The sequence below is a fragment of the Cyrtonyx montezumae genome, unplaced genomic scaffold, assembly GCF_038088225.1.
Source record: "Cyrtonyx montezumae isolate F1298 unplaced genomic scaffold, pur_monq_1.0 scaffold_13, whole genome shotgun sequence".
Taxonomy (NCBI): domain Eukaryota; kingdom Metazoa; phylum Chordata; class Aves; order Galliformes; family Odontophoridae; genus Cyrtonyx; species Cyrtonyx montezumae.
Genome location: NW_027071859.1, coordinates 34,682,127 through 34,754,215, shown reverse-complemented (window position 1 = coordinate 34,754,215; position 72,089 = coordinate 34,682,127). Strand labels below are relative to the sequence as shown.

Genomic DNA, 72,089 nt, shown 5'->3' with positions numbered 1-72,089 from the left:
TTTCCATACTTCATTTTCTCCATCTCACCATAAATAAAATTCGCAAAAACAATTCTTTGTCCAGTCCTTCTGCAATAATGCTAATAAAAGCAATACAAAGCATTTTTCTTCCACATCAAACACATTCGTGTATGTAGAGTAGTTACTTAACTGCATTAAGGGACATTTAATCATGACTCTTACTAAAGATTATGCAGAAGCTGTATTCTATGAAGGGACATTCTTCAGACTCATTTGGCTATGGGAAGCCTGGAAGGCACATGATATTTCAGCACTTCTGAGTTTCTATTTTTCACTAGCATGAATTGAAACTACTGTCTCTACAGTACAATAAATTACATTAAAATATGAAACAAATATAATTGTGGGGAATAGGAGGAAAGAAGAAAGGCCAGAAACCCGTGATATTAACCAGAATGAATTAACTTGTTTTCAAATGTGTTTAATTCCTGTATATTTAAGTTACTATGTTTTAAGGCATCATCCATTTTTGTAAAGTTATTAGTTGGGGTGTAGGAGCTGAGAGACGCAAATTAGACTAAATATAGATGTGAGATGCTCTGAAAGCAATGCCTCCTATTTTATTATGTTGGTATACAATGTCAGAGTTGGATATATGGTGGTGGTATGGCTGTAGAGGTTGAAACCTCCCATCAATATTCTTACATTTTGTTGCCATGTGATGGATGGCAGCAGAGGGGCAGTCTGACACAATGGTATCTGACATGGAAGTGTTTACGAAGCAAACGTGTGCCATGAATTCCTCCATTCTTAAAAATAGCACCCAGTGACACTAATAGATGCTCGCTGAACACTTATGAGGACCAACCTGTGGATTTGAACACAGTGAGGCAGTGGGTGGTGCATTCCAGCAGTGGTGAAAGAGACAGTGGGTCATTGCTTCTGGTGAAGATTTTGATGAGTGTGGCAAGCAGGCTCTTGTTCATTGCTGGTGAAAATGCATAGTGGGGTGCATAGGTGGTGATATGTTGAAAGGTAGTGTTTTGTAGCTGAGAAATTGCTCTAACAAATAGTGTTATTGTGCTCTTTGTATTTGTTGTCAATTCCATGGAATAATTAACAGGAAGCATTACTTTCAGAAAGACCTAAGTATGTTTGAGACTCATATCAATATCCCTTAAGTAAGAGCCTGCCTGTCAGTGTCTCAGCTTTGCATGTCACCACTGCTAGCCCCTGAGTGCAGGGATTCATGGCATTATCACAGCTTCCTTCTCTAGACCTAAATGCTAGCTTCAACACCATTTGGTTTTTTATTATTATATAGTAGGAAAATTGAACGACTCACACTGCCCACACAGACTGGCTTATGCATTTGTACACAGCAGTCAGAGCCAAGGGTTGTCTAAATGATACATACAGTGGTGCTTTGAAAATTCATGTTCCAATGAGATCCCCCTCTCATTTCTAAATTACTGCTCTTGCTACTTACAAATGCATATGAGGCATCCACACTAGAAAATAAGCTCTCTTGCCTTACGGGCGCTGATTGTTCAAGGGAGGACTTTTTTTCCCATCATATCATCAATTTAAAGAGAAATATATTCCTCTTGGTAGGATTTGTTGCTCTAGAAGTATATAGCTAAAACATCATAAAAAGGCTATTAATGACTATTGTTTAATTCTTAGGGGGGTTAGCATAGTTTCTGTAAAATGCTATTACATTTTTAATGAACTTGTTCAGGTTTTTAATAGATTTTCAGGCTAGAAGGGACTACTGAATCATCTGATCCAACCTTCTCTATTGCTCATAAAATAACATCCAGTTAGCCCTGCGTTAAATCCACTGCATTTGTTTGTGTAACTTATATCTCTGTTTCAGTTCATTCATTCTAAGGGATCCCTGTGTAGAATTTCCATTTAAATGATATGGATGAAAGTCATAATCAAATTGGAAAGAAGGGATTTCTGTCTCTCCTCTCCCAAAAAGAAAGAAAAAAAAAAAAAACATGAAAATAAGTCAAATGATGTCAAATAAAATTCCTGTGAAGTACTTCAGGGAATAGGGGAATAGGAAAATATTGATTACCGACGTTCCTCTTTGTAATAATGAATAAACCCATAAACAGTCATCTGTTGTCCCCTTAGCCTGAACAGCCTGTTCCTTTGCCTGAACAGGTCACTAATTTCCAGTCTTTCAGGTCTCCGTACTTCATGTATGTTTGAGGTATCTGCTTTAGTATAAGGCAAATTGCACTCTTAGGTTCTTTTATTTATTTATTTATTTATTTAATTTATGTTCCCTAATTTATCAGGGAAGGTGATTAGATCAACTAGAAACCTGTTTGAGCATATGAGTCTTGGTCACATTGACATGATATACAGCTTTCAAAAGAAACAAAAATTAAAAAATCACTGTGTAATATTTGTTTGTTTCACAGAAAGCTTATAGGATCTTCAATACAGTAAGCATATGATCTCTGTTATGCTCAGAAATAAGCTGCAAATGTAACCCATGAATGAGTCTGATGAGTATTGCTGTCCTGCTTGGAGAGAAAATCATCATGAAGAACAGGCTAAAATAGTTGCCTCTTTCATGGTTAGAAGCACCTAACAAATAGTAACAAGAAATCACTTGTCTATCAACTGACTTCTTAAAAACATCATCCTGCAAGACACAGTTTTCTCTTACAGCCTTGTCAGCATCTGCATGCAGCCATGAAATGGGGAGCTCAGATGATAGGGACAGATGACAGTAATCCAGTGATGACATGCAGTGCTGCATAGCCTTCATTATCCCCCAACTTTGTTCAAATAACAGCTGCACATGTGTGATGACTAAGACTACTGACTGAATTCCCAAACTGGTAATGAGCCACACATCACTGTAAAGTATAAAAAGATCCTGTAAGTGGCCATTCTTCTCTACTGTTAAGGGAAAAACTAGGGAGAGGGAGAGGGCAAATGCACTGACATCGCTAAATGAGCTAAAAGTGGATAATATTTGAAAAATCACTGGAAAACGTAGAGCTGGAGAAACACACAGGTTATATTGGAGGCTGTGGAGCACACTTTAGAAAGTTTATAGTCACTGTGCAATAACCTCTCTTTGACACTGCCTGCCTACAGTATTTAATTTAGGTTTGGATTTCTCATTCTCACTGAGCTCCCAAGGAGCCGTAACCATCAATAATGCTTTCTTTTATCTCTGATTGGTTAAAAGACAATATCCTAAGCAAGTCCATCTTAGTTATATATACTTTCATTAACTCCCATCTGGATTATAACAGTGCATTATATTTGAACATGAAGCAATCAGACCTTCAGAGACACCTACTAGCTGATTACAGAAAACAAATCATATTACTTTCCCCACTGATTCCACAAAGTATTGAGTCAGCTCAAGTTTGCAATGTTTATATTCAAAGAACCCCAGAAAGCTCTGTTGCAAGGAAGCCTTACATGGCAAGAAGTGAGCAGCTTAAGAAAAGAACTGCCTTGGTATCCAGACAGTGGAATCCAATCCTACATGTCATCCCATATTCCCCTCAAAGATGAATTTATGCATTAAGTAAAAATGAAAAACATTCTACAAACACCAAATCACAAAACCACTCACCTCTCTTCCCGAGGGGTAAAGGGGAGAACAAATCCCTAGGGACAAATGATACTCATAGCAGTAAATGTATCACACCCAAATATTCTGGATCTGATGGGAGTGTAAGGAATAAAACCACTCCCATTGTGGATACATTATAGATGTTGCCATCTCTGATCACTATTTTTTTTTTTGTTCAGATGGATCATAGGAATTACAATAATTCTTCTGCTTTTGCTACTTATTATTCAGCTCCTCTCTTCCTGACATTTATTGCAGTTCCAGCTACTAGATGGACTAGAGAAAGTGTATGCAAAGCAATCCCTTCTTCCCATAATGAAATATAAAGGCAATATATAGTGTGACTAACATGCTTCTATCAGAAGTCATAATTCTTCAGGCAGATAGATGAAGGACAGCTTTTGCCAAGTTTACCTCAGCTCAGGAAGGACCCAGTTCTCCACTTTCTATGCCAGACCACTCCTGAGTTTTTATTACTAACTGAAAGATTATATCTGTAATAATATTATTTTTCTACAAGGTATTGCCCACCAGGAATAACAGATTAAATAGTGTTCTAGCTTAGACAATTGTTAGTGCACACCACATGAATTCTTTCCTGCCAGCTTCAATGAGTCTGTCTGAGCACTTACATAGCCTGTTTCATGAAAGCGCTTACTTTCTTTGCAAGTCTTTCAAATATAGGAAACTGAAGCAAAAAGAAACAATTATTATTATTAAAAATAAATAATTTGTTCCACATCACAGTGATGTTAATATGCAAAAATTTAACTGACTGTAAGAGACTAGCACTATTTGTGAATAGGGATTTTGGGGAGGTGTCAGACATTTTCAGGATCCTGTCCCCCAGACATGCCCTCCTCTTGTTTCTTTACCCCCTTCAGGTGAGTGCTATCCCAGAAGGTCAGATTTAAAACCATGGTGAGGATCAAGGCAGAGATGGTGGAGCAGCCTTCTGATGGGGAGAACTGTGAAAGGGAGACCCGACATAGCTTGGAGTGCAGCAGCCATTAACTCTAGGAGCTGTGGCAAGGGAACAGCAAAAGCTGCTGCTGAAACAGAATACATCAATGTCAGTGCTGTCCTTGCTAGCTCAAATGCATTGCTTTCAGCTGGAGTATTTATTATTAATTATTATTAAATTTATTTATTTAAGTGTGCTTTGCATAGATAGACACATTGTCAGTCACCAAGGACTTAATATCTAAATTAGCTAGGACAAACAAACACAAGATGAAACAACACTGTAGCAAAGAGACTGTGAGGGGATTATTAATGCAGAGAGAAATAAAGAGGTAATTGAAGTGTGGGGTTATTTAAGTGAGCCTCTAAAGATGAATCCAAGGATTTTAAAACTAGTCAGTATGATAACTACAGTAGTCTAGACCAATCATTTTAGATTATATAAAAACAGGTTATAACATGAAAATTTACATTCCCTGGCATACTTCAATCTATGTCCTGAAGCCTTCTCACAGGTGGGATTCAATTCTAAGTCTGAGCTCCCATTTCCTTGAATTTTTTGAAAAATATTCATTAAATGGGCACAAATTAGTTTTCCTGAAACAAGAAAAGAAGGGATGCAGTGAGGCACAGCAAGAAAAAGGGAGAAGCCAAGAGAGCAAACAGAGCCAGAAAGGAATAGCTTGAATGGGCCATTCAGACTGTGTACACTCAGATAAGAAACACAGAGGTTGTTCCTGGGGCATATAGCCTTGAAAGATTTCAGCAAGTTTACCATTAAAACAGCTGGAGGTGGTAAGACAGATGCAGAATTAATAATATATGTTTAGAGTAGCTGAAAAGGATAATAACTGTATCAGCAAAGCACTACTAGATAAAGAGAGGAGGAATGAGTAGGGCATGAAGGCCAAATGAGATCTAAAATGTCTTTGGCTCTTTAATAAAGAAAGGCTTTTATCTCAGGTCTTTTTCATTTCTTTTGTTCAGATAGAACAGACCAGCAATTTATATCATTTATTAGATAAACCAGCATCCATTCTTCAGTTGGTGACTAGAATATATGTTTGAATTCCTCAAAAAACAAAAACAAACAAACAAAAAAACCACATCGCAATAGAAGTGGAAAGTATGTAGACTCCTAAGCTTCAAGGGTCAGCTGTTTCTCTCAGAAGCATCACGTAGACATACCTGGCAAAAGCAACTGACAAAGAAATTGCAGGAGAATAAGAGACTTCTGAAAGGTCTATTAACGTTTAAGTGCACTCCTGAAAGATTTCTTACAGTTGTGATCCCGCAGGCTCCTTTGGTGGCCATCTCAAATTGGTGACTGTTATTTTTTTTTTTCTATAATACCAAAGCTGTGCTTTAGCAGAGGTTCCCTAAAGCCCAAAATTGCTCATAAAACATGAGGGTTTCTGGTTGCTTTACGTCAGAGTCTGCAGATGTTTCAGAGTGCATGTGTGCTGAGTCTGGCCTGTGAAGGGCTGAGTCCATCTTAATAGTTCTCTTAGGCTTCAGAGAAGGATTATTTAAGAAAGAAACAAAAGGCGGAAGCCACAGGGCAAATATTCACAGAATCTGTTGGTCTTCTTTGTGTGATATTCCCCTGCTTTCAGCAGTATGATCCTTAAAGTTGTCTAGTATTGTTTCAATTTAATCTCTGTAGTGCATTTTTATAACAAAACAATATTGTTACCAGGATCTAGTGTCCTGGGTAACAGGATTCCCAGTTCATAGTCTATACAGGCACTCCCTTTTCCTTCTTGTAGCTATGTAGCTCACATTTCCTCCAACAAAGATATCCACAGCAAATCCTGACATGAAAAAAAGAAAAGATGTTAGAGAAATATTTAATCTCTTCTCACACTCTTTTTACAAGCTCCAAGTCATGGAAACAAGAACCATACCCATGTTACTAAACATCCCTACCAGCAACGCTACATATGTACTACTGTCAAACCACTTCCGTGTGATTCCTTCCAGCATATTTCTCACATCCCACAGTTTTCAAAGCCTTCTTGGTAGATGGATATCTTTCAAATGCATATGAGACACTCCTAGGTCCAGAACACCTTTCCAGGTCATTGCGCATATTTTTGTCCTTCACAGAATTAATACTCAGAATTGCCTTCATCAGGAAAAAAAAAAAAAAAAAAAGGAAGTCTAAAAGAACCCATAGAAAGTATTATTTTAAGCATGTACATTTGCAGGAAAGCCCCATGATTCAGGGGACTTTTTTGTAAGGAAGCAAAGTAGTAGGGAGAAAGAACAGTAGTAGATGGAGATCAGCAAGAAGCTGAGCCAAGAGCTGAAGATGAATGGTTCTATTAGGACATTTTCCAGATAGAGGGCACAGGCATTTAATGGACCATAGCTTTATGCTTTGAGAAGATCTAGCTGTACAGAAATTCTCTGCCCATGATATGATGCACAAAGAAAGTATTCCTATTTGCAGTACATACAGAACATTTGAGTAGAAATATCTTGTGCAGCACTTCCTATCTCGCTCGCACATTACTTCTTGCATAATATGACCATAACATGAACAATAGAGACTGCACTGACATCAAAAACTTGTATCCCACAGCTGCATATCTGCTTTGCAAACATGAACTTGCCAGGGGACTTTAGATCTTCCTTTAGATCTTCTTTTAGCCCCCATCTGCTAGTCCCATGACTCCTATTTCCTCACATTCATGTAGCAAAATCCCATGTTCTGAAAACTTTACCTTGTGTCTCATTTTCACCCCAGCAGGCCCAGTTCTATCCTCTGGCCTAGAAGCCATGAAAGAAGGCTGCAAACTTCAGAAAACAAGTCCTCCTAGACTGCTTGTGGACTTGTGGCACTCTCTGCCTTGATGAAGAATTATGTGGCGCCATATGGATACATATCCTTGATTAATGGTTTGCTTGGGTCTCTATCACTTGCCTGAAGCACAAGAATCTGGAGAAAGACACTATTTGAAAGGATAGCTTGAAAGGTAATAGCCACATTCAGCTCACAAATGCTTTGCTTCCATTAAGGAGGAATATACAGAGACTGTATAGAAAATAACTTTTTAGCTCTTCTCCTGGTAAAGGACAGGCCAATGCCAAACTCAGGCAGTCTCTGAGTACTTCCATTAAGGAGGAATATACAGAGACTGTATAGAAAATAACTTTTTAGCTCTTCTCCTGGTAAAGGACAGGCCAATGCCAAACTCAGGCAGTCTCTGAGTACTTGGTGTCCTGGGCCTTGGCCTTTGTCAGTGGCCATACAGAGCATTTCATAGCATGCACATCCCCAAACTAGTGCTTAGGCATCTACCCTAGCCTTATACAATTTTCTAACATTAACTATAAACTACAGCAGTATAGCTGTATGGATACAACCACTGAAATTATGCACCTTCTTAAATGTGATGGTGGGTGCACAAATGCTCATGACAGAAATTACAGACTCCACAAGCAGCTGGAAGAAATCCACATACTACTGCAGAGTTCAATCTAAGTAATTAATTATGTTTCATTTCTGTGTTTGATAGCTGTTAGGTCTGTTTCCAGGGAAGAAAAAAAAAAGTATTCTTATGAAGATTGAATGTTTTTAATGTATTCTTTCATTTCTATAATTAATTGTAGGTGCTTGTTTTTACTTACATGTAATTAAAGGAAAAAAAGAAGAAGATGAATTTCTGAAGTTGTTGTTTTGGTTTGAAAAAATAAAGGAGACTAAAATGGCTTGATTAGATTTTTAAAAATAAACTAACATTGAAAAAATCTAAAAGCAAAAAATAGAGCTTTTCATGCAGTCTTAACTTGCAAGAAAATCTAATTCTGATGAGACAGAAAAGTTTGGAAAAAAAAACACACCAAAAAAAAAAGAGAGAGAGAGTTTTAATAGCATTCCACTAAGAAATTTGATTGTAACACCAGAACTGTCTCCTTCACAGACAAAAATCTGTCTTCAAAACATTTGCAGAAGGGTTGCAGAAATAAATCAAATCTCACGGAAACAAGGCTTCTGTAGTCAGTACCACAGTACCACCTTGTGGGGAAATAAAAATGGCCTCAGTATTGATTTCTTCCACTGAGCAGTTAGTTTCAGGAAATAACTATAATATAAGCGTAAAATTCTAACTATGATGAATGAATCAGACTCAGGCACCAGCAACTTAAGTGATGCATGACTTCTCCCAGAGTTAAATTACTTGTTTTGAAGAAGCCATGTTCCAGTCAAAATCTTTCAGAAGTCTAATGTGAAAACTTCCTGGAAGAAAAATGACTCCTTTTATATTTGCCTGGATTCCTTTCTTGACTTCCATTTACTGCAAATTTATTTCTCTAGTTACACTGAATCAAGTGAACAATTGTTTCAGGCATGTCGAATTCTGCCCCCACAAAATGCTTCATAAAGTTAAAGGCTATGACATAAACAAACACCAGACTACTTGAGACAACTTCTCTTATTGCTTTTCTGTAACTGATGTAGCAATTAGAGACAGTAATATTCCAGAGAACATTTGAAGAAATAAGGTTATCAAATTCTCCTGCCCAAAGGGAACTATCACCTGTTTTTCTCCATTTCTTTTACATGGTGAAAGAAATTTGTATGATTAAGTAATTGCTGGCAGTCAGAAGAAACAGTCACACAGTTGTCATGTTTTAAGAGCTCTATTAAATGAAACTTTCACACTTTTAAAAATAACTTTTCATACACATCTCTGCAGCACTCTCTAACTCTTGCTCTTAATGACATTCTGGGGTACTCTGTAATGGATACTGCCAGTCAGGCTAAATTGGAACAAACAGTGCCAAAGCATGTATAATAATTTTTAATTTTATGTTGTCCTGAGAATGAGGGGAATATTCATTTTTATTTTTGCTGTAGATTAAGAAAGTTTCGACCCTGTTGTATCCATGCTGTGGAAAACATCTTATTAACAGAAAGAAATTCTCCAGGATATGCTTCTTAGTTCTTCAACTGGTAGTCCGTGACATATTTGCCAGCCCCATGTAGAGGTCTCAAAAATCTCTCGAAGCCTCCAAAGTTACTAAGGCTATGGGGTGGGAAGTGGAATCAAGCCCCAGGTGTCTAAGTTTGTCATGCAAGCTCCATGTACAGTCAATAGAGAAAGGCATATCTCTGGACAGTAGGTAATCGCATTCTACATAAATGTATATGGTAGATGAGAAGGAATACCTTCTGAAGATGACCCTCTCTCTTTACTGTTGGTACTTGGAAACCAGATGCTTAACTTTAAGGACTGGGAGGTCAAGAGACTTTCTCAGAGAAAAGATGCAAGTCTCAAAGTTAACATTTTAAGACGTCTGTGAATATAGGTATTAGTTATATTTGCTTTTTCACCCCTAATCATGAGATCTACATACTAAAATTGTTTACGTTCATATTTCTCCCTCTTCACTAGTAGGGCCAAAGTGATACCAATTTAGATTCCCTAGAGGATGTTAGCCTCTAAGTCTCATCAAGATAAATGAATAGATAATTAAATAGCTTTGAGAATTGGATCTATCTGACCTCAGAATAAAGCAATTCATGGAACAGTATTTCTTTGCATTTCAGCACATCTAGTTCCAAGATACAAAAGGAGAAAAGCTGCAGTGTGCCACGTAGCTACCAGAGGGGCTTTGCATCTGCAGCTCCACTCCATCATGACATGACACAGTACAAGCTTATCAGCTTGACAAATTGGCCACTGAACAGAAACATCTGCGTGCTTTTATTATCACGTTTTTAAATGCTCGTCTTAAATGTTCTGGTTTAAGGCTTTTGAAAGAAAAAATAACAAATTGTGTCCTAGATTGACCAACAAGAGATAAATTATCACTGTATGAGCCATTCTTGTTGAATCATTTAATCGCTGTGCAACAGATTATTCCAGTGTATCATGGCACTCAAGCCATGATATTGTCCAAAACACGGAGGGCTGATATTTCCCTTAAAAGTCACACATGAAAGAACTCCCTACCTTTTCCCAACTTGTGAGTCTAAAGTTTAAAGAGATAAAAAAGAGAGATTGATACTCCTTCAGGATTACAAACATTAAAATTCTCTCTCCAAACTTCATCTTGCACTTCAAAACAAAGCCTTACTTACATATGTGTATCCAAGATGTACTTTTTCTTCAAATTGTGAATGTACCACTTCATTTCAATGTATACTCAGCCTAAAAAATAAATAAATAAATGAAATTAAAAAAAAAACCCACCATGATTAGAATTAATTACATTATTTACACTTTTAATAGCATTAATTTGGCCAACTTAAGATTGAAAAATACCTCCCTAGGCAATGAATACTGCTTGCTGCTCTCAGAGGTAGTTATGTCAAGTAAATGATTTCACTGAGCAGGCACAAGACAGATAAGCAACTTTGGCCCTGATGGCTAGAAAGCTGCTTCAGCTTTCCAATTTACATGCATTAACAGCATTCTTGTGCCAAAAGAAGCTTCCTGTTGCCTGAACATCACTTTTCCATCAGTGCTGTTTACCTTCCCAATATCTTTATCTTTCCAATCTCTTCCTAAAGAGGCAACATATATCCTCTCGTTTTTGCAGGGTTAAGCATGCCAAGTTGTTTTATTTTCCCTTCCGTGGTAAGCCCTCTCTTATCTTGGCCATCTTAGTAGCTTTTCTCTTCAACTGCTTTGGTCATAATTCATTTTTCTTGGAATGCAGACAACCAGTACTGTAGAGGCTTTCAAATGAGGTCTCATATAACCTTGTACAGCTTTATCGGACATATCATACAAGATATATACATGCTTGGCCTTTTTTTCTAGGCACACTATTTATAATACTCATAGTCCACCTAAAATGAGTTAAAACATGCAAGTTGTACTTTCGTCTTTTCCCAGTAAGTCTCCTAGAATAACTAGATGCTATGAGTCCTCAAGTTAATTCATGAAGTTGCACTCTAATATTTTAAATATTAGCCACTTTCATTTCTCTTGTCCTTGGAGTCATCTATTTTTTCCCATTTGATATTCTTATCCTCCTCTTCATTAACTATGCTGTCTAGACTTGTGTCACCAGAAAGTATGTCACTCTCCTAACTCTTTTGTCAACATCATTAATGAAATTATTAAGATTAACAAGGTTGATCTCAAAATTCAATCTTAAAAATCCATTAGTAACTTCTCTTCATTCCAGTACTTCCCTTCTTATAGTCCCCACTGTCCTCTGACTGTTCCTATAGTCTCCTTACCTACTTTCAGCTCTTTTAATGATTCTTATCATTCTCAGCTTAATTAATAATTTCCCACAAGGCAATAAATCAAATACAATCAAGACAGAATAGTTCTATTCCATTTCTCATGCCTAAAAATATCACAGAATTTATCAAAAAATGGTATTTTGTTAATCTGAGATAATATACCCTTGATTAAAAAGATGTGAGATTTTATTCTACATACCTCCATGCTCTTTATTATGCCCTCCTACAAACTTTGTTTTAAAGCCTTGCTTTAAAGCCCTCTGAGAGCAGACCATGCATTTAAGCACCTGTCTCACTTTGCACCTTTCAAAAATACCTTTTTTACTTTATAGTTATCTGATAAGGCTTCTGCCTTTCTCTAAAATGTTTCCTATCAGAAACTTCAACTACCATGTCTTTCAGACATCTTAAATGAACATCAGCCAGTCTATTGCCATGAGACTCTTTCCCCTGCATGCTAATTCTTTAGTACCCTTTTCCCCTATAGCCACTTAACCATCCCAGCTTCAGGGAAAGTGTTAATTTAGTTTTGGGACTGCATCTAGATCATCTCTCATCTTTATGTCACCCTTAGAGCTCAGTGGCTGCATTACAACTCTTTCCTTGCTCTCTGGGTGGTTTAAACTGCTGGAAAGCTTTGAGATCTAACATGCTGCAGATTAAGAGGTAGAATACACTTAAAGAACAAATGAGACTGCCCGAGCTCCTGCAACATTCGTATGTGAGGACTTTCTTTTCCCTTTTACCAAAGTGAATACAGTTCCTTGCATATACCTGTGCTTATGCATTTATTCTGCAAGGCTTTTTTTTTTCATATATTATTTTTGAAATGCATACTTCTCTTTACAAATGAAAGGCATACCTCAATTGAAGGAATTTGAATAAATTCACAGCATTTCAGAAGATTTTATGTAGTGTGTGAAGGTCTTTGCAGAAAGGAAAAGGTGAAAACATAAAGCTCAATGGGGTTCGTATTCAGCAGAAGACATCTCTGTGCTGCTCTGCAGAAGTCTTCAAAATACAAAAAGAATAGTCTATTTTAGTGGTGCCCAGTGACAGGACAAGAGGCAATGGGAATAAACTGAAACACAGAAAGAATGAGGTTCAGGTTCCATCTGAACATCAGGAAATGCTTTTTAATGTGTGGACTACCCAAGAAATGTAACAGCTTGCTCACAGAAGTTGCATAGTACTCCCAGAGGAGCAAGAAGGTTGGATGGTTTCAGCCAGAGAGTTCTGGTCAGCAGTTACAGGTGAACATGTAGGTTAATATGTCCAGGTGAAGACCAGTGATGAGTAGTGTCTCCCAGGGCTCCATGTAGGTATCAGTGCTCTTTAATGCCTTTATCAATGACCTAGTCAGTGAGATCAAGCATGCCTTCAGCACGTTTGCTGGCACTAAGCTGAGTGTTGCAGGAGGTACACTGGAAGGAAGAAATACCATCCAAATGGATGGCAAGGGGACAAGCTTGAGAAGTTGGCTCACAGGAACCTAATGCAGTTCAACAAGCCCAAGTACAAGACATTGCACTAGTGTCAGGGTAGTCCCAGATATACGCTCGGAGCAGCCGTGTAGAAAAGGACTTGAAGGTCCTGGTGGACAAAAGGATGGACAAGAGCAAGCAGCATGTGCTTGCAGCCTGTAAGGCTAATATTATTCTGGGTTGCATGAAGAGAGGTGGTCAGCAGAGAGTGAAATGATTGTATTCCTCAGTCCTTCCTTCATGAAGCCTCATCCAGGCCTGGGGCCTGAGTACAAGATGTGGAGCTGCTGAATTGGGTCCAGAGGAGGGCCATGAAGAATATCAAAGGGTTGGAGAACCTCTCCTACAAATACAGGCTGTTCAGCTTGAAGAAGAAGAGGCTCTGGGGAGATATCATTATGACCTTTCAGTCTTTAAAGGGACCTTATTAGCAAGATGGCAACTGACTGTTTACACAGTGTGGTTGTGATAGGACAAGGGAAAATAGTTTTAAACTAAAAAAGGGGAGATTTAGATAAATTATTAGGTGGAAATCCTTTACTCAGAGGATGGTGAGGCACTGAAATAGGTTGCCCAAAGAAGCTGAGGACTCCCCATCCCTGGAGACGTTGGCCAAGTTGGATGGGACCATGGGCAACGCAATCTGGAGGGGGGAAAATTCTGCCCATGGCAGGGAGGTGGAACTCAACCATCTTTTAAGGTTCCTTGCAACCCAAATCACATTATGATTCTATGTGTTTCTTTGTGTATACTACTGGCTGCCAGGAACCTACTTTGGCCTGTAATATGCATGACAAACAAGAAAGCTCATCTACAAGCTCTTGTCACACAGTAATCCAGGCTAATTCCTCTCCTTTTAATTAATACAGGTTTCCTACATACAGTATGCATCTATTTTCCAACACACAGATGAGACAAGGTAAATGATTCACAGTCAGATCTACAGCTGGTATGATGGTCTTTAATCACACAACTCCTATGAATTAAAATGACAAAAACTTATATTTACATGACAATATTTTACAAAAAAAAAAAAAAAAAGTCAGCCTTGTAAAAAAATATAAACTATTCCTGTGTTATAGTTAGAAGGGAACCTTTCTTCTTGTAGATATACCAATTGTTGAAACCATCCAACAGCTTTCACCACTTCTTTGTATCACCATTCTTCCATTGCTTAAACTTAGATATTTTAACAAACAAAATAAGCACATATATTGAAAGTATGACATAACATGAAGTTTCCCCTTTCAATAAATAAGTAAGTAAATAAATAAATAAATAACCTAGCTTTTTTTCCCTTATTAGTTGAGAGGAAAATATTGATGGTTTGACCTTCTTTAAAAGCTCCTGCAGTTGTCATACTGGATAATTTTAAGAGAGCTAGAATCCAAAATTTGGCTGAGGGCAGCTATGATACTGTATGCACACTTCTATCTGTTCTCAACAAATGTGCCTGAATTCTAAGCTGTAAGTTTCTTTACATTCAATATAAATTTTAGGAACAAGCAGCTCCACTGCAATTAACTCAGGCTTGAGCATTTTTGTGCATGGTATCCCGAGATTTCAAACAATCTGCAAGTGATGACCTTCCATGAAATACAATTTCTTTCAAACATTAGACACAGACAACTGAAGCAATGCAGTCTTCCCCATTTCTCTTCTAACCAAAGTTTTTCTTACAGATGAACAAGGCCTATGCAATTGGATGCAATTGGAGGGTGGTTTGTTGTTTTTTTCAACATTAAGATGTATTTGTTGAATAAATATTTTAAAAATTATCTGTTTGGGAGTGTACAGGTTATTCTCAGTCCTCAAACTCAACACATAGCTGATTAAGACTGAGTCAGACAGAAAACAAAAAGAAGTAACAGCAAAATTTCCACTTTCTTAAAATCCTATCTGATCTACACAACACTGACATTTTTATAATGATGACTACACTTTCACAAAAGAGAGAACTCATTATTTTCAAGATACATATTTCTACATCTATTTCAGAAAGGAAATGAACCTTGCAAACAACTATAATTGGAATGCTTTTCTCTGTGCTTTTAATTCTCACCCAGAAATAAATAAATAAATAAATAAATAAATAAACAAAGTTACAGAGGAACAGAACTACTAAAATATAAAAGACAGCAGCTATCATTTGCCTGCTTTTTTTCCTCAAGAGAGGTCTATGAGACTAACAGAAAGCCAAATACTCAGTTATTATTACTAGAGACCCAAATACATAAAAAAAAAGTTTTAAGTTCAGAATTGTATCTAATACTACACTGAAGACTGCAACCAGGTATCAAAAACAGTAGTGACAGAGGTACACACATCCTTTTCTTCTTCATTCAGTGCCATTTTTTGTCTTTAGTTGATTCTATGTCTTGACCTGAATCTTAAAGTCTTAAAGGTGATGAAAGTACTGAGGTGACATATTCAGCACTACATATTTATCTGAGAGATGTTTAAATGTTAGGAATCTGTTTTCAACCTGACCTAACCTCACAAAACCTCCAAAATTCATATTCTTTGTTTTCCCAAAGCCAATATATTGCACACTGAGCACCTAAGATAGCAGCTGCTTGTATACTAGTTATGTACTTTCCATTAAATTGTCAGGATCAGGTACAAATGTGTTCATGAGAGGCCCAGGTTGGCTATTAGGAGAAGGCTCATCACCAGAGGGCGGTGGGCATGGAACATGCTCCCTTAGGGCAGTGGTCATGGTCCCAAGCTGATGGAGTTCAAGAAGTGCTTGAACACTCTCAGGGCTTGATCTTGGTGTGGTTCTGTGTGGAACAAGGAGTTGGACTCAATGACACTTGTGGGTCCCTTCCAATGGGGATATTCTATGATTTGTGACACCATAGAATGACAGAATCATAGAATGGCATCTGCTTAGAAGGGACTTGAAAGATCATCTAGTTCTAACCCTCCTGCAGGGAATTCCATAAAACTCTGCATAAAGATTGGCACTAACGGTGGCTTTCATGCAGGCAAAACTGAAAAATGCATCTGAGTACAAGCAGGTGCTAGTTCTTAATTCATCAGAGACTACAAATCTGGAGAACACCTGGGCCATTATGAACATGTAAACCTAAATATGATCTCTGAGAAACTAGGAGCTCTGAATAATCCCATTTCTGGGAAGCAGATATTAAGCAGATTTTGTGACAAACTTTTCCACTTCTATCCCAGGCATCTTTAGATCTTTCTAGAGCAAAATATATTGGAAAATTAAGAAGCAACTAGAATTCAGTGTATTCAGGACGTGAGTCTGTTTCCCATGCACACAAAGGTCACTTGCACAATGCATTGACACCAACTCAACCTGTTCTAGACTAGTTTGATCACGTGTGCAACATAGTCAATTGGTACATGCCCCACAACAGTTTGTATGGGGATTTCTGGACTGCTGTATGTTTGGAAAACCTGGTCAAGTCACTAAAGCTGACAAAAAAATAAAAAATAAAAAAAAAAGTCATGAGGGGAGCAAACATCCAAAATGGACAATCTACCACACACACATACAAACAGCTGTTGCTGTGACAAGAGTGCTTTTATTCCACTTTTTCTAGCAACATCTGAGCCATCATGATGGTACGTTACTGCACATATTCCTCCTCAATCTTCTCTTTCCTATTTAATTGCTTAAGCAGCTTTTTCAGGGTTATTCTGTAAATCAGCTCTCAATTCCATTTACTTGACATCGTGTGAGGTAAAAACTTTTATTAACGTTTTAGAAAGAAAGCTATGAAAGCTCACCGAATCTACTAAAACTACATGCTATTAATAGTATTTCACAATAGCATCACTTTTATACATATGACAGAGGCCAAGTGAATGGCACCGGAGCACAGCTATTTCAGTGAGACACAGGAGCTGTACCCATTTCATCCCACCATTGGTTTCACACTGCGGGTAGCCTGAAACACTAAACTCTGGATATTTATCACCAAGATACGGATGTGTTTGCTCAAGCCAGAAGCGCAAGCAGGCACTCGCTGTTGCAGGGCAGGTTTTCCATTCACCTTAAGAGGAAAGGGAGTGGTGGATGTGTGCGTTCATTCCCCACCCCTATCCCTCTTCTGCTACGTGTTTACACCGGTAAATTACCCTCTGTTCCCCAGTTCCCTCCTACACACATACTTCCTTGAGAAAGCGCTGCAGTGCAGCACGGGCGCTAAGCCGCAATTCTTCTTCCTTCAGAAGAAACGAGTCACAAGATGCACGCTCACCACGCGTATGCCTCCTTCCTAAATAAAATCACGCACATACGCGTCAGGAACAGGTATACTCAAAACTCCAGAACTTTGTGGAGGTGAAATGACGGGCGACGCATCTGGAGGAGGAAGCGTGGCAGGCGGAGCTCCCCCTGGCGGAGCCGGGCGGCGAGGCGGGAGGCGGAGCGGCGGTGCCGCCGCCAGGCCATGGCCCCTCCGCGGCGGCCTGAGTAGCAGCGGCTGCCGGCGCGCTTCCACTTCCCGCCCCCTCCCCCTGCGCTCCCTCCCCCGCGTCCCCAAGCCGGGGCGGCAGGAAGCGGCTCTGATGTCAGCAGCGGCGGCCGCGGCGCGGCTCTGAGCGGCTCCCCCACCCCCCGCCGCGGCCCTTCGCCCGCTGCTGCCGCCGGGGCGGGCGGAGGCGGCCGGCTTCGGCCACAGGGGCGCCCCCTTCCCTCCGCCGGGGACGCGCGGCCCAGGCAGCTCCGAGGCGCCGGAGAGGCCGCGGCCTAGAGGCGCGGCGGTGTGGGAGGGCGCGGGATGCAGAGCGGCGGCGCCGCCGGCGGGGTCCCCGCCCGCCGCCACTGAGGCCCGCGGCCGCCGCGGATGCGGCCTCGCCCCGCGCGGCGGCGCCTCGGCCAGGCCCTCCCCGACCTGCGCCCGCGCGGAGGGCAGGAGCCGCCGCCGCGCCCCGACTAGCGCCGGCCCGGCCCACCGAGCGCGGGCCCCAGCCTGCCCTGGCCTCTCCTCCCCCAGCTGAAAGAGGAGGGATGTCCGCTGCCGCCTCCGCTGAAATGATTGAAACCCCCCCCGTCCTCAACTTCGAAGAAATTGACTACAAAGAGATCGAAGTGGAAGAGGTGAGTGGCGGCCCGGTCTCTCCCGGCGCGGCCTCGCGGAGCGACGCCCGCCCCGGGGCCGCCCGCGGGTTCCGCACTCCGTGCTGGGAAGGGGCTGCGGAACTCCCAGGGCGTACCTGTGTGTTCCTCTGGGTGCCAGAGCCATTGGTGCCCGGCAGGGAAGGGCGTGCAGTTGCCAGGGCCCTCGCTTATTGCTGACATGTGAGCGAATGTCTGCAGTGTGGGCTTTTTTGGTGTGTATGCAGGATGTGTTCGTTTCTGGGCTTTAAAATTCCCAGAACGTCACCCGTTTTATTACGCAAAGTTGTCAAGCACTGTCCCAAGGGGGAACTGTTATTTTCGTTGTTCGTCTCAAATCTGTTTCTGAGTGTCTCTGCATACTCTTCTTGCCATCTATCTGCATCGTTGAATGTATGTTTATCACGTCCCAAAGTTGCAACCCCAACTGATGTAAGGACGCTTAGGCTAACTATGTTGCAATTTTGGATCTGAAATTCTTCATCTGTGACTTGTCACTGTTACCCAGGAAGTGGCACCGGGTTACCTTGTAGCGTAGAATATCTCCCTCTTCTGCACAAAGTTTTGTGGTAAAATGACTCTCTAAAGTTTTATTTGAAGTTGTATCTGAATGGTACAATGCTGTTTTTCACACATGCTATTTTGCCTCCTTAATTTCTTGTAGAAGCAAAACGTATGGGAGCTGGCAAAGTTTGACTCCTCTACTAAATATATAGTATATAGCATATATATCTACTACAGGGCTGTTCAAATCTCAGGAAAACGCAAAATATTCCTGTTGGATTTCTGTCTTCTGGTGAAGCCTCTGTTGACATGAAGCTGCTTCACTCAGATTCACACTGAATTTATTCAAGCCAGTTGTAGTCAGGACCAAAGAGACACCCAAGGCTGCTGAAATAGTCTTTGTGCTTTTATTTGTTGATTACTGACTTAGTAATTATTACCTTTTTTCTTTTTCTTCTTAAGATACTCTTGTGAAAGTAAATCTAGGCATCTGTAGTAGCTTTCATGAGTATAACAAGCAGTATCTCACATTAAGTGGCCTGCTAGACATTTTATATTCAGATAGCATCGTGGTACCTTCAGCTTTCACCATGGCAGATGCTGGGAGGTCTCCTAATGCCTTCCAAAAGATAGCCTTTTTCTTCTTTCTATAGTTATTACAGTCATGATTTTTTTTTTGACTCTTCAGTATTTTCACTTTCTACATTTAACTGTTGTGAAGTAAGAGAATTCTGTGGTGTTTGGGAACTGAAAGCACTTGATAATGTGTTGATGTTTGTTCATTGCTTACTAATGGACAGAGAACGAATCACATTTTTTAGGAGAAATCTCTTTCCTCACCCAAAGAAGAAAATAAAGTTGATAGGAAGGTAGCCATCCTGAAAATATGTCCAGTGATGGCTCTTGAAAGTGAGTAGCACATGCAGTGCCTTACACATAGTACTCTGAATGAATAAAACACTGTGCAAAGCTTTAATTGTCACAGCACCCTTGGGAAGACTATTAACAAGGGGTGTATTGCCATTTACATGTAGGAAATGCAGAGTGTGTAATTGATATAACTGGAATTTATCATTCTGAGTTTCAGCATTCAGGGCATGGATATGCCCTACACACTTGCCATGCTAACACCTGCAGAGACAGGAATGTATCTACAAAAATGCATGTAGAGGTGGTGCTTAAGCAGCAATTTATGCTTAATGTGATAGTTGCATTATCCTCAGAGCAGTATCTCTGTTGGAGGTGACAAATCTCATGTAATATAAGCAAGGGAGCCTTGATGAAGTGTTCTTGTCATGAGGAAGGCTGCTGACAGCTGTTGTAACATTTTGAGTTATGCTTTTTATACCTGTCCTACAAGAAACTTATTAGGCAATGGGGCTACCATAGTGCTGAATACAGACTATATGTCATTGCACAGTGGGAGAGTAAAGATCTACCCTACAGTAAAACATTAAGGAGAGCAAGTTCTAAGCATGGTTCATATCTATGGGTGTTCACAGATGTAGTTTGTGGTGCAGTTTCCAACAACTTTACAGTCATAACAAAACATACGCTCTTAATGAAAAATTTCAGTATTCTCACTGCAGATTCAGAAGCTTTCAAAGGTCTTTAACTGGTCTGTAAGTACTCATAATGGTCTAATTTTTATATACCTGATGAGCTTCAGATGTTTTGAAATGAAATGTTAACAGTGGAAACTCGAATGCTTGTATAATCATAGCTTTGCTGTTGTATTATCAAGGCTGTCTTGTCAGCAGATAGCAGTTCCACTCTGACACGGGTTTATTAATAGATATGGAAGTTCTGAAATACTTGCAGGCACAGAGTCCTTACTAATAAATGTGAGATCTATAGGCACTTCCATTTAGGTTTAGCTGATCACTGCTGGATCATATAAAGACTATACCATCCTTTGTCTTATCTGCCACAAGTGTGCCGATATAATGTAGCTAACCTGCAGTTTACTTCACATAAGTCAAACTTGTCTCCTTACCAAGCAATCCTTTCATTGTTAAAAGAGCTTTGACCAAAGAAAAATATGGAGATAATTATTAAGAATGAGTTGGAGTTAAATCAAAGTTGTGTCACGGTGGAAGCATGTTCAAAACTAGAAGAGGAAAAAACAATTTAAAACTTGGGCTCAACAGAAATGTTCCCTGCTTAGCCATGCAGCTTTTTTGTTTGACTGTGTGACCATCCTTTCAAGTTTTCATCTGTTAGATAGATAAATCACTACGAACTGAATAAGTTAAAACTGCACAGTTTATCTGAAAACTTAATATAAATGAAATCAAGTTAACAAGAAAAAGCCTAGTAGGTCTGTTTAAACACATTTGATTTATATCTAGCGTAAGTAATGCTTTCTGCTCTCCTTAGAGGAGTTCACATCTAAGCAATACCTGGACTTTGGTTCTGAATCATTCTGATAACCTGCTCCCTGCCACTCTTTCCTGAAAATCCACAGCCCTTCCTCCATCCTGTAACTTGATGACAGTCTCATACATGACCAAAATGTAAACCTCTTCATCACATGACGTGTATGCTTTAGATTGCACAACCAGAAGATGCACATCTGGTCATGTATGCTGTGATCCTGCCCAGGCACTGCCTGACATAGACAGGTTGAAAATCATCACCAAGTTTGCTCAGTTGCAAGTTAGTTTTGAACTAGTGGACACGTTAATTATTTTAAAGTGCTTCTAACACTCTCCTGATATAATGTGTGTTGAAGTTTGCATCCAGTGATCTAATTGAACAGTAGTTACTTCAAAGGGGGCATAGGGGAATGTTTTCTTTAAAATGAATAGGTACACTTTCTGAATATTGATTTTAGCAAACCTACTTAAGGTGCTGGCAGCTAAGGAGTCAGCTTACCTTCTTTAGATATTTTTGAAACAGTTGAATAATTTCATCAGTTATGTGAGAAGTGTGCTGAAAAATGTGTAGTGATCCTTGAAATTTAGGAGCAGAGCACTTTAGAGATAAACGTATTGGGAATTCAGTGAGATAAATCCTTTTTACCCTCCTTTATGGTAGTTAACTTTACAAAGTAAATTAGATGCAGTGACCAGTTCTGTTCCTTGAGCTCCAAGGGAACACTGACTTGTGTACACTACTACTGAGCATCAAACTGTTACTACGTCTGTGTAAGACTTGTTGTTTCTATGAAAACAATCCCTGGAGAATTGTGTTCAGTTATGGAATACCTGTTCCAGAAATCTTCACAATTGGCAAGAGCATAGACAAGAACTGCAGGTGTGAGCTGAGATCTGAACAATATTCTTGGGTATCTGATTTGAGCACAGGAGGTTTGGTTCTAAAATGTGCAGGGTAGTCATTAGCAAACCATTTGAAGTTAGTCACATCTGCAACTTCTCACCTCCTCCAGAAAGTGAGACTTTAAGGTTCAAAAGTGAGGATCTCAAAGTAAAGCTGAAAAATAAGTAGATGGTGAAAGTGTAAGCCAGAATTTCTGTGATTTAGTTTAAATGTATTTCTGATTGAATTCAAAGGCCTACTTTTTTTAGTTATATCAGCAAAGATTCTCATAGTTCGTCTACGTGAGAAAATAACTGGAGTGTGAATTTATAGGCGAAGTTACACAGCAGCAATTTCATGTGGATGAAATCTAGATTGCAATAATGCATCAGGAAATCACTAGCAATCTGTTAAAGCATTAATGCAAGTATTTACATTTTTTTCTACACATGTACCTATGTTCGATGGATCAATCTGCATCCTCTAAAATACACTGCTATTTCACTCTCATGAAGAATGCTTGGGAAATAAACTTCACAGGCTCTTGCATGCCGCTGGTGAAAGCAAGCTTTATTTATGAGATAATAATGAACATCCATGCTTAATGCAGGAGGTACTGTCACAACTGAATGACAATGTATCTGCTATCATAAATTTGGAAGGGGGGGGATAAAAAACAAAACAGTCTTCCTGCAACCCTTACTTGTCCCACCTTATGGACTCTGCAACTACTTTACTGACTGCATGATTATTTGTTTTCAAAGACCAGTCTTTACTGGACCAGCAGGCCAGGCTCATGCTAGAGTCCTTTACCTTGATTGCTGCCTTACACAGCACTTTGTCTAAAGCTATAGAATCTCCCATCTGTGCTGCTGTAACAGAACAAAACGTTTAATACTAGCACACTGGACAAATACTTTGTTAATTTCAATTAGCAGTAATATAATTTTTTTTTAATTTCAGTTCTTGAGGCTGACAGTATGTAAAAAGTTAAAATGAAGGTATAACCTGATGAACTGTTATCTTTGAGTTGCACACATTTCTTAAAATGAGTGAGCTATCTATATGCAGGGCGATGCATACTTAGGAAAAAAAAAAGTAAGAAATTTCTGGAAACACTCATAACATTAGGAACAAACATAATGGTTTAGATGCGTTATAAGTATGTTAAGAATGAAGTACTTAACATAAGTATGATATAACGTAAGTATTATTTAACATAAGTATGACATAAGTATTACTTAACGTAAGTACGAAGAAGTTGAAAAAAGAATGATTTCTTACAACAGAACTAAACTCGGTTTAGCCAAGTCACTAAATAAGAGCAGTACAGTGTTGTCCAACTCCAGTAGATGATGTCTTAGTTAACAAGGATTGCCTGCATCAGTTCGCAGAAACAGAAATTAAGTATATTTGTTAAGAAGACAAATTGTTTTTGAATCACTGATTTTTCATTAGGAAATCCTTTTTTCTTATAATCTTTTGCATAACTTAAACTAGATATAACATCTAGATGTTAGTGTCATTGCTTAGGTTTTGGTTTGTTTTTATTTTGGGGTTGTGTGATTTTTGTTGTTGTTCTTGTTGTTGCTGTTTGCTTTATCAAGCCCAAAAAAGGTTGAGCACTAGTACAAATAGACAAAGAACTCAGCTGTAAGAACTGGCAGATCTGAGCTCCTTCATAATAGTGCTGCCCAAGTATTGGCCACACTCATTCATGGCATGGGGCCGATTTGCCTCAACCTGCTTAATAAAGCATAACAAGCACAGGGGAAAAGAAGTTGGAATTTTATGCTGCCTCAATGAATGATAGAAACCTTAGGCATTTATTTCAGGGCCTCTATACTGGATTTTGTGGGTTCTTTTGTCACTTTTTTTTTTTTTTTTTTTGCATTGTCAAACTTTTTTCTCCATCTTTTATCATATATGAAGCTTGAGGGTTCCAGATATTTCAGAGAATCTTTCATTTCCAAATATGCCAGCTATAAAAGAGATGGACAGACATTAAAGACACTTCAGAGACTGCTGTTTGTTTGGAAGTGTGGGTTTTGTTCTGTTTTGTTAATTTGGAAATTCCTGTCTTGTTTCCCATAACCATAAACAAAAGTGTAGCATAGATGCTGCAAATGATGAAGACAGTTCTCCAAGGAATACTCTGTATGCTAACCAGGGAGCTGTTATGTTTTATTATTGCCTTGCATATTCAGCAATGTCTTTTTAGAAAGACAACATACAGAGCTAAATCACATGGAAACCTCATGGATAGGGATGAAAACTTTCTGTTTGTTTACATAATGCAGAAAACAGCTGATATAAAACTGAAGTTAATCTTTCTAAGGTTTTGACATTTGACAGGGGAATAGTGCATCTGAGTACATGTAGTATTATTCGTGTATTTTTCTTGTTTGGTTAGGGAACGTAACACTTTTCATGTCACTTGGTACAAAATACGTCCTTAATGTATCTGCATTTTCTTTTTCCTACATGGTTTCTAGTCTACATTCTTAGCAGTGGGTATAGTCTACATACTTACTAGTCAGTATCATGTATCTTTGTTTACGTACAGCATTTGATACTATTTGTACACAGAGGCAGAGGTAATGTTTGTTCCATGGATCCTGTATAGTTCATATTCTTTAAATAAGACTCTACATACACGATCTGGAAAACATGCAAATGGCACTCTCGTTTGCTATGTTGTTTTGTCACACACTAAAACATAACTTTTTACTTATGTGAGTTTTATAGAGAGTAGAATATATTCAGATACAGTCTTTCTGATCTGCAAAGCTCTTTAAGCGTTTCTGCCAGTTTAAAATGTGTCAAGTACTAACTTAGCGATTCTTGACAAATTATTATGTGGATTAGTAGAAGCACCCTGTTCTACTTCTAAACCTGTAATCTGCCCTGTATTTTCCTTTTCTTTCTTATAAGATATTTAAAGGGCCAAAGTCTTTTGGTAAAAGAATGTGTTTATTTTTAGATTATTTTCCAAACGTACACGGTGCTACGGATCAACTGCTGTTTATTGATTTGTTGTGTCAATAATTCCATTAACTGTGCTTCATATCATTCAGAATATGCGCTACTGCCCAAACATATGGTGTGGCACCAACAGCAGGGGACAAGAAGGAATGAGCACGGAGAAATTAAAGTTCAGACAGCGCTTCCCTCCTGTGCTATTAAGTTACTTAGTTCCAGCACACGGTGTTGAAGGAAACTTTACTTAGTGCCTTTGTTGAACTCTTCTGATGAATTCCAACACTTAGTCCTTTAAAGAATAAATTTTGTGAAAACCTAAAAGGAAGAAAATGAAATGAGAGGGGATTCCACCACTAGATTTGTTCTGTTGTTTATAAGAATGTCTTTTACGGTAAATATTTTTCCTTTATGTAAGAAAGGCATACTGTGGGATACTGTATTCAGTAAACTTCAAGTTTGTGTCTGATCCATTATTGCTCTTGATGTTTGCTTTTTCTTCTCTATTTTCCTTGTATCCCAGATAAATATTTTTTATATTCATGTCCTCCCCTGAAGTTTAAGCCTCTGCACAAACAGGCATAAAATCTGATAAATTGTTATGAAACCTTGACTGCATTGTATGGTAAACTCTTCCTGTTTGCACTTGACACTGATTTATTTTATTATTATTATTATTTTTCTTTTTTTGTAGGACATACTCAAGTGCATCTGATCAGTAGGATTTATTTACAGATTTTTCATGTTAATTCTTCAGGTAGTCATAGATTTCTCTTCAGAGCAGAGTATGCTATTGTATTGGTTTATGGGCTGGATTTGACTGTAAAATCAAATACAAGAGATATTTGTTACTATTATTTATATATGTTTGTAAATCTCATAGAATCACAGAATCACTGAGGTTGGAAAAAACCTCTTAGGTCATCTAGGCCAACTGTTAACTCATTACCACCATACTCACTCACTATGCCCCCCAGTGCCACATCTACATTTTTCTTAAATACCCCCAGGGCCAGTTAGTTCAGTACCTCCCTGGGCAGCCTATTTCAGTGCCTCGCTACTCCTGTGAAGAAATTTTTCCTGATATCCAACCTGAACTTTCTGCTGACACAGTTTAAGGCCATTACCTCTTGTCCTGTCACCGTTACCTGGGAGAAGAGGCTGACCCCTGCCTCACTACAACCTCCTTCCAGATAGCTGTAGAGAATGTATAGATACACAAATCTTTTCAGCAAGGAAAGATAAATAGCCTCTCAAAAAGTAAACTTCATTTATCAGATATTGTTGTAAATGACTTAGGCTAAGTTAAAAATACAGAAGTCAAATTGTTTCATTTAATTGATCTGATACCCTTGGATTGTGTGATATCTTCAAAATCTTTGGAAGGGTTTGAAGTATCTTAGGGTGGTTTTCCTTCCTCTTCCTCCACATCACTGGATTGAATAGAACAGAGCTATAAGCTATAGTTAGAAAAGATTAATTATATAAGTAAGGGTACTCACTTGGCCTTAAAGCCAGTTGTCTTCTGCTAGGACAAACAGTTCTTTTTCCCTAAGCAGAGGACAGAGTTCTCAGTTACTCTATCAGTTTGGGTTTCTTTATGTTCCAGAGTAGCAGCAGACTTGGAACTGTGTTCCTGGTGCCAGTGCACTTCATGCACGAGTTGCTCTGCGACATCCTGCTCTATTTAACATTTCCTTAGTACTGCTGGGCTGTGAGCAGACTGCTATCTAATTGTGCTTGCTCAGTAGCTGGTCTTGGTCTCAATGTGTTTAGCTTTTATGAAGTGCAAACTTGCAGTGTACCAACAGATTGAGAGTTCTCATAAACTGTCCATCTGGTTGTGAAGGGTATGGAGGGATGCTGAGAAGGACACCTCACATGTGCTACTGGAAGGAGGTGGAGAGCTACCAAGGTCGATAACTTGGGTATTTTTATTCAAAGCATGGTCAAAGTGTGAAGAGGATTTACCAAAATAGACTTGGGGTCTTGAGGTCTTCAGATGACTCACTGTTTCCCATTTATTTTTCTGCAGTAAATGATCATTTATTTGGCTCCAGGTTTCCAAGCTCTCTTGTGGGCTACAAGAAAATAGTTGGTATCTGTTGTATCATGAGAGGAGTCTTGTTCCTACACTGTAGCTGAAGAAAGGCATTACAGTCAACATGTTATTTTTTGGGGATAGAATGCAGCACGTGGTGGACGTGCTGTAGTTCTGTGGTGGGTGAAGGTGAGAAGACTGGCTGGCTGTGCTCTGATGTAGAAGAGAAAATATTTTTTTGAGCGTATTAAGGAATCCAGAAAAGAAAAAAGCCACTGATCACCATTCTTGGGCAGCCATCTTTCATATCTATAAATGACCTTTCAGAAAGATCTCACGTACTTCTCCTTTTCTTATTATAGAAATATTGGTTGTTTTGTTTTTCTCTTCAGGTTGGGCCTTTGATTGTAGATTGAATGAAATTGAACTAGGTCTTGAGCTATGTACCTGCAGCTTTAGCTACATCTGCCTCTGTTCTCAGGGAAAAACAGCTTCACTATGTATTTGTTATGAAATCTAGTAGGCTGAACCTCACCAGAGCATAGTTTACATGCCTGGTAGTCACAGGTCACTGTGACACAGGGCCTTGGCAGGTTCAGTCTGACACTTGTACACTCCTGGCCACTATATTGCCTTCACATCTACTTTTCCAAGCTATTACTATACAGGTGGGCCATCTCAATTTTTTGAGGTGAAACCGTTAACTATTTCTGCCTCAAAGGATGAGCATTCAGGTAGCAGGTGCTTTGCATTGCTCAAGCATTGGGAATGTGCAGTTACTCACTGAGTTCATCCAAACTATGTTTTACTCGTAAGAAATCATTTTGTTAAGGAGCAACTTCACTAACAATCCTGTAAGAATCACTGTAATGTTTATAATGTGGATGCAGGATCAGATTTGCTGGCTTAAATAGTTTGTCTATCATTTAAAACTGTGACTTTTTTTTATATTCTCTTCCTTTTTCTCCAAAGCATCTTTTCCCTCTTTTTTTTCTTTTTTGTATGAAGTTATAAATAAATATGACTCTAGTGCGGAGTGAATGTAACTTTGAGAAGTCTGTTTTTTAAACTAAAATAGTATTCATGTGGGTGTGCATTACCCATTTCAGTAAAATTAAACTCTACCATAATACGCCTTTATTATAATCACAATTCTAAATGCTTCCACTCCACCCTTGTTTTCTCTTCCCACTCCTCTTCTCCTTTATCCACCCCCCCCCAAATAAAAAGCACTCATTGACTTATAAGTGTCAGCTTTATTGCATAACAAAGATACGTATATAATTAGTTACAATCAAGAACTAATAGCATAAGCATAGAATGCCATTAAAACCAACACAGGAAGGCTGCAGTGGCCAACTACTGATTCTGAGAACAATGTCAAGCCCCTTGTACCTTTCCTTTTTTCCCATCCTTCACACCTGTTTCACCTTGCACTCTTTTTGAGGCCTTTCTTTACCTTCCATTTTCTCCTCTTCCTTTCCACCTGTCTCTTTCAGGCATATATATATACATATATATCTACTTGTCTTTGCTTTCCTGTAGAACCTGGAATCACTGTTGGTGATAGTCTTGTTTCAATTTCAGATTGCATATACATGGTTTGTTTTTGTTCCTGTATCTTGCTGTTTTTCCCCTGAAACAGTGCAGTAAAAGAAGTGAAATTTCAGTTTACAGTGTTTTATAGCTTACCCATAACTGAAAGTAAACCTCACAGAGAAAGGACATTTCTCTCCATACTGCTTTCATTGTCATACTGAGATTGTAAAAACTGTTCTAAATAGCAAGCTTCCTCACAAATGTCTTCTATTTCTAAAGGCTTCTTGGACAACACAATATAGCGAAGTGGCTACTACAGCTTCTGTGGAATTGCACTGGAGATTATAGCTCCTATATGGCTTTGTATTACCTTTTGTGTGGTTCCAGCAGACATCAACAACAATGGACAAACCATAATTATACAGATAATTATACACTGTGCTTACGTCCAGGACTCACAGGAAAATTTTTTGTTTCTCACATTATTGAGGCACCTGCAAGAAAGTGGAAGGATAATTGTGTTCATATTGAACATCCCATCCAGACTTCAGGATAGTTCTATATAGTTTTTTTGCATATGCATTTTAATTTCAGAGGTTTGAATTCCTCTATTGATAGCAAGCATAGTATAGTGCAGAAGGTAAATAAGTTAAACTGAGCAGAAAATTAAACCATATCAAGTTTTAACTGAAGTGTTTTGTATCGTCTTGCTCTAGGTTGTTGGAAGAGGAGCCTTTGGTGTGGTCTGCAAGGCAAAATGGCGAGCTAAGGATGTAGCCATTAAACAAATAGAAAGTGAATCTGAAAGAAAAGCTTTCATTGTAGAGGTACCGTAAGTTTGTTGGCAATCACGGGTTTTGGTAGAGCTTGTTTTCTTTTCATATTGAGTATTAAAAACTATGTCTGTTTTACAAAGTCCATGCAGCCTATGGTACCCAGTACAGTGTTAGGATAGTCAGAACACACTTCACCTCCGTTAGCTCACTCCCATAAAAACTTGAAGGAAAGAGGAAAAGAGAAGCAGAGGAAATGCCATGTTTAGATTCTGTCCCATTGTGAAGTCAAGACACAGCTCAAATACCCATTAGCATCCTGGATTAGTACTTTCAGGTTCTTGAGCTAGGCTCTTCAATCAGTGGCTTGAATCATTCTGTCATTTTTATGTGTAGGTTTGTTAATACATGGGAAATGTTCAAGGACAAATCACTCATCCATTCAATGCCTATTTCCTTAGAAAGATTTTGAGTAGTTCAGATATACGGGTAAACTTCCCAACATGTAAACTTTCTAGAATTAAGTGCTAGGTATTTCAAATGAGGTGTATTGTGTCATGCTGCTTAGTAAGAATCTTAAGATGTTCGGGATATACAAAATTCAGGATGTACAAAAAACATCTCTCAGTCATTGAACTAAAAATGTAACGTATTTAAGGAGTAAAGGAAGTATATTTGTTAGAAGTCTCTTATGTAAAAACGCTGTTCATTACCATCATAAATTTTCAGATTTTCAGATAATTTGAGACTTATTTAATACTGAGTAGATCAGACAAGTCTCTTAGCATTTATGTGTTAGAAGATCTGAGAATCACAGAAGTTATTAATAAATTCTGGGATTCAAGAATTCCTACACAGTACAAGCATCAGATGTAATATTCCAGTTTTATTACATCTAAAGTGCGCAGAAAAAGTGCCATTAGATCTCTAGACCAAATGGCAGAAAGCATAAGCTGCCTCAGAAGTCTACATAAAGTAAAAAAAAATCCTTTACTTCTATCTAAGAGTCAAGAAAAAATCAGTGCAAAATAGTCTCCTCTCTGTAGTAGGCATGTTCCTAAACACTCAGTACAAGCAGCAGTAGGCTCTCAGAACTGTCACATTAATATTAAACCCAGTGGCATACTTTATAGGCTTGAGGCATTTTTTTTCCCCAGAGTAGCTCACTTTATTGTTTATAAAGCCATTATGATTCAGATTACTTATGAGGTTAGGCAGTCTGACTTGAAGGATGAGCACAAGACCACAAAACCTTTAAAAAGCCGGAGTTGCACAGTGCTTATGATTTTAATTTTCTTACTACACCAGGAAAGAAAAAAAACTTTAGATTTAATTTCTTGAAAATTTCATTTAAATTCAGTTTCAGTAAGATACAGATCTGATTATATATATTAACATGCAAAAAAAGCTTGTAATTTCTTAAATACCACCGAGGTTTATGCAGATGTATAAAACTTCAGTTGCTGTTGTTGTGTATGAATTATAGATGTGAAAATAAAATGTTAGCATTTTTTTTGAAATTAAGTGTGATTTGTCTTGCAGCTTCGACAACTGTCACGAGTAAACCATCCCAATATTGTCAAGTTATATGGAGCCTGTTTAAACCCAGTAAGTTACAGCTTTGTCAGTGTGATGAAAGGTAACTAGCTCACTGTGTGCAAACATCAAGGTGCAAACGTGTGATTTATACACAAAAAAGTTTGCATTGTATCAATTTGGTACGTTTGAGCCACAATAAGACTTATTGATACAGATATAGATAGAGGCTGTATGTTGCTTGATATTTTCTGCTATGTTTTCTGTTGTTTTCTCTCTCTTGTTAGGAAAAATAATTTTTTTCAAGAAAATCTCAAAAAAAAAATTTAAACACTGATTATATTTCAGTTTGTCAAAATGACATCTCGCCTATTACATATGCGGTGTCATTCAGACATTTAGTCCTATTAATAGCAAATCAGCAATGCAGAAATACACAAGAATTGTAGTTTGTAAATCAGATCCTGTTCTCCTACATTTTTCAGGATTTGCTCTCTTCATGCCACTGCTGCAAACAGTCCCAAAAATTCTGAAAGCAGAAAAGCAAGTACAGGACAAATACATCCTTAACTAATTCTAATGTGGAATTTATAAATGATTAAAATATGCTGCATAACTTTGTTCTTAGAATTACTTATTTATTTTACCTAGTACTTGAAACTGTTGAAAGCCATTCTGAGAAAACAGTAAATGCAAATGAATTGCAGTCTAAAGATAGCATTTGATTTTCAAGATGAGGGAGGGAAGGGGAAAGTACATTCCCTTATTTCATAACTTACAGTTTTTGTTTACAGTAAGCCTGACTTTACCTCATATTTAAATGTTCTACTTGCTATGTTGTGGAACACTGCAGGTCCTCTTGAAGAACTTATGGTTTACAAAATCTGTTTTCTGTCCCTCCATTTAAAGCATCCATATTTTTTGTCCCCTCTCATCAAAGGTGTGTCTCGTTATGGAGTATGCTGAAGGAGGTTCTCTATACAATGGTGAGTATCATTTTTATATATCTTCCTGGAGCTGAAGTACTGGTGTTAGCGAAAATGTCTAAGATATGTCATTTCATACATATGTCTTAAAATAATCTTGAAGAGCAAGAAGTGTGCTTCTAAAAATTACTTTTAAGCCTATTAATTTGTGTATTGATATCAGATTGGTAATACCTGTAAAAATCATTTAAGATTTTCCTGTGAAAAACTTCATCTGAATAAACTCTTTCGTTACTTGTAAATTTCCACTGTAGTTGTTTAACATAATTGTTCTCAGGAAGAGGTAAAGTCTAACTTCTTTCATATTGTTAATCACTGGTTGGCAGAATAAAAGCATTGGGAGAAACATACTAAAACTTAGATATTATTTTAGCATTTCCCTTAATTTAACAGTCTGAAAATGGGTATTTTAAGTTGCAGTGATAAGTACATAAGTTCTGTACTGCTTTCTGATTGTGAAATGTTAACTCCATTGTATCTGTTGTAATATGCAATAAAGTTCTTTTTAGTTTGTGCCTTTGTTTTGCAGTGCTGCATGGTGCTGAACCTCTGCCTCATTATACTGCTGCACACGCAATGAGTTGGTGTTTACAGTGTTCCCAAGGAGTGGCATATCTTCACAGTATGAAACCAAAGGCCCTAATTCACAGAGACCTGAAACCACCAAAGTAGGTTTATTGCTTGTATTCCATTTTTTCTTACAATTTGAATTGAAAATCGTTTTTAATAATTTCATTGTATTTTACACAAATACCTTTAAGTGATAATACATGTATTGTACTGTATTCTAAATGAAAACTGTGTGTTTGAAGCTTTGGTTACAGAGGGATAGTGTGTGGTACAGGAAACAAATTGTAGTTACTATATTTTTGTTACACCAGAAAAGCATCCTGTTCCTCACCTTTCTCACAGGAAAGGATTTTCATAGGGATAGGGCTCCTGTTCAGAGGCTTGTAAAGTGTCCCAGCTTTACAATGAGTAGTGGTACTCAGAAAGAGAGTATTGGGTTGGTTGGTTTTAATGTATTTAATCTGATATTGTCATATTTAATCTGACATGATCATGTTCTTCTATATTCTCCTCTTGCCCGTTCCACTACCCATAGCCAAAATCTCTCACCGCTTTTCAATGAAATAAAGATGAATATCTATTCTGTCCAGGCAGTTTGTTGATCTGACTCATCTTAGAACCATACAACCTTTGGATCTGGTTCCACAGGTTTGCTGGAAACAGGGATTTGCAGGATCACCCACTTTTGGTAGTTGCCAGCACTTCTACCTTAGAATATGGTAGTGTGAAGTCACACTTTGAATCTTGACTTCTTTCTTGTATCCCCAGTTTTGATTAAGATTTAAGTTACTACACTGACTGACATTAACGGGAGTCTTAATCAGCATTATTTTGGCAAAAAATTTTACAGCGCTTGTTTTTCCTTCTCTCCCATCCGAAAGATTAAATTTTATCAGTATTTCCTTAGTGGATTGTTACTGAGAATATTTAAAAATCTAGCATGGAAGAAATATGTATGATATAGAAATATAAATAAATGAGAAAGTATATTTGATTTGAAAACTGTTTTATATGCTCAGGTTAAGTACAAGTGGTCTTACTTATTTCTCAAATTACAAAACTAAAGCATTGAGTAGCAAAAGCAGATATTCATTTATATTAGAATCATTTTGGGGTAAAAATGTCATGTTTTATCACCAGGCTATTTCATCCTACAACTTGGATTTTTTTTACTTTTTTTTTTTTAATTTCCTTGGCAGTTTGCTCTTGGTAGCTGGGGGGACAGTTCTAAAGATCTGTGATTTTGGTACAGCCTGTGATATTCAAACACATATGACCAACAACAAGGGGAGTGCTGCTTGGATGGCACCTGAAGTTTTTGAAGGTAACAATAATTTATGGTGTTGTTATTATACATTCTTTCTAGGGATGCAACTTTGAATGTATTTGTATAGGAAATAAAAACTACATTTAATTGTACTTCTATTTCAATTGTCATATTGAAGTTTGAGATGGCAGTTGAAAGTGTCTTGGCAAAACACTAAATTTATTTTAAAATCTATATGTTTGTAAGTTGCCAAATAATTATGCAAAGTTTCAAAGAGCAGCACCAAACAAACTGAATCATGTTAGTGTTATACCATTAATTACTTGAAGATGTGGGACCTTCATGTCATTTCCATTTTACTTAAGGGATACCTTTAGACAGCTGTTGTTTCTTATTTTATAACTAAGTAAATCTAAGTAATAGAGGGCTATTTCACAAGTATTGTGCTATTTCTGAGATTCTTAAGTAATTTCAAATTTTCCTGACATTTAAATGTACTGTTATTACTTTCACTCCCTATTCTGTTCAGTTTTTATCTTTAGAGTTTGCCTGTTAGTGTCACTAAATTGAACATAATTGCCTTCATTTTCAAACCACCACTTTCTTGTAATTCCATTTTTGTCTGGTTCACTTTGTGTCTCTTTCTTAGTTTACTTCATCTCTTGAGGTTTGATGTACTTCCTCTTTCCTGCCTACTGAGAAACTTGTTAACAGTTAATTTAACTAAGTAAGAATACAAGCTTTCTTCGAGAATAGCTGGGAAAGGCTGTTGTCGGTTGATAATTAGATAGGTATCATTTCTTCATTATTACTAGGGAAATAATTCAATTGTCATTTGATTACAAGTTAAATACCTTTCAGCACTGATTGTGATTACTAGAGGGGTCTGGAGATGTCATCTTCCTGCTTCAGAAAGCAGGTGTTCTGTTTTGCAGTGTCCACAGTTAACATTTTTGGGAGAGGTTTCCTCCTGGGCACCAACTTTGGAGCTTTTATTTTGGAGGTACCTTATTCTTCTGCTTGTAACTTTGGGGATCACCCAAGGAGGATTCTGTTTCTCTCTGGTGCCTAAAAAATTTCCATTATGTCACTTTATACTCAAGCACCTACTTGTTTCTTTAACTTTGGGTAGAAGTGGTTCCTTTCTTAATGTTTGTTTACTATTAAATGAAATTGTGTAAATTAGAGATGTCTTTATTTTAGAAATTATCTATTGCACTATTAGTGTTAAAGCAAAATTTTGGTTTTGAGTGAAAAAAGTAAAAACTGATTCTGAAATAAGAGCACTGTAGTGGGGATTTACAGTGCTTGTCTTAATTTCTCTGCTATGTGAATTCAGCAAGGCAGAATAAAGAAATATTTTATCAGAAATTTATTGTTGGATGGCAGCAAAAACTTCCAGTTTGCAGTTGGCTTTATGTACCTTTTCCTGAAAGGTGTTACTGTTGATGCCACAAGTCTTTTTTGCAAGAATCAGTATAAAGGAAAGACCAAGGAATCCAGTAAATTCTATGATGCAGCATATCAAATCAGTCTTGGAAATGTCATTAAAGTATAATGTATTACAAGAGTATTAAAATTATGTCACAATTGTTATACTTGTTTGCATGTACTGCTACATAAACAGTGGGATAAGCAGTAATATTTTGGTACTGTTTTAGTTTTAATTGTATGTTTTAATCAAGATCTAAAAAGGCTTAGTAATTGTAAGTAATTTTTAATGATTTCAGACTTAAGTTAGCTTGAGTCAAACAGCTTTAGAAAACCTTATTTTTTGTAAGAAAGCAGATATGAGGTGAAAGGAAGAATATAGAGCTATTTTTCACATGAAACTGTACTTATTAAAAATGAGTTATAGAAAAGTTACATAGAAAAGAAACAGAGTATATTTCTGATTTGTTCCAGGTAGCAATTACAGTGAAAAATGTGATGTTTTCAGTTGGGGTATTATTCTCTGGGAGGTAATCACCCGCAGGAAACCTTTTGATGAGATTGGTGGTCCAGCTTTCCGCATAATGTGGGCAGTTCACAATGGTGAGTTGAAAATGTTTAACTGCTTCTTAAGTTGTATGTTTCACCTATAAATTTGCAAAACATTCTGAAGCAGGCATCTTTAAATTACTAGTTTTTCATTTCTATAGCTTATTAAATAAGGATTTCTGTCATAAAGATTAAATATTAAGACACTAACTCTTCTGCATTAGTGTGGTTTTTGTGTTATTTGGCTGATACATCGTTTGCATTTTCTGCTACATATAGCTACTGTATGAATAAACAAGGGACAAAATCTGTACATTTATTACAATTACTCATTTTAAAAGATTTGACAATGGTCTGTCTTGTACTTAAAAAAAAATAGCTATTTTATTCAGACAAACTGCAGTTTTCTTACTTGGAGTTTGTGAGGTAAATAACTCCCAAGGATGGTACTTCACAACAAAATAGTATAGATGATAGTATATTTTGGGTAGTTCTATATAGATGGGATACAAATAATACAAAAGAGAAGATGGCTCACCTTCAAGATGTCAAGGCTCACAGGGGACTCCACATAGGAGGGATCTCCGAGAAGAGCTCCTTCTCTGGTGGTGGTCAGCCCTTAAATGGGGTTTGGGAGAGGTGGAGCCAGGCTCCACCCCTTCCACTCACACAGGTATATCACCTCCACCTGTGCGCCCATGGCTGACTCAGTGCTCACCCCAGGTGACCAATCAGTGGTTCAGGCCGTGATTCAGCAGTTCCCATACAGAGCTTTTTTAAAAATGAGCATTTACACTATGAATCTATGAGTTCAAGTAACTTAGCCCATATTTTAAAATGCTAAAAGCTGCCAAACTCAGCTTTACCATAAGGTATTAAAAATGTTACATTGTTTTTCATCTTTTTAATCATTATTATTCTACCATCTGAATTGTTTTATCTAGGATCCTGCAGCCACGGAGCAGGACTTTACTGTGCTATGTACTGTACAGAACAGAGCCTTGTTCCCAGTACTTTATGATAATAAACAGGAGAAATTATTGGATTAAAATGGATGAAGCAGTGGTAAATGTCAGTCAGAATAATAGACTGTAGTATCTTAATTCTAGCAGTATAACTGTTTTAACAGTGTACTTTCAGTTATCATGGCAAAGCAAAGTTGTAAGAAGAGGGCAGTAATGGTAGCGATATTGTTCACTGAATGTCTGAGAAGAGTTTCTACCATTTGTGAAAGCCACCGACAAAGAAAGAGTGAACTGAATGAACTTATTTGGAAGATCTAATTAACAAGCAAACAATGATGACTGGTATTGTGCCTGAGAATCGTTGTTTCCGTAAATGAAAATCATACTAAATGATAGAAACTCAAGGTGAGAATAGGCACCTTGTTTGATGAAGTACTTAAAGCTGGCAGGCATCAGTAGGATGGATAAGCATTACAGTCAGTGGTACACAAGGAAAAATATTTCCAAGTAGCAGTTTTGAGTGAAGAGAGAGGTTCTCCATTTCAGTTTTTCAAGGGCACAAGTCATTGAATCAGACCTGATGAGAAACTTAATAAAAGCAGTAACTGTAAATGTGAATGTAGTAAGTCAGAAGGCCTTGCTCAGTTTTGTAAATAAGGGAAGAAAAACTCCACTTTGATTTTTAAAAAGTCTTTTTGTTTTAATTCTCTACACTGTCTTAATTCATGTATTATTTATTACAACTATTACATTTTTAAGTACTCACTGCTTTGTTTGCAAAACATCTCTACATCTCATGTGTTAAGCACAACTGGATGTCTGTTAATTGGATTTGTTGTTAAAATAATAAAATGAGTAGAAAATGAAACAAACCCGAATGAATAGGTTATACTACAGTTGAAATAAAATAGATAATTGAAAATACCTAGAGTCCATGAAAAAGTCATCCAGAACTGATGCTTCTGCTGCTTAATAGCTTTTCAGGAAGAGCAAAAGCAGCTTCAAAAATACATTTTTTGTGTGTGAGTTCAGCATTAGATATCAGAGACATCTGACACTTCCCTGCTTAGAGCTTCATTCTGCAGAAAGCCATAACATATTCAGTAGCAATTTTAAGTACCACTGCAATACATTGTATTCGGTCAGTCAGTGAGTTTATGCAGATAACTACTGAAGGAAAAAAATCATTTTATTTCTAATTTTTGTTTCTCTATATGCCTGTAACTTGTTTGTAGACAAAAGGAACATTGTCCGTTGTATGGGCCAGCTCCTTCAGACTACAGTTATCTATATTTTTTCCTGTACTTGTTTAGCAAAATATCAGAAGGATATTATTCACTGTCACTCTTTTTAAAGTCTGCTTAACTTTTTCTTATGATTTCATTTTTAGGTACTCGACCACCACTGATCAAAAACTTACCTAAACCAATTGAGAGTTTAATGACCCGTTGTTGGTCCAAGGATCCCTCACAACGACCTTCCATGGAGGAAATTGTTAAAATAATGACACACTTGATGCGGGTATTATGTTTGTTTTAGTATCTTTATCATTTCTTAACTTATTCAGATGAGAAATTGAATTGCAATAGGTATCTCACTTTTTTTTTTACCTTTTATCTCACTTGAGTGACAGGCTCATGGTTTCCTCTCTCCCCTTTTTGATTTGAAAAAAGAAAAAGATATCAAATTGCTGCAGTCAAGAGGAGTGATTTGTTTCTTTAAGGGAGGAGTAGGGTATTTTGTTTATAACAAACATAGAGAAATTAGTAAAAGGAGTCATAGATATATTTTAATGTATTATTTTAAATAATGACTTATTTTTTCTAAATCAAGTCTTTTGTACAATGCAGATTTATTGTATTTATGAATTATTTTATAAAGTATCATTCATACTACTATAAAGCAATTACTTTTTATTTTTATTAAAACACTGTTTATCATCACAGTACTTTCCAGGAGCTGATGAACCTCTGCAGTACCCTTGCCAGTATTCAGATGAAGGGCAAAGCAACTCTGCCACTAGTACAGGTACACTTGTATAAATAAGAGAAAACAATGGAAACATGAAGTGGCACAGAAGGGTTATAAAATACAGTTTCATCTTGATTTTGAACTCAAATTAGAAAAGATAACCTTTCTAAAATCTTAAGTATTGGCAGGAATCCATTTTTTGCTAAGACCTCATACCATATTTATTGTTCTTATACAAATAGTTTTGCTAAAGTATGTCTTCAATGGAAAATGGGCAAACTTGCAGTAGTTCTTGCAGTAAGTACAGCAATTTAAATGAAGAACAAGGAAAACTATAGAAGGAGGAGTAGAACAAAATGTAGACTGGGCTGTCAGGTAACGTTTCTCCTACAGAAACAGTTTTACTAGAAAATTAAGGTTGTTCTGTCCTCTGATTTTATAGACAAGTTTTCCCACTCCAGTTGTCTTTACCTTCTGCTATCTAATTTGTTTTCTACCTCCAAACATCTTCTATTTTGAATAGAGCTTTTTTGGCTACTTTACCACTTAATGACCTGCAAATTATATTTCAAAATCTTTTCTGCTGTGTCATTTTACTGACTTTACTAGGTGTTCTCCACTTCTCAGCACATGATTGTAGGATATGTTTTATAAGTTTAAACTATGAATACTTATTGGTTGTTATTTTTTCAAGTATTGTGCTCCTCTGTAACAAATGATGGACTTTATCATTAATTGTGAATTATGTTGCTGGTTGTATTGTTAATTTACCATATACTCCAGCTGTTTCCAAGGAAGCTAAAGAATGAATTCAAATGTAGTTGTAGTAGTTAGTTGTATATTCTGTCTTCCACCCACTCCTCTTCAGATTTTTAATTAGGGATCTGTTACAGTTTGGCAGCTTTCCTTTCATTAAAAGTTACCTTAAGCTTCTGAGAAGGAGGAGAAGAAATACACATTAGGATTTTTAAAGGAAATGTATTCTTCCTATGAATTTACAGGTTCATTTATGGACATCACTTCCACCAATACAAGTAACAAAAGTGATGCAAACATGGAACCAAATGACTTCCAAGGAGCTTCTACCAATGATACTATTAAACGTCTAGAATCAAAATTGGCACAGCAAATGAAAAATACAGCCAAGCAGCCGGTAAGTGAATGTCTGTAATTTAGAACAGTAATCATGAAATTGATGAAATGGACAGAAGTCTACCTGCAATACTAGTGTATTTTCTTTAAAAAATATTACAAAAATGGATTCAATTACTTATAAGAAAGAAGCATGAAAGTGGATGGAAAAACACTAAATGATTCCAAAAAGAAACTGGAAGGCTCTCAAGAAGTACTTTCAGTGAAATAAATAAAAAATAAAAGCATTAATTTGATTTAAGGGGATTCATTAGGTTTAAAAAAAGTTGCATTTGAATATCATTACCTTAAGTTAGAGTTAGAAGTTCAGTGTAACGTGGAAGGATTATACATTGAGGTGACTCTTGAAAACACTGTTTTATTTCAAGTGCAATGGATAAATACAAATATTCTCTTCTGACAATACTGACCTAATTATACCCAATTTGTATTAGAGTAAATTTAGTTCTTTACATGTTACAAGATATTTGGTTCTTACGTGCCATAATAGTTTAAATTTTTACCATTTAAAAAATTTGCTTGGTTTTTAAATCTGTTGTAGAAGTATATTTTACTCTACATACTGAGTATATTATATGGAAGCTTCTGCAGATTCGTTTTCCTTCTTTTTAAAATTCTGACCATTGAAACAGGGTGATCCTGGCCGTTTGAGTTTACCACCGTCTCGTGGGAGCAGTGTGGAGAGCTTGTCAGATGTTCGTGGGAGACCACAGTCAGCTCTTGTTTCAGGAGAAGCCAAAAGGATGAGTGCTGACATGTCCGAAATAGAAGCAAGAATACCTTCTACCACAGGTAAAATTCTGTCTGGGGGTTAGAGTAAGGAATTGGTAGAAAGGAAGACTATTTTAAAACAAATAAATAAGAGAGAAAAAGTCTTATGAAAGGTTAATAAAATTAGCTGCGTGAAAATATTTCAACTTTTTGTGTGATCTTTCTCATCCTTCATTATCTGTAGTGGGATGTTGTACATTTAGCTGCAAGGCAGGTACTTTAATTAGGTACTTCTAAGGTCGCAGAAGAGATTATTTCTGTTCAATTAGACTTTCACCTTTCTAAAATCATTTTTAGAGACTTCTAAATATCAGTCATATTCCAAGTACGCAAGCTTTATCTTTTGCATCTATCATAATTATTTATAAAATAGCATTTTCTTTGAAGTTATTCCTCTAATATATAAAAATGGATAGTTGGTGTTAACAGTCAGTATGTTCCCAAATAAGTTTTAAAATCCACTTTGACATATTTCAGAACGATAAGTGTATTTTATTTATCAGATGAATAAAGTATAATATCTTTTGTTAAAAAAGAAAATTAGCTCCATGTGCTTTGCTTCAGGTAGCCATAAACTGTCGTGTCTAAATACTGAGTCCTTGAGTGAATTGGAAGTTATGTGTATGCATAAATACGTAATTTTATGTCAAAAACAATTTTCAGTCTTCCCAGAAGATCGATCTAATAAAAATGTTTGTACTTGGCAAATACTTTATCCCTTTTCTTCATCAATGATATTGTTTGTTAATTTATGCAGACTTCAAGTATTAAGTTTGACATCTGAAACTTCTTTATTAATGAGAAATTAATTTTCATCCATGAACTGTCTTTGGCAGTGAAGTCATAAAGTACATATTTTTATTGGTTGGTGATGACATGTTTGAAGAAGTGAAATTTGCTCTTCTTCCTAAATTTTTCAATAGGTGTAAATAAACTCACTTTCATTTAAGATGCTATTTTGTTAACAGTTTACAAAAATAAAAACTGAAAATAATTTAATTAGTGGACAAAATTACTTCGGTTTGTTTAGGGTTATTTAGTTGATATAGTATTTCTTCACAAATCTGATAATTAGTGTAATCCAAGGAACTGTAAGAAATAAGGAAATACACATCATATTCTGACTCTTTTCAACTATGACTACTTTATTTTTGTTCTGTGTTGTGTAATGGTTATTCTAGGATCTTAGTTTACTAAACACTGAAGATATTCATGAGATAATATTATCTTTCCCTAAACACTTCTACTTTTATGTACTTATTTTAAAGCCTTACTCCAAAATTTTGTCTTTTGTATTGTCAATCTTTGACTGATTGGTTGTGTAGCACTTCACCCTGAATATTTCTAAAGGTTTCCTAACACAGAAGGCAACTATGTACTTACCTGATAATAATAACATGTTTTTATTTTAAAATGTCAGGATTCACTGACCCTCTAAAGTCAATGTAAGGTTTTGACATTAGTGGAGATAACTGTGGCCTTCCTTTGTGTGAGTTTTTAATTTCCTGGTTTGTCCTCCTTAAGTACACTGCTTTGAATAGTAATTGACATTTCAGAATACTGTATGGATTTTTTATTTTTTTTTTTTTTTTGTTATGACTGTAGGGTTTCTTTTTCTTGACATGAAAGAATATGTTGGATATCCTGGAGTTTTGTGTTTTGTTTTGTGTGTGGGCTGTTGGGCTTTATTTTTTGCTTGTTTGTTTTCTTTTTTAAATTATTTCAGGCAATAACCTGAGTAACCGACCACTAGAAATCAGGCCAAACCCACCTGGCCTTTTTCAAAAAGAGTTGAAACAACACTGTGTTGTTTTTGCTTTGGTTTTTAATGTTGTTAACTTTGTGACAGAAATAATATGCAGTAAACTGAAATAGAATTGTGGCTGGATGAGAATCAGGCTGTAGTTAAGAGTAAATAAAGACAAAAATATTTAATAATCTTGTTCTATGTATTGCTAGACTTAAGTGTTAAGAGTAAATTGTGTAGTACGCACCACTTTTTCACATTGTTTGAGATAGATTTGCTGCAACATTCTATCTTTGGGAGATATATTTAGACTTTTATCTAAATGGGAACTATTTTTCTGTAACTTCACAAGTGGCAAAATAAAAGTTAAAAATATATTTTTTTTTTATTTCAAAGTATACAATGTTTCCTATGTCATTCAGAAATTGAGACATTAGTGGTGATATCCACTTCTCAAAGCAAAAAATCTTCACTAGTAGGGTAAAATAGTTGAAGGCAGGAACAATTGTCTAATGCAATAACAGGAAGCTTTTTTTCAGGAACAGACTACCTTTGCTTTAACAGGAGATGATTCAGAGATAAGAAGTATCTAACTTTTAATCTTGTTTATAAAATAGTTTGTGCCCTGCACTAAAGAGGAAATGTTATGTAAGTTCAGGCAGTCAAGAATTTGTTCTGAATATAAAGGTGATCTGAAACAATTTAATTTATTCTCTGTTTGGGTAATTACATTTGGTTTTCCCTTCTTTGTTGCTGTGCTGCTTTATGTGTTTGACTTTTGTGTTGCTAACTTTAACTAATTACACAGTGTTGTATTGACAGCTAGTTCTGCATTTTTGCTTTTTAACAGTTGCTTTACTATGTGTAAGCATGAGTGAAAGGCAATGCAGTTTATTCTGCATGAAATACTTTTGCATGAACTACAGTTTAACAAAATTTATGAAAAATGCAATATGACAAATTTAATAATTTTGCTATTGCCTTTTTAGTGTTTTGCATGTGTATTGTATGTGTGTATTTTTTCAGCCTATTCCAAGCCTAAACGAGGCCATCGTAAAACTGCTTCATTTGGCAACATTCTGGATGTCCCTGAGATCATCATACCAGGTATCGCAGACCAGGTGAACGGTTCAATTGGTTAAGATGCTGGAATAATGATCAGACTGCTAAAAAATACTTCTTGCTCCAGCTGCACTAGAACAGACCTAGAAATATCCCAATGCATTTTCTCTGTCTCAGTAAAGAGGAGCATGATCTTTTAGTACCAGCTTCTATCAGTGAAGGATGTGATCTTGTTCTAACTCACTTTTAATAATAAAGGGCTTTTTCCTTTTATGATCTTGATTCTCATTATAGGGTAGGCACTATTTTATTACAGTACTTCATTTGGCAAAAATGAACCTCAGTTGAAAAATTCCCATCTAGATAATTATATTGCCCTGATCTGTGTAGTGTTTAAGCACCCACTTCTAATCTAATGAAATATTAGTAGAACAAAAAACTTAAATACACTACGTACAGAACTCCAAATCTGTGTAAAGCATGTGATTAAACAAGATTAAAGCTTTATCTGTAGTTTTTACATTTGACTACAGTTTTCTAGAACTAAAATGTATTTACATTAGGTGTTTTCATTGTGTTTAACTTAAGGCAAACTAAAATTATTAGGACAGGCTTCTGACAGGAAGAGAATCAGCATATTCAACACTATAGCAGATATTTTCTGTTGGGACTCATATATTTCAAATTTATATTTGCTAGGAGATAATATATTTTCCTTTCTCGTCTTCCCCCCCCCTCAGCCCCCCCGCTATTTCCTTCCATACTTCTCAGAGGCTAAAAATAATTTTAATCAATCCCAAACTGTGATAGGTATACCCTGATTAGTATACAAGTCACTTCAAAGTTATTTGTTAGGAAATGCAAGTAATAGTATATGTTGCTATTCAAAAGAACCATTAAAAACTCTGAACCTCAAGTCTAAATTTGTGTCATCTGAGCAAGCTTCCTTGTAAATCTGGATGATTTTTGTATTTTAAAGTTGAATACAGAAGATACAGTTCTATGCAAAAGCTTCAAACACCTTTATTGAAGTGTTCTTATAAAAATACAGTATGTCAAAAAGTAGCTTCCAAGGAAAATTGCACGATTGATGAAAATAAAACCTATTTGGCATTGAGACTAGCAGATCAGACAGATTGTTGACCAGTTGTAATTTTCAAACAGTCCTGACCCTCTGTGATGTAAAGGAAGTCCTGAGAGAGCAAGGAAAGAGAAAGTGAAGCTACATTCTGAAGAGATGTCAAGTTTTGCAATGACAGCAAATGATGAAAGCCCAACAAGTTTGCTCTAAAAGTTAACTGGGCACCTGTTGTCTGCACGTACTGTCTGTCTGCTTAAAAAAAAAACTTAGAATCTTTTAGAGAAGAATAATTAAAAGGTCAGTGAAATAATATATCATGTGGCTGTCCCAAAGTAGATTGTGCCAAACATATCAAATACCTTTTTGAGGTTTTGCTTATTTAGGCAAAGGAAGTCATTTAGATACCCTTCACCTGAGCTATTTTAATTGAACTTGACAAGACTGGAATTCTAAGGTAAATTTGGAACAAATAGAAGAGAAACAGTAATGTGTACAAATGAAATATAGGACTTCATTTCAAATGAAATATAAGATTGAAGCAAGCATATAAATGAATTTTCTCAGAGTTTACTCTTAAGGCATTTGTTGAGCACTGAGTGAGTGATAAAGTGTTATCAGATGTGACAATTAATGACAATGAGAATTCAAGTAACACATAGGATGAGTTGTGTTGTGACAGACATTGAGGTGTGGACAGAAATAGAGTAAAATTTATGGTCATAAACTGAAGGACCAGTAGTAACAATTTCTTTTAATTATGAAGAGAATTCATTAGTGGACTGCAGAGTGCTATAGCAAATGTATAAAGATTAATCCTGGACAGTCTAAGCAACTAATCTGAAGTAGTTGTTTATATATATAATAATATCTGTCTATTTATAAGTAGATAGATGTCAGTCCTTAGGGTTCACTTTGAAAAAAAAATATTTCCAGTAGGATTAAAAAGAACCAATGCTATTTTACAGGTCCTTGTTGAGGTCTGATCAGAAAATCAACATAGTATTCTGAGCAGCCAGATAAGTAGTTGAACTAATCATATGTACGCTCTGAAATAGTAACAAGGAAAGCTACTAGAATGGTATGGAGAGCGTGAAGAAGAAAGTGAAAGAGCATGGCTTTTTTAGTCCACAGAGTGAAAGCTGAGAAATAAGAAATTACTTTTTGGAGATGAATTTGCAGCTGAAGGCTAGGAAGGGAGAATGGCTTAAGCTAAAAGACACTGTACTGGCTCCTAAGGCAAAAGGTGTAACTATGCAGATGTTTGGGCTGCATAATAAAAGGTTTCAAATAGTCAGAACAGCTTCCTGGTAAGAATCACAGTGCCAGGAAAAAATAAAAAATAAGAAAAATGGAACATGTCTCTTGCTCTATTAAAATAGAACTTAATTGTTATATGACAGAGATGGGACCAGCTGCCCAGTAATCCAACTGTATTTATCTCTATTCTTAAAGCAGTTTCTCAAAAGCATCTTGCTCTGTTTTTAGGACTGCATAATGTGGCCTGTTTCTCACCACATTCCTTTCCTTACTCCTTCAGTAGATGGCTTTCAGTCCTCTCCTCTGAATGCTTTTCCCCTTCCAGTTACCTGTCCCAGCTCCCCAGAGCGGCACCACTGTTTAAATCTCACCCTGTTATGTTCCTTGGCACTTTTGCACATACGCAGCTCCTCCAGCCTTCCCTGAGCATGACCATCCCTGGGAAGAGAGAGCTGACACTGTGCTGCTGCTGTGCTGCTGCTGAGCACATGGCAAAGCAGCTGCTTCCTGCAGAGGGGAGGGCACTGGGCAGGCATGTTACCATGAGTCAGCTGCTTTGGGTCAGGCCTATTTTAGAAGCATGAGTACTGCATCTGTACATCATTGGGTTGATGTTTTTTTAATAACGGGTTTTGCCTTGATGTTTTTTTAATAACGGGTTTTGCCTTGGTCACTTTTCATCCATGAACTGACTTTGGCAGTGAAGTCATAAAGTACATATTTTTATTGGTTGATGATGACATGTTTGAAGAAGTGAAATTTGCTCTTCTTCCTAAATTTTTAATAGGTGTAAATAAACTCACTTTCATTTAGGATGCTATTTTGTTACCAGTTTACAAAGATAAAAAGTGAAAATAATAAATCAGCAAGTTCCATTGGCAAATGGACTTTCAGTGGTGGTAGACCACAACCAGATAGCCAGGTGGAGTATCCCTTTCTCCCACTTGATATGCAGTAATAGTACAGATAATAGGCACCAACATCTGTACGTGGTTTTGTTGGTTTTTTTTTTTCTTATGAGAAATAAAACCAAGTACAAAAAGTTTAAATAGCTGTATGTTTTCCTTTAAACTAAAATCTAGTAATAGTTTGATGCATGATCAACCGAAACACCTTCTGTATACTAACAAGTCAAGAAGCATCTGATGAATATGCTTTGAAGTACAGCCATTTCTTCACTGGCAATGTTAAACAGCTTATGCATATAGAATGCATGCATTTAGCTTTCTAATTTTGCCATGTAAAACTCTGAGCCACAGCATTAAAATAATTTTATAACATTGGCACTGCATAAACGATTACTCAGGTTAGACACATTTTGTTAAGTGTCTTTAGAAAATGTATGAGAATCATAGATGCTTTAGCTTGTAATTTTTCCATCTAATTTCTAAAACCAATATAGGCCAGAAATCCTGCTCATGTCTCTCCAGATCACTTCATGATTCTGGAATCCAGATGAATGGCTTAATTTCCTTAAAAATCTTCTAACACTAGGATATTTACTAATTGCCTTGTACTGTAAGGGACATTTGGTTCTTTGTGTGTAAGAAAAGCACTTGAAAGTACTATACATCAATAAGGATTGGAGAACCTGATCATGGAGGAACCAAGAGGTCAACTCCTTACCACAAAATCAGAGTACACAAGAGAGGTTGAATGCAAGAACCAAAGAGCTGGAAGAAGAGGAAGAGTGAGTTTCCACTTGGCTGGAGGGATACAAACAAAATACTTTTGCCTTAATGAGAAGAAAAAAAGCAGCATGTATGCTTGTGTAAGTGTAAATGGAGACAGGGAGCATCTGCTATAGGGAAGGGAGAGGAGTGCATGGCTGCTCTGGATATTTGAGGGCTGTTCAAAAGCCTTAACAGGAAGCTGTGTCATTTGTTTCACTGCAGTATGTGGAGTGGCACATACCAGAAGTTTTCTGTACCTTTTGAATTTCATTTTAGGAAATAAACAGAGTGTGAAACTTTTGTTTGTTTTGTTTTGTTTTTGTTTTTTGAGGACAGAAGTATATTTGGGATATTTGTGGGGAGAGATTAATAAGTAGTGGAGCAGGTGGAGGGAGTAGACTGAGGAAGGAGAATACAAGGAGTGAAGTGAGAATGAGACAAGAGTGAGAATAAAATAGAGAGGAGGGAAGAGCTGGAGGAAGAAATAAGAAAACACAAATGGAAGAAAGGAAATGAATGGAAGAGAATTGTATATCTTACCAATGCAAATACTTTGCGAAACAAATTTTAAGTTCCTATTTATATGAAATGCTCTGCAGCATCAAATTCATTTGAGACCATAATGATTGCTGGTATTTCAGCAATTAACGTTACTCTCCTCTGAGCATCTTTTTGCTCTTTCCTCTTTTGTTTTCTTACTATCCTCAATTTTTTGTTTTCATGTTCCCCTTTTAGTTTGTATACTCATGTTACTAAACAGCACTTGAATATTTCAGTAATTGTAGCTCTCTCATATGCAAGCTGTATGTATTAAGAAAATTTGAAAGCATGAGTCCCAAGATACTGTATGGAGTTTCTGCAACTATGTTACAGTAACTGCTTGAAATGACATTTGATTTTGTGGGTTTATTTCCCTTTTATTGCAATAAATTAAAGTCTTTCATCATTTCAGGTGGCAAATAGGCACTTAAAGCTTTTTTCACTAAAACTCTCAAAACAGATGTGTAATTGGATGCTCATTAATTTCTAATCTTAAAATCCTGACATAGAACATCAAGCTACTGTACACTAACTTCTCCACATTTACAGCACGGTTAGATTTTATGATGAGGAAGAATTAGTAGTTTTAAATGGATGTAGAGATAAACCGTGATAAGAACTGACAAAGGAAGGAAGGCATAAAGATGTAGCTGTGATGATTTCAAATAAAAATGTTGTGTTGCATTTTTTCAATTGAAATTTATCCTAAGTCTGGAGCAATAAGTATTTGTTGATTTGTAGATTAATTCTGCTTTGTCAAAGCTATTTGCCAGATGTCTGCAGCAGTTACACTGATTAAAATGGCATTGCCTAGTAGAGCTTGCTCTTCTCTCATGCTACTAACTCAAAGATATTTCATTTAAAGGTGGTCATTTATTACAACATGTAATTTTGGCCCCTCCTCCCACCCCCCTTCAAAGCATTTTTTTTTTTTTTTTTTTTTTTTTGCACCCCACCCTGATTATTTTAACTTTCTGGCAGCCATGTTCTAATGTTTCAGCAACACATGTGCCGGGTTCTTTAAATTCACAAATGTTGCCAATCTGAAATGAGAATTTCAGATATTTTTGCAAGCTTATTTCAGCTGAGCTAATTTTAGAACAGTGTTGTTGAATGAAACGTGAACATAATTTTGTGTCAGTCATGAGTGGATCATCTGCATCTTGAATATTGAGGTCAGCTGTGACAGCCAGATGAAGTATCTACCGTACATAATTCTATTAAATGTATAATTGTGTTTGTAAATGGTCAGGCAGTGAAAAAGCTCACTGCAAATGAATAAGATCAAAATAATTGATATACTTTCATCGTTCACTTGATCTCTAGTATCTTAGTAGAAAAATATTAAACATAATATAGTCACAGTGCTTAGGTAAGTATGTACGTTCTCTGAATTTCAGTAGCAAAAGATCAAGACCCTGAGAAATCTGTGACTTAAATTTTTCTGTAGTCAGAACAAAGACTACAAAACTTTTCAAAGACTTCTCATTCTGAAATCCTTCGTTTTCTGATGTGCTTGTTTCTCACAGAACTTTATAGAAATTTTAGAACATAAAATCACGTGTCAGATTGGTAAAACCAGGAGTTTGCTATGGCTGCTCTAAGCTAGCATGTTCTCACATGCAGTAGTAACTATTTAAGAATTTAAATCGTGATTCCATTAAATGTGTTGATTAATATTGCTTAGATAGTCATATTGTTGTAGTAACAGTTATGAATCAAAATTTGCTTGTCGTAGGCAGGGAAGTAGTACTGAAATGATGCTGATTAAATATCTAAAAAGTTAAAAAATAAAAAAAATTAGGTGCCTGTTAAAGGACTTAGAGTTGGGCTGACTGCTGAGTGCATGGTTGATCGGTGGGGGCTGCCGCTGCTGTAGTACATGTTTGAGATGCTACCCTCGAGTAGAAAAGTTACGTAATGCGGATGAAGAATTTTGAGCATTGTCAGCTGTTACTCAGAACGTTTTGGTGTTTCCTTTTGGACAGCTGACCTGCTCTCAAGAGACAATATAAACAATCACAGCAATAAAAATCAAAGTAGTTTGGGAGATTCCATTGCATAATCTCCATTACTTTCAAGGAGACTTTGTTTCCCAGGAATGTCTTTGAATGTCACTGTTAGAATTTAAACTGTTTTATGTAGCTGTCACGAGTGGATAATTGCTAACAGGTGGAAGGAGAAAAGGAAAAGATTACAGCATTATGTTCAGTAGGTTAATAGCAAGATGTGGCTTAGCTGAACAGTCCCCTTTTCGCAGACCTTAGAGCATGAGAATGGGACATAGTTTCTGTCATCTGAGGGTGAAAAAGTGCTTTCGCCTTGCCAGGAGGAAGTACTCTCACTTACTGGTTTTAGAGAGGGAAACGAAACAGAGGCAGAAGTCCTTGCTACGTTACTTGAGCACACCAAAGAGCAACAGGTTAAAGCAGGCAGCATGTTATCTTTGCAGTCTGGCTTTTAGAAATCCCCATAACGTAACGCACTTGAAATAGATGTCGTCATCAGCTCCTGCCCCAAGTCCTAAGCCTGTTTAAATACATGTGACAGAAGATGGTGGAGTGCAGCAGCTATTCATGTGGTAGGAGTGGTTGTTGTATTAGGGGATACTTTTTGTTGACAGTCCAGCATGTTTTGAGTTAAAATTCTGCAGCTGTCTCTCTCTCCCCCTCTCTCCCATTCTCTCTGTGGATTTGTACAAATTCCAAGCTCCTCTGCAACAGTCTCACCCTACTTATTTTGTTCGGAATAGATTTCACTGTTTTGTTTTTGTTTTGTTTTGTTTTCCCTGCAGGAAACGGACAGCAGAGGCGCAGATCCATTCAAGATCTTACTGTTGCTGGAACAGAGTCCAGTCAGGTAAGCTCTTTTACATCTCTTCATTATCTTTCAATAAAGTCAGTGTTGTATATGTACAGGGAAACTGATTTGCAAGTCTTCACTTTTGATACTTTTGTAAAAATGATATAAAAGCTTAACAGAATGCAATGGCATTTATGTTGTGCTTAGATTAGATACCATGAGGATAATCTATGAATGAGCTTTAGGTGACAAGTGCTGTCTCCATAGCTTATCCAATATTTATCACTTTTATGTACAAACAGTTTGTGTATACCACTTAATTTGGCTCAGATATTGTGTCAGAAAGACTTCTCGCCTCATTCTGTATAGAAAACAATTGAAATAACTACTCATAATTGTTTGAAGCAGTTTGACATACATTAGACTCATTTATTGCATAAAAGAATTTTTTAAGTACATCAATCATGTAAGTGAATATATTTATTAATGAATCTCTATAACCTAAACATACCTTACAGTACTATCTCTCATTTCTTGTGAGAGTTTTATAAAAAGGAGATGTCACAAAGATATTTTACAGAAAAATATGACCATTTCAGTAAGATGCTTTATAATTTAATAGCTTTGTAGATGGTATTATAAATGCCATGGTAACAGGCAGTGTTATGCTATATAAAGCTGAAATTAAACTAAGAACATCTTAAATGAGAAAAGTACAGCTAATGCTTCATTCAAATGTGTTTATTTTGTGTTTTAATTGTTACCAGGCCCATTGAAGTAATTCAGAGAGGGCATTTTATCACTAATGTAAATTAGGAATTTTTAGGTACCTATTTGTATGTTTGGAAAATGAGAGCTTAGCATGTTCATCAGGTTAATCAGGTTTCCATATTAAACAACCTACTGCAATAATCTAAAATAGGTGGTAATTTTAGGGGCGTGTGGTTATCAGGGAGATCAACATTTGATCCTTCTTTAATTCTGTAGAATGTGATAGTCACAGAAATCTCATCAATCCCCTGGATATTATTAGTAGAATTTGCTATGTACATCTCTCAGAACATAATGAAGTAACTCTTAAATACATTTACATTTACTCTTAAATACATCCTCAGAGAAAGCAGAAAGAAATGAATCTGCAAAATATAGTAAACAAATAGATTAGCCTCTCTGGCTGACAGTAAAACAGAAATTGTGCCAGATTTGAAAATAAAATAAAATGAATTTACATTGCAACATTTATATCAACTTGCACTGATGGATCAATGAGTGTTCTTAATTATAACATAAAAAAATTTTGATTCTCTTCATTTTAATGTGTGGCCAATGTTTGAACATAGAATTTTCAATTTACTTGAAATATTAATAACTTTTATAAAACCTTTATTTGAAAAACTGCTTATGTAGATGTTATAGTTAAATTGTCCCTGTGACCAGAAGGGTACAGAAAATTTTTGTTTGCCTTGGTAGTTTCTGATGTGGGTGTGTAGAAGTACCAGAATCACATTTTATTTTTTTCCTGCTGATAGTATACAAATAGGAAGTGTGAATGGCAGTATTCAAATTACCTGTTTGTTTTTATTTTATCCCAGAGTTTTGGGAAAAGTAATGATGAGACCTTAGCAGGCACGAGAAATGTTCTTTGAAAGAAATTTATGCACTGTCCATATAAATAAACATGAATTTTCACCCTTTGTGTGTGTGTGAGAGAAAAGATGGAAAAGATAGGTGAAACAAGTGCCAACTTTTGACATATGTATATGTCAAAAAAAAAAAAACAAAAAACTGTAATGATTAAGAAAGCAATCACAACATAATATTTAAGATTGTCCTGTATAGATTTCTATAAGCTCTGGGTTTTGCTATCTAAATGTTTATTTAAAATCTTGAACTGTTATCTATATAAGGAATCTACTAGACAAAGAAAAAAAAAAACATCTGTAACTAGTGTAGCTCTGGACAGTTTATAGCATCTCCCTACATGCACCATACCCTATATAGGTTATCTTTACTAATTTGAAAATTCCCTTCCCCCTCCCTCTCTTCATTGCAAACATCCTTCTTTCCTGCATACCATTCTTCCTTAAACCCACCCTTTGGCATAGGCTTCTTCATTGAACTGCAATAGCACTGTATGCTTCCACTCCCATATCCACAGTCCTTTTAAGCCCCTACCCCACTCAAAATTATGCTGTAGTTTTTGTTCATATTATTTTTTCTTATTTAAAACCATTTGACTGATAAGTAAAGCTGATCAGAAATCACATTAAACTTGTTCTTTGTTGGTTTGATTGTTTTTTTTCTGGAAATTACCAACATGTCAGTAGAAGATTATTCTGCAGTGATATGATGATTTGGAGTTTGTTTTTATCACAAAGGTTTTTTTCTACTCAGAATGGATTTTTTTTTGTTGAGGATGGAGGAAAACCCTGCACAATTATACGGAAGTTTGTGGTACTTACCTGACAAGGGTGGTGGACCAAGGCTTATGATTCCCTGCTTAGCTTTGGTTGTTTTAATCTGAAATTAATGTATGTTTCACATTTTCTCTCTGTGTATAGTGCTAGAATTCTTTGTGTGGTTTTGATTATGATTTTTACTTTTTTTTTTTAATGCCTTAGTCTTAAGGCATTTTCCAGTAATGCCTGATTACTGATACTATCAAAACATCAGACAGTAATAGTGCTTTGCAGATGAATTTACTACTCAGTTTTACACTGAGAGTTTAGATAGGAAAATGTACTACAACAAAATTTCTCAGTTATTGAACCAACCATTGGAGGAGCTTGCTGATGAGAACCTATGTATTAGGTCACAGGACTTGGTGAAAAGTCATATGCTCTAGTGCTTGGTGACCTTAGACTGGACTCTAATTTACTTGAGCCACACTGACACAATCTTTTTCATGCAGTTAAATTCTGCGATCTCATCTGTCTCCATCTACCTATTGTGATGGCCTACTCATTTTTCCATGTATATTTTTTTTCACTGAGCTGATTCTTCTTCCTTTCTCTTTCCCTGTATACACACTGTAAAACCTCGTTGAACTATGCTATCTTTGGCTGTCCATGAACTACTTTCTTTCCTAAGCACCTTTGTAATACAGAAATAGATTTGCACACTGAACTGCAGCCACAAAAGCTTTGGAAGGCTTGATGGAACACAAAAAACCTGCTGTTTAAACTAGATAGAATCTCCTTTGGAAAATCTAGTAATTTATACAAATAGATTTAGGGACACATTTAGCATAAGTATTAAAGAACTACAGTCAGATAGGCAGTGAGATAACCATGCCCCCACCTATGGTTTTTAGGATTGGATTGCTTTGGGTATATCATCCTTTATGAAGCTATCATTATATCAAAAGTACCTCTTAAACTTTTTGGTTTTTAATTTTTTTTGACACCTCTTGCTGAGCCTTAATAATTCTTTACTTTGAAGTGGAAAAGAAAAAAAATGCATATATTGTATTTAACAATTGAGAAGAAATGTCTGAGTGTACATATCCACATGTGTACAAGTCAAGTGTGAGAATCTGTGGAAGCTGGATACTGTACAGATGAATCATTCTGTCCATAAGACTCTGAAATTGGTCATAGATGCCTATTTTTATTTTCTCCTATTTTGTAGGGAGATAAAATCCACAGAAGATGAGGAGAAAGGGCTAGTACCACTGCCTTCTTTAGATTTGTTTTCCTGCTTAAATTAAACCTGAAAAAATTGAGTAGCTCCTAAGAGGGAGATTATTCCTCAGAGCAACCCAGTTAACAAGACAGGAAGCCTTTCAGAATTGGAAACTGAGAAACTGAAAAATTAGCATGAGTTTGTCCACCTGATAAAAATACAGTCCGAATATCTGAAGTTGGGAGGGACCCACAAGGATCACTGAGTCCAACTCCTAGCTGCACGCAATACCACCCAAAACACAAATCCTACATCTGAGAGCATTGTCCAAACAGTCCTTGAGCTCTGGCAGCTTGGGGCTGTGACCACTTCCTTTTCTGACGAGGAACCTTTTCCTGGTATCGGTCTGATGCAGCTCCATGCCGTTCCCTTGGGCCCTGTCAGTGTTAGCAGAGAGCAGAGCTCAGCGCTGCCCCTCCACTCCATGTGAGGAGCTGCAGCCTCCATGAGGGCTCCCCTCAGCTCCACTGTTCTGGGATGAGCAAACCAAGAGCCCTCACCTGCTCCTCAGATGCCTTCTTCTTTGTAGCATTCCTTATGACACTTTTTAGTAGTTCTGTGTCATTTTTGTACTGTGACACCCAAAGCTGCTCACAGCACTCAAAGTGAGGCCACACCAGTGCAGTGTAGTGCAGGACAATCATAGTATCATAGAATGGTTTGGGTTGAAAGGGACTTAAAGGTCATCTAGTTCCAACATCCTGCTATAGGCAGGGACAACTCCCACTAGACCAGGTTGCTCAAAGCCCCATCTTATATCTACCCCCTTCCACTTTAAAATCATTTCCCCTTGTCCTGTTGCTACGTGTCCTTATAAAAAGTCCCTCCCCAACTTTCCTGTAGGCCCCCTTTCAGGATGCCCTTCACTCAACCAGCTAGCAGCGCCATGCTTTATGCGTCCCAAGATATGCTTGGCCTAGTATTAAGGCAACCCTACAAAAAGACGTCTTGGTATTCTGTGAAGTATCTCATAGATCTAAACAATCTGGTACAGCATGCAATCCAGTATAGCATAGCTTGCATTTTACCTTGGCTAATTTACTTCCAGGTCCCCTTTGCTACAACCTAAGTACCCAACAAATTTCTATCTGATCACATGGCCAGTAAACAGCAAGCTTCCTAATGTCAACAAAGACTTCAACACAAAAGCTTTTTCAACATATCTGAAGCAGACATTCTGATAGTATCGTCCCATTGGATTATTTCTACAGTTGTTTCTGGCTACTGTCATTAAACACTGAATGGTTAATAACAATGAAACTACTCCTCTTCATGTTGCTTATCATGCCTCTATCAAAGAAGGAATACACAGCTAATGGATAAATTTCTGTCCCAGTTTGGCAATTCCATTGTTCTTAGTAGAGTTTCACGTCACACTATTTTATTTCCCCTGAGATGGCAGAAAACACTCAGATATGTGATTCCTCAGCATCTGAAGACTGAAATCATTTGATGAAAATTAGATAGCTTAAGCAAATAATTAAGGACATTTCAAATAATTTCAGTTTTTAACAACTATTTCTACTGAAGCTGCATACTCTGCAAACATTTTCCCTCGCATAAGCAAGCAAAATCAAAGTGTTCAGGGTTGGCACAGAGACAGCGTTAACTGCTGCAAAATCAGGTTTGCATTTGAAACAATTTTTAAAGCTCTGAGAAGGTAATAATTGAGCCATGTTTCTGACTTCCCTGTTTTACCCAGTAGACTTAAATTATTGTTCTTTTAAAGATGTTTCATTTTAGAAAGTATGGGCATTTACTGTTATAGGTCTCATGTGTGCTGTTTAATAGTGTGTTTTGCTAGCCTCTTAAACTGGAGCAATTACTGGAGAAACATATTGTAAGGCAGTTGAAATAATGGGTATTTCACTGTAGAATCTTGCTGCTCTTCGGATTGTAGCTTGGCTGACCGAAATCTTGGCTTTTAAAAATTAGTTTAAGATATGATATTTGGAAATTGGAGTCGTATTTGGAGTTCAGCTTCCAGGTAATGCATATCTGAGTGCTTCTTTTGAAAAATAAGGACAGCTAGTTAATTATTCCATTAAAAGCTCACCATATTGAAAATAATTGTTTTTTAATACCCATCTTTTCCTTTGACTTAAGCTTTTTCCTACAAAACATGGTGGAGCCTGTACTTTTAAGTACCTTACTGTGTTTATTTTATGTCAGTGAGAGGATATATGAAATACAGTGGTATATATTGTAAATCTGAATTCTGAAAGAGAAGCTAGGTAGAGCAATGATATCAGTTTCTGTTCTTTGGTAAGCAAAAGGATTTAAATAGCTGAGGTTCCTATTAATATAGAATTTTGCTTTGGTTTTTAATTTGCTTTGAAGGAGAGAATTTCCTCTATTTCCAATTTATTTTAATCAGTTGTTCAAACTGATTGCTTTGATTTAACACTTTTTCATGTTTTCTGAGGATTAATTATTTAAGTTCCAAGCTAACATAGGAACCACAATAAAAACTGTAGATTAATACTTTGCAGTGAAGTGCGATTACCGAAGTTCAGTCTTTTAGTCAAATGCAGCTAATGCTTAATCAATGAATGTGGAAATAAAACTTTATTCCTTCTTTATGTTACAGAGCTGATGGAATTCACTGAACAACGTTGTGAAAACTGCTGTGCATAGCATAGTCCTTTTATATAAAGATTTTTAATGTATTGTGCAACAGTCCTTTTCATTATGTTGAATAGCAAAATCACATCCTTTTCTTTTTATATGGTAAAGATGAAGAGATGATGATGAAATCCCTGCAGTACATGTAAGGTGCATGAAGCTATCAGGAAAGCTTCAGGGTAAAAGGTTTGTGAGAGGTCAGAAGGAATATATGTTAAGGTTTCTTCAGATTGATTCTTCATTTTAATATTTTTCTGTAAAATAAATGTTTTGAAAAATCTTCTCTTAACTTTCCATGTCACTTTGTTTTGCTTTATCATTTCAGGAGAGTAGAAACAGCAGTAGATCATCTAGTCCTAGTGTGAGAATGATCACTACCTCGGGACCAACCTCTGAAAAGCCAACTCGTAATCCATGGACACCTGATGATGCAGGTAGCTCATTAGCTAGCCATTTTGGAAGAAAAAGCATTGACTGTGGTATAGGGTATGTGCCTACATATAGAATTAGGCAGTAAAAATGGCAATCCATTTTAACACTGTGTAGTTTAAATCATTTTACTGTTGCTTTGGTTTGGACATCAGCTATAAAAACTTTTTATTAAGATAGTGTTAAATTACGTAAGTTTGTAGGATTTAGGCTTGTTACAAAGAATTGTAGTTGCACAGTGATGCAACTATTTAACAAAGACCTTAGAGCACCAGATTTGGTTGTAATGTGTTATTGTGAAGTGAGGGGAGTGGACATCTTGCAGCGCTTTAGTGTTGTGCATTAGTATTACGAATGCACAGATAAAGCTTTCATTGCTCTGACTTCTGGAATGAAATGCTACTCAGGTGAGTACCAGCTGGAATACATTTTTTTTTTAATCTATGTGTTGAAATTTTGCTCATTCACAATGTACACACAGAATTTACCATTTTTAAATGATCGAATGTAAGTAATTACTATAGCATCACCATTCTTTTATTATGAAATATGATTAAGAGTATAAAAATAGCTGAATTTGATCTTAAAAATAATAATGCATGCCACTATGAAAAGAACCAATATTAGACTGCATGTAAATGGTGGATCCTCATGAATTCCTTTTTAGAATATGAATAACATGTACATTTTCAGTACCGAAATGTACCTGTTGGATCTTAGGCTTAATGTCAAGACTTGAACAGTTCTATGATTTCATAGTGCTTTAAATTCTGAAACCTTTCGCTTGTGATCTGTTTCATCTTTGGCTGATCAGATTCTGTCATTCTTTCCCTGTAACTGACTACAAAATGGAAATTCACATATGGACTGATTTTGTGCCAGCATATATATATATATGCATACTCGTATTTTACCAAATATAAGGTGATTCTGAATGTAAGAGGTGTACTTTTTTCCCCTGTTTTAGTGGGAGGAGAGCAGTGTACTCCTGTATTTGCTTCTGTGCTTTCTTCTTTCTGCCCATTATCACTTTGCCTAATTGCCTCGTAACATACAATTCCCCAAACCCTTGCCTTCCACCATAGCCCACTCTGTGCCTTCCTTTGTGCTTCCAAGTTGCTTTAGGCAGTGAGCATTTATGGGAATTGCTGTTTGATGTGGAAGTCATCTCTTACCATTACTGAAATAGACAGTTTGCTGGGAACCAAAAGCTGCTTATCTTATGCCAGTGCAGAGGCAGTTTGTCCTAAATGTTTGGCCTTAAATACAGCACACCACTGGAGCTAAAGTTAGATGTATTACTTGGTGACTTTCTTGCTCACAGAAATCCCTCACCTTATACTCAGGTAAATACAGAACGTAGCATGTGTATTCTTTCATATTAGGTTTATCCAGTCCATAAGCAAAGGTTTACATTTTTAAACAGATTAATCAGAGAGTACATTATTAAGTAAATGAGGCAAAGTGATAAACTAAAGACACAGACAGATCTGATCAATCACAGGAAAAGTTACAGCTCTGTGACACATGACCAGAAGCTCAGGAATGTAAAGGTTTTTGCATGTATTGATGTTTTTGAAGTACTACAATGACTCCCTTGCTGTAGCAGTATTCCATATATGGCAGTTGTCAAATGCAGAGAAGGCCTTTAATATTGTTCTTATCTAAGACACTGTGGTGATTAAGTCTCTCTGATTTTTTTTTTGTTTGTTTTGTTATTTTTATTTATTTTTACCACCTTCTAGTTTCCTTACAAGCATAGATTTAACCACTTTTTCTCCATTCCCACCCTCTTATTTCTGTTTCCTTTCGAAGCTGCTCTTGGAGATAGCGTAGTCTTTGAGGGCAACACCTTAGTTTCTCTACCACGACTACTCTGTGGCAGGTGCTTTTGGGGTATGGGTAAGCAGCCCCTTTTTTTTCCCACCTACCCTCCTCCATATAATTCTCTAGTAGCAATAATGCAGCTGTAAAATCAGTAGTTTCTCAATGTCTTTACTCCTATGTCTCTTAAAGCTTAACTTTGTGATCCCCAAATTCTGGGCTACAAAAAGATGCAACCTATAAGAATTGAGAACCATGTTAAATATAGAATGAAAGATCTAGAGAAAGCCAGAGCAAATGCAGTGTAAGAGAGCAGCCAGACCCAGGAGATACGTTGGTTATTGGGTTCCTTGCTATCCACAAAGTGTCTCTACAGAGCAAAGGAGATGGATGCCCTAGAGCATGTTGTGAGGAAGATACTTATACTCCTCACCAGGAGTTGGTTTCAAAACTGAGCAGGAGGTTGTGCTTTTTTTACTTTGGCAGAGTTGGTTTGCACAGCTTCTAATTTTAAAATCATCAGATGCATGGCTGGCTGGCTGATCCTTCATGAACAAGAATGAAATGGCAATTTTTTTTGTAAACAGAGAACATGAAGGCAAACTGTGCAAAAACAGTATTTTTAAAGTCTGTATGCTGGTAAATGACTTGTAGAAATGTAGGATGATCACCTTAATCTTTATTTCTTCTTAATATGATAGACCATAATTTTTTAAGTTCTTAACTTTATCAGAAAAAAAAATCACCTGCCTTGGGATTGGAACACTGCTATTTCCATTTGCCTTTCCATCTTCAGATTGTATTGTGAAATGATGTAGTATTCTGGTCTTTGTCCTATAGAAGTAGAACTCCATTTAAAAATGCATTAAAATGGTATTGTTATTATTGTTACAGAGACCAATGGGTCAGATAACTCCATCCCCATGGCATATCTTACATTAGATCATCAGTTACAGGTAACAAATATATGCTTTGTTATGTGATTTGTTTTTCCTTTTGTTCTAATATGTGAATTTGGGACTGCAAAACATTGTGCCACATATTTACCTGTGGTAATATTCTTTCTAACTTCTGACCAAGGCTAAAAAAAAATATATTATGTAATCTGAGATTGGTTGACTCAGATTTGATCAAGCTATTAAAAACAGGCTCTGGGAAACATGATCCATTAAACCAAATATAATCTGAGTGACTTTCAAAATAAGACATTCTTTGCTTCAGTTTTACTGAATCAATTGTTGCATTCACTGTATTTGTTATGTGAGTGAGTAAAAACTACTTCGATTTTTGTTCCTTTTGATGAAGAGGCTGTCAGATGAATAACTGCAGATTGGAGGTTTGAGCAGACTTTGACATCAGTGTAGTAAAATTTTCCAGAGCACGGTTTAACACTTATTTTTAAAAGGTTACTGTTTTTTAAAAGATGTTATAAATACTCTGTGGAGACATTCTAACACACTGTACCAGTGTGTTAGAAGATATCAGTTCATTAGTTTTTAACATGTCTGATTTATTTTCAGCCTCTAGCACCATGCCCGAACTCCAAAGAATCTATGGCTGTGTTTGAACAGCACTGCAAAATGGCACAAGAATATATGAAAGTTCAGACAGAAATTGCATTGCTGTTGCAGAGGAAGTAAGTGATCTGTGACTGCTATTCAGGCTTTGCAAAGTATAATTTCATAGAGCATGATCTTTTTTCAGGCCTAATCTCTTAGACTCTCCACAGGTGAGATAGTCAGACCAGGTAACTAACGTTTTAATCAATAATTAAGGCTTTTCTTCTGGACAGGTCCACTTTACAGTGTACGGGACATCTGTTTAGGTACCATAATAGCAATGTTGCAAATGAAAGATCTGGACTGCTGAGAAACCTTTCGCCCACTGTGCAGTAAAAGACTTTCAATTATATTATAGAATTTTGGGTAATTGCTCAGTGTTACTTATTTGGCAGTTAGTTTTATCTTTCTTTCATCAGTCAAGTCAATCAGTATTTTGTCAGTCAGTATTATCGGCTCACACACAAGTAAGGGTTTAGAACCTAATACATGAAAGCCATTATGTACTTTCTTATTGTGTACATGTATAAATGAAGAAATTTCTTGTCTGTATTGCTGGATTGGAGCCAAATTTATCACTGATTCAGAATGTCAGTTTGCAACACATTCTTGTCGTGTTCTGCTTCTCATCATTTCTCTTTCCTGATGGTGGGGGGCAGTTCTGAAAGGTCTTAGATACTTTATAAACCAAGTTACCAGCTTCCTAACCACCAGATTCTAAGTCATTGCAGTCAAAGGGTTGTTAAAGAGGAGCTTACCTTGGTGTTTGTGGAATAGCTGAACAACAAAAAAATGTGTATATAAATATGTGTATTCACTTCTGACTTAGCATCTTGAGAGCCTTTTTTTTTTTCCAGGCACAGTTAGAATTTACATAACTCATGAGGAAATGCTGAAACTAGAGTGAAGGTCTTAGTTTTGTTTTTATTTCCATTGACCCTCAGGACTGATAGGCTATATAAAAATGGTCTTCTGTTTCAAAACTAATTCGTACCTTTAGATTCCTCCTTTTCCTGTTTTCTCCCTGTAATGTCTGTTTGTACAGATTTCTCCCTAGTTGTTTTTTCTTAGTCATAACATTACTGCCCTTAGGTGTGAAACAAAAAATAGTACTGTGATTGATGTATTCAATATTGTTTGAGGTAGTAATTATTCTATAAAGGTTGAACTAATAGGATACCTTTAACTGTAATTACAAACCGTATGGCAACAATTAATTAACAAAACAAACTTTCTCCTCTACTATTTTTTTTGCTAGATTACTGTTGGCAGCTCGCCTTCTTGTCACCTCATAAACAAATAATAAAACAAAACACATTCTATGTAGCTGCATCCATTTTGTAGGCTAATTTTTAGCAAGTTTATCAGTGCATTTGTTCCTCTAAAATTGTTGCTAAAAAACATATTGTATCTTTAGTGCATTAATTAAGTGAAATCACAGTCAGTCACAAAAATAATGTGCCTCATTTTGCTTTCCACTGCTTAAAAATGTACGGCTCAAAGTACAGAACAGTATTTCAGTGTAAAGTTACCAGTTACTGTGGTGTTCTTCCAAAGATCAAAAAAAAAAAAAACCCTCTAGCGTGAATGATGTTATAAGGGCGTGTAAAGCACAGAGTACTGTTCTTACAGCATTGAACTTCCGTGATGGAATCTTAACTGAATTATTTAGGAAAGGTTGCTGGTTTTGTTTTAAGTGCTGTCTGTAAATAATTAGGAAAAAAAAAACCAAATACCCACAACTTCATGTTTTATGGAAAATTACATTGTAGAAGTTAACTGATAGATCTGTAGAGAATTTGTTCCTCTACCAGTGGAATGCTAAAAAACATTTTGGACAATTACTGCATGAATTAGCTCAAGTAACAATTGTAAAAGTGTTCTGCTTGATTGTACTTTCCATAGCTTCAGGAAGGTCAATTCCAAATAGAAAACAGCATTTCACTAAAAACTTATCTAAATTACTGCAGTTTTGCCTCTCGAGTTGCTTACTGCATTTTTAAATGTACATGTACTTAAGCAAAATTAGAGTTAAATTTATAAATTTCCCTGTGGATCCTTAGATGTTCTACACCTGAATGCTATTATTAAAAGGACAGTAGTAGAGATTGAGGCTGTTTTCCAGCTGTTTTAATGTTTAAACATGGGTTTGATTTGGAAGAGAATTTCTCCCCAGACTATAGTAAAGAGTAAGATTTTTGTCAGCTTAATTTTTTGCATAAAATGTCAACAGCCATGAATTTAGACTGCTAATCAAGTAAGTATTTGAAACATATGAGGTCATCTTCAAGGACATGGTTTACTGGGCATGGTGGGGATGGTTTAATGGCTGGACTAGATGATCTTAGAGGTCTTCTCCAACCTTAATAATTCCATGATTGTATGATTCAACTCTGCTCAAACAGATTATAACTGATGGGTTTTTTTTTTTTTTTTGTGTTCTTGTATTTCTTTTTTTATCTGTAGGCAAGAATTAATAGCAGAACTGGACCAGGATGAAAAAGACCAGCAAAATACATCCCGTCTGGTACAAGAACATAAAAAGCTGTTAGATGAAAATAAAAGTCTCTCAACTTATTATCAGCAATGCAAAAAACAATTAGAGGTCATCAGAAATCAGCAACAGAAACGGCCAGGCACGTCATGATTTCCTGGGACCTTTCAAATGAAAAAATATGCACAGAAAAGACTGATTTTTTTTAAATTGTTATTATTATCCCTTATTATGACAATTCATGAGTGTTAGCTTCTCGGTGTGATCTGTATTTGTCTGCTACACTTAACATCATTTAATTTTTCCTCTTCCTACGGTGGACATCCAATTCAACAGGTTAATGAGATAAGGTGAGAAAACAGTGACTTGAATTAACCAACAGCCCTCCGTATAAATCAAGAACAGTGGCTGTATGCATGCTCCTTGTGTGAAGGCTAGCCTAACAAGTGTTAAAGTGGCTGCTAAATTGTAAGATCTTTTAGTTTTTGGTGTTACCTCGGTAAGAGCAAAACAAAAAACTTTCCTGTTTAAGAATGGCTTTGTTCCAGTGTCTCATCTCAAACAAATTTATTATTTTCAGGACGTAAACATGCACCAAGCTGCAAAGGTGATGTTGGCTGACCAGAGTAATTCATGATGCGTTAGTGATGCCTTTTACCTGTAGTCGTAGTGTATTTTTTCCACCTGCAAAATGCTAGTCAAACTGATGCCAGCCTCCTTGGTTCAGTGCGTGATAGCCCTGCATTTTGACTAATACATTTGTTGTAATCTTGCATTCATAAAATATTTGAAGTAAAACACTGTATTTTCTTTACTTTCTTGGGGTGAATGACATGCAGTTTCATGTCGTTACTGGGAAGAAGTTATGAAAGTGATTCACTGGGTACAATTGATTCCTTGTTTAAAAGAAACAAAACCATGCAAAAGCGTGTTTTAAGCCTTTAAAGCTTTTTGTCCCTGAATCACTCTTAAAATGAAGTTCAGAAAGCAAATTAACACAATTTTAAATACTCTCTTCATACCACTTGACATGAATCCTTTTTTATTTACAGCTTTATTTGCTGAACAGCATTTGCCATAAATGCAAATAAGTTTGTTCTGGATAGGAAGAAAATGGCTTGGGGAAATGAATTTATCTTAAGTAGCAAATTATGAAATGGAATTGAGTATGAAAACTGCGGGAGCAATTAAGAAAATGAGGGAAAAGGCTTAGATCTCCATCAGGAATCTCAGTTATTCCACTCATCTGAGCATAGCTCAAAGGAAGTCCACATCAGAATGCCTGCTGCTGCCTTTGTGACTAAGGAGATGCACTTAATGAACTCAAGCAGAATATGTAATGATCAGCGTGATTATTTATCATTATTACATGGGAGAAAACAACTACAACTACTTGTTTACATTGCACGTTGATGATTTGGTTTAAACTGGTACAGAAATGGGGTATTTCTAAATTGAATAGAAAATTATTCCTTACATGAGCCCTTGGCACACTCAGGTGTTGGCAGGGTTTTAATAACATTATTTTGTGGGAGGAAAATAAAAATTCAAATTGTAGCTGCTGAGCCCACAGAATATGAGAAGTAATAAGAACTTTGGTTTACGCTTATTTCAAATTAATAATTATTTGTGAGAACCCGCAAAGCAGAGCTTAGAAAAACATTAATGGTAGAAATATCACAGTATTTTCTTTTCCCCTTCCTGCACACCTGATATAAAACATCAGTACTCTTCTGCCTATCCGTGAGCAACAAAAATGACCGTCAGTTTACTCAACTCTGTCTTGAAAATAAATGTGCTGTTGGCAAACTATTAGGAGTAAGGAACACATCCCACTTTCACTTAAATAAAGGAAGGGCTATCATTCCCAAAACCTTAGCGGATAATTTGATTAGTTAGATGAAACTGATATTGGGATCAACTTAAGGGCACACATATTTATAGTAAAATGTAATTGGGGGAGAAAATAACTGTAGTATTAGGAATAGCACAAGTTATCCAAAGCATTGCTGTTCGTGTACATCTGTCCATCTACCAAAATGGACACACTCTGTGCTCAGCAGCTTCCTTAACGTGTGCTTAAGCATCCAGTAGAGCACATAAATGCTAACGCTTGACTTGAGATGCATAGTGGATAATTGCACACAAAAAATCATTTCCCAGGACAGTTTTTACATGGTTGCCTCGTCGTAAAACGGATTCACTTCAAGTAAATTGGTGTGGTATACAAAAAGTCAATTTCTGGCAAAGGTTGTGTGATGAAAATGAAAGCAATGCTAGTTTCATGGTACATAATACAGAAGTCAGTTCTAACAGTTGCTTTTGACTTTTCAGAGTTTACATTCAAAAGAAAGATCACAAAACAAGTGCTGTGCTACCAGCACACTGTTGATCTCGGCTCCATTCAGCAGCTGGGCTATAGTTCTTGTAACTTACAGGGGGAATTTGGAGTTTGGCCTTTGGCTTTCAAATCGTCCCTTTTTTAATTGCACCATTTTTATTTTGAATTATTTGCCTATATTTTTCAGTGAAGTGTTCTGTGTGGCAAGAATTTGTGTATTGAAAAATACCCCAAAAAATGGTAGAACGTAGCAATCTGGGCTGTGAAGAGTTTAATAGCTTAACTTTCTATCAACCGTTACTATTTCCATAAGGCTCTTGTTTTAAAGTTGTTTACAGATGTACCTTTCTTCTTCTGTTAAACTATCTGGAGTGTTCAGGAGGTTTTTCATGTATTCTTTTGTCCAGTTAAAGCCGTTCTTCGGATAATGGAGGTGACACATCTAGATTTGTCCAGGCAGTGCCTTCTAGGACAGGAAACAGGCTCTGCTTTTTGTTCATGTTCTGTAAGATACTGTGTAACTGAAAGTATGCTTCTGTACACTGTGCAGTTCTACCAAAAATGCTTTTTTTTTTTTTTTTAGGCTTGTTTGTTGTTTTATTTTTTTTTTTCTGATGAGAAGCTGAAGATTGTAATTCAAAACTTGTATATAAAATGGTGAATGATTTCTTATGATTCAGGAATGAGCAGTGTGGCTTTCTGCTACAGGGTTTTAATACTTCATTAGGAATCTCATTAATAAAAGCTGTGCGGCTTCCACTAACAGGTCATAATGCTCTTGCCAGGGCATCCTTGGTCTCCGGGAATCCCACACTGGGTGGGGGATGGTCATCACACAGTTGTTCCCGCCATCGAAAGAAAATTCTTCTCTTATTAGCTCTTCCCCTTCCCGTGTGCAGAAGTGGGGTGTGGGATGAATATTCCTGGTCGTAGCTGACTATGGAGATATTTAAAGTGGTCAACAACTTAGCATATATAGATATGGAGAGTTGCGTCCAATCAGAATGTATACATTTGTTTTTATACCAAGCTGAGTGAGGTGAACCTGCTTTCTGTAAGTCTTATTTGCTTTAAAGTGCCACTAGATGGGCAGTGCTTTAAGCATGTGAGGATATTGTTCCATAAAGACAGATACATACAAATATCTGTGTGGAAAACACAGTGAAGTGCTGTGCTTGAACGGCCCTTTCCTGCTTGTGGGAACAGTTCACATTTTGGGTGATTTGCTATGGGAGTTTCAACTTCACACCTGCACCCTGACTCTTATCACATGGTGTACTTAATGAGAAAGCCAAATAATACTTTAAGCCAAATAATATATTAACACAATGCTGTCTTAAAATTCTGTAAAAGCACTATAATCCCAGAGCTTTAACCTGAACTAGTACTAAGAGAACAAGTGAGCCCTGTCTCCTGGGGCTGAAAGTGTGGGGCTGAAAGTGTGGCTCCGAGCTGGTGCCAGGGGACAGTGAGGGTGATGCAGCACACCCTGACCACGCTTCCCCATGCCAAACTGCAGCTCCGAGCTCTGTCATCCCTCACCTCTCCCCGGTACAGAGCAGCTGATGCTCTCAGTGTAAATAGGAGTCAACACAGGCATACAAAGCAGGAAACTGCAGGGATCTTCCCTTTTCCCTCCCACTGATGTCAAGGGCGAGAGGCAGCAGAGCAGCTGCACGTAGGCTGCTCTCCTCTGGTGTTTAGGCAGAGGACCAAAGGCTGTCTCCCGTTCATATAGCATATGGGCTCAGCACATGGGCTAGGTCACAGTTAGAGCTTATAAAGGAAAATTAGAAAAAGAACCCGTGGTTCTAGGAGACTGAAAATGATGATTTGAAGGTAGGTGGGCCTAGAGCTGTTGGGCCATCTCTGGGCAATCTGCAGAGCCCCCGTGATGGCCCTGGCAGCTCCCGCTGTGTGAGCAGAGGGGCAGCCAGAAGGCCGCATGAGAGCTGCTTACACTGAGGCCTTTAAGCTGCCTAGCTAGTGCCAACATTATATACTCATTTAAGACTGCTCAGATTTCCTTCTGAAGACAGGCGGCTACAAATTTTGTTCTAAAAGAGGGAATATGTTATCCCACGACGTGAGGATGCCTGTGTTTGCCCAACCACCACAGCAGGAGCGATGCTGAGGGTTCTCAAGAGGCCCCAGGGGGCTCTGCTTTTGCCAGGCCTCAGAGGTCTCTTCAAACAGCTGCTTCCCAAAAGTTAAACCTGGTACGTGCAAATCAGACTCTTATTAAAGTTTCTTACATCATCAGTGGCAGGCGGGCTAGAGCAGAGCTGCAAATGGTTGGGGATGTGGGAGAGGCAGCGAATTTAGCTCGTCCTCTGAGCTCAGCCTGGGGCTGCATGCTCCAGGCACGAAGTATTTCTGTCACTCCGGGCACAGTCGAGGCCTAAGAGGTAGCACAAGGAGCCATGCTGATGGGTGCAGCTGTGCTTAAAATAAGAGTGAAGCTCAGCAGCCAAAAGTGGCAGCCTTGGAGCAAAGAGGAGTGCTGTTGTCACAGGGGGATAGCAACCACTCCATGCTGGGAAACACTGAAGCTGTAGTGAAGTCTGAGGATTTAGTCAGTCTGCTCATAGACATCTAAAACGCTCTGTACCAGGGGATACCTGAGGAGGGATGTAGGATTTTTGTTTAGACAAAGGGAAAAAATAAAAACGAAAAAGAGGTAAGTGCAATATATCCTGCCTTCTGGTCAGGGAAACACACCTGTAGCCCTGGCATAAGGCCTGGTCTGAGTGCACTGCTGAAGGGGCAGCTTGGGGAAACAAGAAGGGGTGCAATGGAGGCTCTATTTCATGGTTGCTTTCCAGAGTGCTCAAACCTCACAAGTTTCAAAGAAGTAGAGGAGGAAGCTTCACGTCCACAGCTGGGGGGGCTGTGTTGGCCCTCCTCAATGAAGTTCTACAGGTCAAACTGAGCCATCAATCACAGCTGTTTAAGTTCTGATGTTTTAGGAGCGTGAGTCCTCAGCCTTCACTTGCTCTGCGTGGATGCAGCTGCAGAGGGGCCAGATGGAACAGCACTGTTTGTTCACAAGAGGGCTTATTTCATAACTGCTTATTTATTTTCTTCTTAAAAAGAATTAAAAAAAAAAAGAATTTGTAAATATTTCAGAAACTGAAATTTAGATCACCTGTTATACAAGAGCTCTTCACACTGCAGCATACTACATTACATATATATATATATATATATATATACACAAATTACTAGCCATAGCTCTCTGTCAGCCAGTGCTGCCAGCTCCTGAGAGCCTTTCAGTTATAGCAGGATGAGAGAATGAGCTGAATGTTTTAAATGAAGCTTAAAAGCGCTGAATGATTATGCTGTGCTCCCTCTGCTGTGTAATGGAAAAGAATGTGCTGGCTTGTAAACCCACCGAGTTCAGAGGTGCTCAGAAGAGACATTTCTAGCTCTGTGCTCAAGCCACTCCATCCACACAGTGAAGGTTTTTGCAAGCTCTCTCAAATCTCCTCACTGCCAGCTCTGTGGTGTGACCTGCTGCTGAGCCAAGAAAGCTCAGAGGAGTGTCTGCACCCCCGAGCAGGTCAGAAGCTGAGTGCAGCATCAGTGTTGCTGGGGCTAGTTGCATAAAATATTGCTGTACAGTATGGCAATGGATTGCAAGCTATGCTGTTCACTTCTTAACTTGGCATGGATACAAATCCCTTATGAATCAGATGATGAATGCTAAGCACTTTGAGCTCTCCTCAACCTTTATGATCCAATGTCTGGTGCTGAACTAATGTTCCCCATGGTATCTGCTCAGACCTAATTACTTCAGTGTGAGTGATGGTAGTGCACTAATGCTGGCTCTGCCTGCTTTCAAGCCACAGCAAATTACAAAAAATTTCAGCGTGATTAAAAGCAAGCAGCAGCTCTAGGGATCATTTTTGTTTTGTTCCAAAGAGAGAAGGAAAACTGCAGCTTATTCTTTATTTTCAAGAGTTGTATGTGCATGTCAGAGTTGAAGAGCCTATCCCAGTGTATCTAGGACAGCAACCACTGGGAAAAGCTCCTATTGCTGTGAGCTCGAAGATACACAGCCTCGGAGCAGGCATCCGGAGAGGCATTGAGAGAATTCACCACAGCACTGGCTCCCACTAGCTTTACAGGCAATGGAAAGGGGTGCTCCTCCACAGCAGCTCAGATAATGAGCCTGATTTCGGCTCCTGAAGTGGATGATGCAGAGCAGATAGCACCCTGCCTTGTGCATCAGCTTCCCCAGAGACTGTACAAATGGGCATGGGAGGGATCGCTCTCACCTGTCTGAAGTTAGCGTTTGTGAAGACCCTCACAACTCCCCTCTTGTCAGCATCCACCGATGAACAAAACCAGAGATGGCACATACACCCATCTTGTCCCCGCCGTTGTGTTTGCGATGCCGAATGACGATACAAGAGCCAGAGTTTTCAAATCATGTCTGGAGATAGCAGTACCACGAGCAGCAGAGCCGTGCATGCCCTCAGTGTGCCTCCAGCAGAACGGCAGCGCAAGAAGTCATGCAGCCACCGCAGCTTCTCCTCAAAGCAGCAGAGGATGCTAAGCTGTGGCTGTGGTTTTGCAAGGGAAGCATCTCTGATCTAGGCTAACGTCACCAATTTGCTTGGTGTTTGATACCCAGCAGTGAGTCATTACCAGCACCTCCTGCATAAGCCGGTGACCTAGAGGTGAAAGGTTCTGTATCCAAATTGTTTCCATTAATTGCGCTGTGGGCCAAGGATAGATTTAATTTCAAGGGCAGGAATATTAATGTCAGTTTCCTTCCTTAATTGAGTGTGGAGAAACAAGAGGCGTGAGAGGGAAGCAGGGAACAAGGATGTGGGTCATTAGCAATCATGTGGTCTCAGAGGCAGCCATGCCTTATAAAAATGTCATTGCAGCAACCAGAAGGCAAGAGCTTATTTGGCAGCATATGGAGCATCAATAATAAGAAAATTGACAGTACTGACTGGGTTCTCACTGCTTATTTAGATGCAGAAGTCTTAGCACGGGTTTATATTGGCAAATATCTCACAACAATTCATAAGGTTATAAAAACAGCACAAGGATGCAGCACAGGGTCTGTGTGAGATGCTGGTCCCATGGAAACTTCAGGGGAAAAAGATGCATATGTGGTTGTATGGGGACTGCTAAGTCACAGCCTGAACCACTGATTGAGCACCTGAATGAAAAAGCCAGTCAGCCCTGGGAACACAGGTGAAGGCAATTCACCTGTGTGACCAGAAGAGGTGGAACCAGGCTCCACCCCTCTTGGACTTCATTTAAGGGCTGACTGCCACTGAGGAAGGTTCTCTTATTGGGGATCCTTTCTCTTAGAGTTCTCCTCTTGTAAGCTTAGCTCCTCAGAGGCAGATGAGCATTCATTTTCCTTCTTTTTGTGACATCTCTGTGTTTGTGCTGGTTCCTTTGCCTTTGCAGTGGTCATCAGGTGGGCTTTTATTGCCAGTATGTCCCATTGGTGGAGTATCCCTCAGCTAGGACACTTCTCAAAAATTTTGCAAACATGGTTGCAGGGACCCAGAGGCCAGACAGAGGTTGGCTTATCTCCCAAAATGTCCATATCTGATCTGGGAGTCAGGTTTGGTATTTCTACCTGTCCATCCAGGGGTTTCTCCAGTGTTCTCTGGTGATCCTGTTCCTGGTGAAGGTGCAGGTAAGCAGTACAACTTAGGGGAATTTCCTACGTCTGGGGAGTGCTTAATCTTTAAGCCAGCAAGAATTGAAGTACTTTTTGCTGCTGTTTGCTGGGTGGATTAAACTAGTGTGTCTGCAAGTTTATCAGTCGCTTGCAATATAGCTTGACTGTTGTGAAAGAGGAATAACAACACATCTTTTAGAGACACATAGCAGGATGATGAAATTGTTAATGTGAGATGTGCCTCCTGTGTAAAAAGGTCTTAATGAAAGACCAAGGCTTTGTGGCTTGCTGCAAACTAGCTGACTTTGCTGAATCTTGCCCAGAATCATAACTATTAGTGAAAAAAAAACAGCCTAAGAGGCAACTTTCTGGTAATGCCCAAAAGGGCTTTTCAATTAAAGGAGAGAAGAAAATATTCTCAATTAAATGAATTTGTTACTTGCTAAAAATTCTGTAAAAATCATTGAAAGTTCTGGGTTGTTGTTTTCGTTGTTGAAGTGTTAGTCAGAGATCTGTTTATGTTAAACGCTTCAGGACTGTCCTTACAAGTGACTGCATTTCATTACTTTAAGATTCTGTGCAGTTACTGAAGAACTTGCCTGAAGCTGTATCTCCACATGTAATGCACAATGGAAGAAAGAATTTCTCAAGTTTTTTCCCTGTTATTTAGGACACAGGAAATGCAAGTTCA

At 37.3% G+C, this 72,089-nt stretch overlaps 1 protein-coding gene across 4 annotated transcripts; it reads left to right on the top strand.

The window, feature by feature from the left end:
* Nucleotides 1-17,997: 17,997 nt before the first annotated feature.
* Nucleotides 17,998-65,968, top strand: MAP3K7 (mitogen-activated protein kinase kinase kinase 7). 4 transcript variants are annotated; one of them, XM_065731010.1, is made up of 18 exons: nucleotides 17,998-18,311; nucleotides 29,370-29,480; nucleotides 30,969-31,034; nucleotides 31,903-31,948; nucleotides 32,478-32,616; nucleotides 33,718-33,842; nucleotides 35,691-35,819; nucleotides 38,121-38,251; nucleotides 38,677-38,758; nucleotides 39,703-39,854; nucleotides 40,486-40,645; nucleotides 43,398-43,478; nucleotides 50,779-50,843; nucleotides 57,421-57,529; nucleotides 59,340-59,426; nucleotides 60,243-60,304; nucleotides 60,869-60,984; nucleotides 63,374-65,968. In XM_065731010.1, the coding sequence occupies exons 1-18, from the start codon at nucleotides 18,222-18,224 to the stop codon at nucleotides 63,552-63,554; spliced, it is 1,932 nt and encodes a 643-aa protein (XP_065587082.1). In that variant the 5' UTR covers nucleotides 17,998-18,221; the 3' UTR covers nucleotides 63,555-65,968. The 4 variants fall into 4 exon arrangements, with proteins under 4 accessions (XP_065587082.1, XP_065587077.1, XP_065587078.1 ...); XM_065731005.1 differs by lacking the exon at nucleotides 59,340-59,426 and having other exon boundaries at nucleotides 18,002-18,311; XM_065731006.1 differs by lacking the exons at nucleotides 43,398-43,478; nucleotides 59,340-59,426 and having other exon boundaries at nucleotides 18,002-18,311.
* The last annotated feature ends 6,121 nt before the right edge of the window (nucleotides 65,969-72,089 follow it).

Excerpts from the sequence above, each read along its gene's own strand:
- MAP3K7 (XM_065731010.1), top strand. The coding sequence starts at position 18,222 with ATGTCCGCTGCCGCCTCCGCTGAAATGATTGAAACCCCCCCCGTCCTC. Across the intron at positions 32,617-33,717 it reads AGAGACCTGAAACCACCAAA|TTTGCTCTTGGTAGCTGGGG; the intron begins GTAGGTTTATTG and ends TTTCCTTGGCAG. Across the intron at positions 50,844-57,420 it reads CTGGAACAGAGTCCAGTCAG|GAGAGTAGAAACAGCAGTAG; the intron begins GTAAGCTCTTTT and ends TTATCATTTCAG.